This window comes from Nicotiana tomentosiformis, chromosome 8 (assembly GCF_000390325.3).
Source record: "Nicotiana tomentosiformis chromosome 8, ASM39032v3, whole genome shotgun sequence".
Classification (NCBI taxonomy): Eukaryota; Viridiplantae; Streptophyta; class Magnoliopsida; order Solanales; family Solanaceae; genus Nicotiana; species Nicotiana tomentosiformis.
Genome location: NC_090819.1, coordinates 117074218 through 117146306, shown reverse-complemented (window position 1 = coordinate 117146306; position 72089 = coordinate 117074218). Strand labels below are relative to the sequence as shown.

Sequence of the window (72089 nt, the reverse complement as noted above, 5' to 3'; positions counted from 1 at the left end):
CAACCTAATTGTATCCATCTGTATTTAAAACAACAATACAATGAAATACAATAAAACACTCTCAATACAAATAGAAAATCAATTAATACAATCAATAGAATATACTCAATAAAGCAGTAATATTATGTATTAGGAATAAATAAAATATTGTGAATACAAAAATAAACTTGAATACATTGAACACAACTATTAGATACAACATGATACAAGCACTAGATTTATTATGAAATATGCAGGCTGTAGGTTACTATTAAAGGTTGTATCCGGCATAAATACACATGATGTATTTATATACATAAAATCAAATTTTAAAGTATTTTTGTAGATACTTGTATCAATTCTGAGCAGAACCTCGAACAAAGTCAGGAAAACAAAAACTCGAACTGTATCAGAAAAAAAAAAGAGGGACTGAAACTCTGAAGAATATAATGCTCTATTTTTTGGTGTTTAGCGTCTGATAAATCTTATCATTAATTCGGATTGATAATGTTGTATGTTATAATTGATTTAGGTGAGTTATATTAGGAGTGTATCCCGTTAAATTTGCAGTTTTCTATTATTAAACAACTGAAGAGACCTATTATTACGTTGTATTCATGAATACATGATATGAATACATGGTATGAATACATGTGAATACAGCAACTGATAGTTGGACTGTTTAGCCGATTTTTGCTACTGTATTCATGAATACAATAGCTCGAATACACCAAATACATTATCATAACAACTGAAAAGTAGCTACGGAAAGTAATTATGTATATGGTAGCTATAAGAAGTTAATAGCCATTGAACAATAGTCATTTCTGAAAATTACTCTTTAATATAATATAGATAGATAGATAGATAGATAGATAGATAGATAGATAGATAGATAGATATATTATTATAATTATTTAAATAGAAGCACATTTGGAAAATAGATATCATATATTTGGTAAAACTTACTTAAACACAGTTCATTTATCTACCAAACAAGAAATAATAAGAAAGTAAGGACAAAACAAAAATCCAAAACAACGACAAACGAAAATATAGAAAAATTTACAAAAACGATTACAAGTTCATCTAAAATTCAGAATTACTACAACTCATAAATTAGATAAAAGTAACAAAGTTCTAATTATTAAATTTTTTATTTAATATATATAGTGTTTAAAGACTCTTTTGGGGCACGTTCGGGGTTAGCCATACCTGGACGGGGCACTATTCAAAAAGTCCCGAATTATATGTGTGGAGCTTAGTTATGTGAGCTAACGCCCCAAAGTGTGTGACTGTGCACCCAAAACAAGCATAACGCTTAATGGTAAGGGCTTATCTAGTAGTTCCTACTCAAATCATGTGTCAAATTATCTAATTAACACTATTGATGCTCAATTCTTTAACAAAGTTATGATTAAACTTTTATTCGAGAATAACTCAAATAACGTGCCACATAATTGCATATTTACTAATTGAGAATATCGTGAGTTTGAATATCATTAGACTATTTTTTCTAAATTAGATAGTAAAAATTGTATCTTATTGCCATTGGTCTTCATGTCTTAAATTATCAGGCTTTTATTGTTTTACTCTTTGAAAGTAATTTTGTATATACATGAAGGAGTAATCTTTTAAATTATACTAGTATTTATGAACTTTCTTGATTAATTACTTTTAGGGAGGTAAAATATATAGATTGATACAAAAGTCTTCTCTTTTTTCTTAAACTTTGTGCTTTGTGTATTCAAAATTTATATTCTCTAACTCAGAATCGATAAGGTTGTTAAATGTTAGATTCCACTGTTAAAGACTGACAGTCTAAATTCTAAAGTGTGGGCTTTGATAAAAAAAAAAAAGAGTGGATAGTCAAGGCGTGATTTAGGAAACATGTGGGTGCCATTATTATGCTCCACCATGTTACTTTGTTCAAGAACCAAGATAACACACAAGATTAAGGTCACGTCCACAGATTCCTAATATATCAAACGATTGACATTATGACAAAAGGTTTATCTATACAATAATAATAATAATATTAAAAACACAAAAATCTTTAACGAAATATTATTTCTTTTTTATACTCCATTAATGTACTTTATAATGGATAAAATAATAAATACAAATAAACTAAATAAAGCCGTAGCATAAAGAAAATCAAGAAGAGAAGAAGTAAGAAACTCCTTCTTTAATTTGTATTCTTAATACTAACAAAGAGTGCAACACCAAAATTTTCGTAGGTTACTGTTGTTAAATAAGGAAAAAAATATTTGAGGTAATTCTAACTTTTAGATTGTTCGGGTATTTTTGTGATAACTAGCTTTAGGGTACGTGCGTTGCACGTAAATTTTGTTATCTTTCAATAAAAGTCTATAGAATATAAAATAAAAATAAATTATAAATATAAACTTGAATTCACAATAAGGATGGAACAAATTAAAAAAAATTATTACCTTATTCATCAAAGCCACAATGTACTACTGCAATTAGTTTAGCTGAACACACAAACTATCACACTATAAAGGTTTGTTATAATACCAAACAAAGGCTTATTATAGACAGGGCCGGCTCTAACGGTGTATGGGGCAAGGCTAATGCCTTAGCCCCTAATTTCGGGTACTTTTCATATAAAAGGAAAGAAAACCTTTTAGATATATTAATAAAGTAAAGATTTGACTTACTTAAAAATAATAGAAACGCGTTGGGAAAGTCGTATTGAAAGTATTAAAATAATAAGATTCCAGGTTCCACAAATAAGAGATGCTTTAATAAAATTAGTAGAAGTTAGTGAGGATCCAAAAACAAAAAAGTGAAGCAAGTTATTTAGCAACATATGAGCTTGAAAATTTTGAGTTTTTATTGGGCATGACTATTTGGTATGATATATTATTTGTTGTTAATTTAGTTAGCAAAAGTTTACAATCAAAAGATATGCATATTGATGTTGCCAATTTGCCATAGATCAACTAAGAGGTCTAATTTTTTTTTCTAAAAATATAGAGAAGAAGGATTTACAAATGTTATGATTTTAGCTAAGGAAATTGCATTTGAGATGAATATAGAACTTGAATTTTGTAATAAACGTGTAATACATAGAAAGAGACAATTTGATGAGAATTTTGATAATGAAATCACAAAGTCTCTTGAAGAATCTTTTAGAGTTGATTACTTCTTATACATAGTAGATCAAACCATTTTTTTACTTCAAAATAGATTTGAACAATTTGAAGTATATGAAAATATCTTTGGTTTCCTATGTAGTGGTAAAAAATTGAGATCATTCGATGACGATAATTTGAAAAAATATTGTCTTAACCTTGAATGTTCCTTAAATCATAACAGTCACTCTGATATTGATGGTTTAGATTTATTCGAATTAAAAGTGGTAAGAGAAATAGTACAAGTAGAAGATAATACTCTAATTGATATACTCAATCAAATAAAAAGACTTGATTCTTTTCCAAATGCTTATATTGCTTATAGAATAATGTTAACAGTTCCTATAACAGTTGCTTCAGCAGAAAGAAATTTTTCAAAATTAAAATTGATAAAATCTTACCTACGATCAACAATGTCTCAAGAAAGATTAAATGGTTTGGCTATATTATCAATTGAAAAGGAATTACTAGAAAAAATCAATTATAACAAAATTATTAACAACTTTGCATCTCAAAAATTTAGAAGAATAGATTTTAAATAAAAATATATATTATAACATTCTTATAAATACTTAGGCCCCATAATTAAACTTTGGCCTTAGGCCTCACGTGCGCTTGAACCGCCCCTGATTATAGATTTACATATTAATATCGGTTATAGATTCAAAAGAAGAGTTGAACAAAATATAATGATTCAACATATTAGAAAAATTTATTTCCTAATGCACTGACGGCAAAATATATAATAATTAGTTCACATAAGTTGAATGACACAAACCATTTTTCTTCAAGTTTGCCCAATATCTAATTGTAGTTTATTTACATTTTCTTTTTGATAATATCAAACAAAAATTTATTTACAACTTGGCATATTAAAACGAAATATATAGATTCAAAAGAATAACTTAGACAAAAAATAAGGATTGAAAAAAATGGAAAATGCGTTGATGCCACATTATGCAATAGTTAGTTTACATCAGTTGATGAACAACAGACAAACCATTATTCTTCAAGTTTGTCTAGTAGTTAAGTGTACTTCAATTTATTTATTTATTATAATATCAAATAAAGGTTTATTTATAAATTTATATGTTAATACCAAATAAAGATTTATATATTTAAATATCTTCTTTAAAGTAGTTTATTTACCATCTCTATAAATTCAAGTAATGAGATATAACTTTTAAAACATAATAAATTATTTTCGTACGCAATACAACTATAGTGATTAGAAAAAAATTATATTATATAAGTGAGACAATAAGATTCTGCACCACACCTTAAAAATACTCTTTAAAATAGTTATGATGTAGAATGTTAAATAGTATCAAAGTGATTCTATAACAATCATTTTTCATGAGATAATAAAAATTACTACACGAACTAATGAAACAGTCAAAATTCCGGCTAGATGCAAAAAAGTTAATTGCTATGTCTATTCTTAAATCATGTAATGTATATAATACAATCAATCAAAATAGTTAATCAAATTTATTTTTTTCTTACGTAATATGAAAAACTTGAACTTACTTAGCAATTAGTAATTATAATAATAAAACATTAGACAAAATTAATCTGAATTAATAAGATCTTTAATTGATATGAGTTAGCGTCTTATTTATGGAATGCAGTGACTCTAACAATGTCTACAAAATTTATAAATGCGTTAACCATTAAATTGATAATCGTAAATGAAACATGATAAATAAAAAATACAATTGATAACTTTTTAATTTGTAATTCTATATCAAGAATAAATTAATGAACGTCTATTATCACGTAACTTCAAGAAGAGCTTGAAGATTAGAAAGTTTACCTCAAGTTACAAATAAATTATCACGTGAACGTCTATTATCACGTAACTTCAAGAAGAGCTTGAAGATAAGAAAGTTTACCTTAAGTTACAAGTAAATTTTCATATCAGGCGATTATTCTATCAAAATTTTATGATAAAGAACATACAATACCTTTTTTGTTTTGGTTGCTTCTTTTATATACTAAGTATTCAACCCCTTATTCTAAATTGTTTTAGTTTTATAATTATAGAACGTTGAATCTAATCCTTTTACTTTTTTTAATTCAACGGCAATTTGTATTAGTTGTTGCATCGTAAACCTAAAGTGACAATTCGGAGTTAGGAAGTTGTCGAAAGTTTTACCTAGATATTTATGAATAATTAATTGGTTAAAGTTTATTAGCAAAACAAAAAACTCCTAAACCGAATAAGAGTTCAAAGGGGTTGAAAGATTCCTAACGTAATTCACTGCGTTATTAGTTTCCTTTTACAAATTTGATATATTACATAATTCTAATAAGGAAACATTGAATAACTAAATTTTTAGTTAATTTTAAAGTCCTTGATATTAATTAAATGACTATTTTGTATAGTGTGAACTATATTTTTAAAGGGTAAAAAGGACTATTTTGTATAGTGTGAAATTATAATATATATGAAACTATAAAGCTGGAACAAAACTAAGGGTAAAAAGGACTATTTTATATAGTGTGAAATTATAATATATATGAAACTATAAAGCTGGAACAAAACTATAAAATATTGACTAAGATGATTGAAGACTTCTAATATCACCGTTTATTTATTTCTTGAGTTAGATAAATATGATCAATAATCACCATTTTTAGGAACCCATATTTTTTTCTTTAATTTTTGGGAGCACCTAATTTTTGACCATATTTTAGTTTTTATCACTTTTTTGTATTTAGTATTTTCTAGGTTTAATCTTGATATTTTAACTTTTATATTATTATATTAGTAAATTTTATTAGAGAATATGTAATATTTTTAACAAAGTCTACTACAAAAAGGGCGGAAGAATTATTTTAAATCACAGACCAAATCTAATAAAATTACTTTCTACTTTTCTTATACTATTTACTTGTCACATCAACCACCTACTACGCTATTCACTTGTCACATCCACCCCTTTTTCCATCATTCATTTTCAACACTCCTCTCAATATTTCTTATTATATGTACACACGTGAGAAAGAAAAGAAGACATGAAAAGCAGAGGGCGAAGATAGATCTGGAAAAGATAGATAAAAACAAGAGGAAAGAAAAAGCTCCTTCTATTTTCACGTCTTTTAGCTCTAATACCATGTTGTAGCAACGTCTTTTCCCACCCATAAAATAATCCCATTTTCACCTCAAAATCAGCCTTAAACTACCCTCAAAATCCAGCACCCTTTTAGCTATAAAAAATCAACTGAAACTACCCCCAAAATATAGCCCAAAAAAGCAATGAATCTCACCCTGAATTCCAGCAAAAAGCAACACGAAATTACAGCAAAAGCTGCCCAAAAATGCAGCAAAATAGCTATAAAACCTACCTCCATTAATGCCAATTTTCAGCTTCAAAACTGTCGCAAAAATGCAGTGATTCTCCCTCCAAATAAACCAGCTCGCAAACATCACAAAACTAGCAGGAAAAAGCCACTCTTGGTCGCTAAAATCTGAGTGAAAACAGTTCGGAAAAAGTCCCCGACGAGGTCTTGGTTCGAGGTTCCGGCGTACGGTTAGTTACGAGTTGACGACGAAGGTCTCGTTTTTGTTTCTGGATCTCTTCACTTTGGACGAGATTATGTACAAGTAGGAGATTTTTTCTTATCAATATATTTGAAAATCATTAAAATGTTCAAGGTCCGTTTCCATGCTCTTATCAGTATTTTCATTAAAGTTTTATGTTTTGGATTATCGGTGTGATTATGTGGTGTGTTTAACTGTTGAATCAATGTGAAAGTCTGAGTGGTTTATTGCTCGCTGCTTCATCAACGACAAATGCTATTGTGTTTTGAATCAATCTTTTACTAAGTGCATATCTTGTTTAATAGTTACTTTTGTCAAGTAGGGCTTATGGCTTTATGTTGGGTGTGAGTATTAATCATGAATTGGAAAAGTCAAATGAGCTATTGTTTGATTTGGTAGAGATCACGTTGGAATTTAGCAAGCTTTCACTTTATTCCATTAATTTTCTTAAGTATAGATAAAGTAGAATGAATAAGTAAAATTTATTTTCTTGTCACATTATCATACCTATACCCGACATAATTGATACCTCTAGTAATCTTTAATAATCAATCTTACCTTTTCCGTAATTCTATCCCGTAACCTTTGAGCCTCACAATAATCCCAAACTTATCAAATAATTAAACAACTTTGAATAACGTAGTGTGCTTTAGGTGTGGCCAATAATACATTAACATGACTATGGGTACGGTTTCCGTGGCATAATCATGGTACGTAATTCCAAATTCGAGTGCACGCTTGTGTAACTTGATCTTAAATGCAAAGTCATAATAAAATTATAATGTTATTTACAATGTAATTTTGTCTTTTAATAATAAAGCAAGTATTAAAAGCGGATAGGTAAAACATGAAAATCATATAAATCACAGTTTGTCCAAAATTAATTTAAGCCAAGTTTTAAGTCAATAAAGCGACCGTGCTAGAACCACAGGACTCGGGGAATGACTTACACCTTCTCTCCGGTCAATAGAATTCTTTACCTACACTTTATTTTTGCAGACCAATAATAATAGAGTCAAACCTTCCTTTGACTAGGGATTCAAATAAAAGGTGACTTGGAACACCCAAAAAAAATCAGTTCCAAGTGGCGACTCTGAACAATAAAATAATCCTTACTCAAGTTTGTCACTTTAATTGGAAAATTTTTTTAACCCACAATCAACACACATTATCTTTTTGGGGGTAGAAAAAGGGTGTGACAGCTCTATCGTCAGACCTCAAAATAATGAATCAAGAAGCAAAATGTGCTGAAGATAAGGCTTGTGAGAAAATAAGCAAAGAAGTGGAACACTAGGCCTAAGCCAATATCCAAATGAAATCGGAAGAAGTTGAAATTCCCTCTCTTTGGATCATTGTTGAAGTCGAGATTGAGGATAAGGATTGGGTCAAGAACCGGTTTGGAACAATTGACTATGATTGATGAAAAATGTATGGCCGCAGTTTGCCACGGACAGTTGTACCAACAAAGAATGGCCCGTGCCTACAATAAGAAATTGCGGCCCAGAAAGATCGAAGGAAATGTCTCCGAGACAACTGTCTATACAGATTGGAAAGATCCATACATTGTAACAAGATTACTGCCAAAAGGGAGCGTTGTATTTGGGAGATATCGAAGGAAATGTCTTCGAGACAACTGTCTATACAGACACGGTCAAAAGGTATTATGCTTGACCCTTTTACGCATCTTTAATGTTCTCTGATTGGGATGACGAAGGCTTTCATTCTCACTACTTAAATACTATCAACCCTTTGTAAACCCTTTTGAGCCGATTACTTTTCTTTGATTACCCTCTTTGGATCCTGGAAGTTTTGTGAAAAAAAGAAGAGAAAAGAAAAAGAAAAAAATGAAAAAAAGAAGAGAAAATCAAAACAAAGTGAATCAAACTACGTTCAACTTGATTCTGAAAGGATACATAGGCAGCATCTCTCTGGGGTTAATTCATACCAAAATAAAAATCTACATTCCCCCAAAATTTGAAACTGGGGCAGGTGTTACAATGGTTCGACGATGGTTTCGCCTGAGAGGTTCCAAAGTTGTAATTCAATCCAAATCCTTTTTACCCAAATCCTTTTCAAGTCCTTCCGATCAATCAACAAGAATGTTCAAGAATTGGAGGATACAATCACTTGGATCTGATGCCACCAAAATGAGAGAAATAAAATGAGAGAGTCTTATTGGTGAAAACCCTCACGGGTATCATAGACGATGACGAGCAAAGAAAATGAAAATGAGAGAGTCTTGTTAGTGAAAACCCGCAACGGACACTATAAGGTGATGGTGAGAAGAGAAATGAGAGAGATTAGCTAGTGAAAACCCGCAAAGGGCACTACTGATCGAAAAGAGGATCTTTACAGCTATTGGTATTGACAGTCCTGGGCAAGGTTTCTAGGTTTTGAGGCAAAAGTTGTGATGAATTTCTAAGAGTCGGACGATTTACATAGATCAGGCATCAAGTCCAAAAGGCATGTCATGTTTATTGAAGTCCGCATGTACTCCAGATAAGTCCTTCTTTCCTTCCCCAAAAGGGATACCTCTTGTCTTAATTCATTGTCCATTCCATTGTTTGTTTTTCTTTGAATCCCTTTCGGTCTAACTCTGTTCCAAAACTAAGGTAAAGAAGGAATAGCAAGACTAATTTACATGACTCCGGTTTGATATAAGCTAATATGCAAAAAAAGGCACCTAGACTCGGCAGGGGCATCAAGTTGACCCTGGCTGGCCATGGCGGCCAATGCTTCGAAATCAAAAACTCTTGTAAGGATGAAATCAAATTGAAAGTGCCTACAAGGGCAAAATAAAGTTAAAAAGGTTAAGTCCCAAGTGGCTAACCATTTTGGCAAAGTTTGAAAAGCCAAAGGTTCCCCAATGCTCTGAAATTGAAAGTGTTGAGGAAAGAAGTCGAAAGTGAAATACCACAAAGTCAAAATAAAGTTGAAAAGGTTAAGCTCCACGCGGCCAACCGTGGTATTCAGGAAATCATCATAAAAAAAGATGGGCACAAAGCCAAGCTACCAAAGACATCAAGGCCACAAACCAACGACCATTTTTAAAACTCACAATTTTTCTTTGTTTGCAAGCAGGAACAAAGCAGTGCAGAATGACGATTCCTAAAGAACGAATGTCACCAAAGGTGAGTTTCACAAAATCTCTATTTTTCTTTTATTTTTAGCATGCATCACTATTACGAATTATTTTCGTAGCTTAACCCAGGTAGAACCTTTTCGACTAGGGGGATCTAGCTTATATTTTCGGGTAGAAGTACTCTTCGCCCAGGCTTGCTTTTCGTAGCTTAACCCAGGTAGAACCTTTTCTCCTAGGGGGATCTAGCTCACAGTTCCGGGTAGAAGTACTCTTCGCTCAAGTTGTTTTGCGTAGCTTAACCCAGGTAGAACCTTTTCGCCTAGTGAATCCAGTTTATGTTCCGGGTAGAAGTACTCTTCGCTTAGGATGTTTTACGTATCTTAACCCAGGTAGAACCTTTTTGCCTAGGGGGATCCAGCTCATATTTTCGAGTAGAAGCACTCTTCACTCAAGTTGTTTTACGTAGCTTAACCGAGGTAGAACCTTTTCGCTTAGGGGGATGTAGCTTTTAATTCCGGGTAGAAGTACTCTTCGCTCAGGTTATTTTACTTAGCTTAACCCAGGTAGAACCTTTTCGCCTAGAGAGATCCAGCTTATAGTTCCGGGTAGAAGTACTCTTCGCTCAGGGTATTTTTCGTAGCATAACTCAGGTAGAATCATTTCGCATAGGGGGATCCAGCTCATAGTTCCGGTAGAAGTACTCTTCGCTTAGGTTATTTTACGTAGCTTAACTCAGGTAGAACCTTTTCGCCTAGGAGGATCCAGCTCATAGTTCCAGGTAGAAGTACTCTTCGCTTAGGATGTTTTACGTAGCTTAACCCAGGTAGAACCTTTTTGCCTAGGGAGATCTATCTCATGTTCCGTGTAGAAGTACTCTTCGCTCAAGATGTTTTACGTAGCTTAACCCAGATAGAACCTTTTTGCCTAGGGGGATCCAGCTTATAGTTCCGGGTAGAAGTACTCTTCGCTTAGGGTGTTTTACGTAGCTTAACTCAGGTAGAACCATTTCGCCTAGGGGGATCTAGCTCATAGTTTCAGGTAGAAGCACTCTTCGCTCAGGTTGTTTTTCGTAGCTTAACTCAGGTAGAACGTCTACACCTAGGGGAATCCAGCTCATAGTTCCGCGTAGAAGTACTCTTCGCTCAGGTTGTTTTTCATAGCTTAACCCAGGTAGAACCTTTTCGCCTAGGGAGATCCAGCTCATAGTTCCGGGTAGAAGTACTCTTCGCTCAGGGTGTTTTACGTAGCTTAACTCAGGTAGAACCGTTTCGCCTAGGAGGATCCAGCTCATAATTCCAGGTAGAAGCACTCTTCGCTCAGGTTATTTTTCGTAGCTTAACTCAGGTAGAACGTTTACACCTAGGGGAATCCAGCTCATAGTTCCGGGTAGAAGTACTCTTCGCTCAGGTTGTTTTTCGTAGCTTAACCTAGGTAGAACCTTTTCACCTAGGGGGATCCGGCTCATAGTTTCTGGTAAAAGTACTCTTCGCTCAGGATGTTTTACGTAGCTTAACTCAGGTAAAACCATTTCGCCTAGGGGGATCCAGCTCATATTTTCGAGTACAAGTACTCTTCGCTCAGGGTATTTTTCGTAACTTAACTCAGGTAGAATCATTTCGCATAGGGGGATCCAGCTCATAGTTCCGGTAGAAGTACTCTTCGCTCAGGTTCTTTTACATAGCTTAACTCAGGTAGAACCTTTTCGCCTAGGGGGATCCAGCTCATAGTTCTGGATAGAAGTACTCTTCGCTCAGGGTGTTTTATGTAGCTTAACTCGGGTAGAACCATTTCACCTAGGGGGATCCAGCTCATATTACGGGTAAAAATACTCTTCGCCCAGGATCGCTTTTCGATGTTAACCCAGGTAGAACCTTTTTGCCAATGGGATTCATTTTAATTTCAGTAATATAGGGCACCAACCCCTAGTTACATTTCTTTTTCGTAATACAGGGTGCCATCCCCTGGTTACATTTTCTTTCAGTAATATATGACGTCATCCCATGATTATATTTTTTTCAGTTATACAGGGTGCCAACCCCTGATTACATTCTTTTTTCGTAATACACACTACCTACCCCTGGTTACATTTCCTTACCAGTATCAAGGTACACAAATCCCTAGTCACTTTTTCAACATAGGGTATCCATTCCCTAGTTGATTTTATTTTTGATATGAGGTCTCCACTCCCTAGTTGCTTTTCTAGCATAGGGTCTCCACTCCCTAGTTGATGTTTATTTTAGATATAGGGTCTTCACTCCCTAGTCTCTTTTCCAACATAGGGTCTCCACTCCCTAGTTTCTTTCATTTTAGATATAGGGTCTCCATTCCCTACTCTTTTTTTTTTTTGCGGTACACCATTCCCACCCTTTTATTGCTTTCAATAAAGAAGTAGTTTAGAATTTTGTTATAATAACTCATAAAATTTTTCCAGTACAAACTGGAGTAGAAAAATTTCGTTCGTTTGTTTGTTTTGGTGTCTGAGTAGGTTTTACCTTGAGGCACAGGGTTCAAGATGACCAAAAGAAGAAGTCTCAATTCTTTATGAAGGAAAGAAAACAAAAAGAAGTGAATCCAGAATGCATAAGCGGATGAAAAGATGTGAACTGCTCAAGACATGACTGAATACCGAGCATTGCATTTCCCGTTTTCATCAGAAGAGGACGTAGAAGACTGAACCGGCACCTGTAGCGAGCAAGCATCAAGGTTCAGATCAGAGTCTGCGTGAATAACCAGTCAAGACTCAAGATCAATTTTTAGAAGACTTATAAATAGGAATCTTGTAACTCATAGCTTATAGGCTTGTTTAGTTTCTTTTGATTTTGATGTAATAACAGGACCACAGGCCGGAGCCTCGACGGAACCTCACTCGACTCTCCAACTCATCATTCCATCACTCTTCTTGAACTACACGCGACATGATTCCCTTATAACCCTGGATATGTAGGCTGTCTAAAACTAGGACTCGGTTGCACTCTTTCACTCTTTTTCTCTTATTTTTTCCCTTTTGAATAATGATATGGTAAAAATTAGTCACATATCTCACCTGTTTCTTTGCCTAAAAAATTTTCATGTTTCCAAGCAAAGAGGGGCATGCTGTGAGCACCTAATTTTTTACCATATTTGAGTTTTTATTACTTTTTTTATTTAGTATTTTCTAGGTTTAATCTTGATATTTTAACTTTTATTTATTTTATTAGTAGGTTTTATTAGAGAATATGTAATATTTTTAACAAAGTCTATTACACAAAGGGCGGAAGAATTTATTTTAAATCACAGACCAAATCTAATAAAATTGCTTTCTACTTTTCCTATACTATTTCCTTATCACATCAACCACCTACTACGCTATTCACTTGTCACATCCACCCCTTTTTCCATTATTTATTTTCAACACTCCTCTCAATATTTCTTATTATATGTACACACGTGAGGAAGAAAAGAAGACATGAAAAGCAGAGGGGGAAGATAGATCTGAAAAGGATAGATAAAAACAAGAGGAAAAAAAAAGCTCCTTCTATTTTTACGTCTTTTAGCTCTAATACCATATTGTTGCATCGTCTTTTTCCACCCATAAAACAGTCCCATTTTCACCTCAAAATCAGCCTTAAACTACCCTCAAAATCCAGCACCCTTTTAGCTATAAAAACCAACTGAAACTACCCCCAAAATATAGTTAAAAAAAAAAAAAGCAACGAATCTCACCCTGAATTCTAGCAAAAAGCAGCCCGAAATTACAGCAAAAGCTGCCCAAAAATGCAGCAAAACAGCTGCAAAACGTGCCAATTTTTAGCTTCAAAACTGTCGCAAAAACGCAGTGATTCTCCCTCCAAAAAAATCAGCTCGCAAACATCACAAAACCAGCAGGAAAAAGCTATTCTTGGTCGCTAAAATCTGAGTGAAAACAGTCCGAAAAAAGTCCCCGACGAGGTCTTGGTTCGAGGTTCCGGCGTACTGTTAGTTACGAGTTGACGACGAAGGTCTCGTTTTTGTTTCTGGATCTATTCACTTTGGACGAGATTATGTACGAGTAGGAGATTTTTTCTTATCAATATATTTGAAAACCGTTAAAATATTCAAGGTTCGTTTCCATGCTCTTATCAGTATTTCCATTAAAGTTTTATATTTTGGATTATCGGTGTGATTATGTGGTGTGTTTAACTGTTGAATCAATGTGAAAGTCTGAGTGATTTATTGCTCTCTGCTTCATTAACGACAAATGCTATTCTGTTTTGAATCAATATTTTACTAAGTGCATATCTTGTTTAATAGTTATTTTTGTCAAGTGGGGTTCTTATAGCTTTATGTTGGGTGTGAGTATAATCATGAATTCGAAAAGTCAAATGAGTTATTGTTTGATTTGGTAGAGATCACGTTGGAGTTTAGCAAGCTTTCACTTTATTCCATTAATTTTCTTAAGTATAGATGAAGTAGAATGAATAAGTAGAATTTATTTTCTTGTCACATTATCATACCTATACCCGACATAATTGATACCTCTAGTAATCTTTAATAATTAATCTTACCTTTTTTGTAATTCTACCCCGTAATCTTTGAGCCTCACAATAATCTCAAACTTAGCAAATAATTAAACAACTTTAAATAACGTAGTGTGCTTTAGGTGTGGCCAATAATACATTATCGTGACTATGGGTACGGTTTCCGTGGCATAATCATGGTACGTAATTCTAAATTCGAGTGCACGCTTGTATAACTTGACCTTAAATGCAAAGTCATAATAAAATTATAATGTTATTTACAATGTAATTTTGTCTTTCAATAATAAAGTAAGTATTAAAAGCGGATAGGTAAAACATGAAAATAATATAAATCACAGTTTGTCCAAAATTAATTCAAGCCAAGTTTTAAGTCAATAAAGCGACCGTGCTAGAACCACGGGACTCGGGGAATGTCTTACACCTTCTCCCCGGTCAACAGAATTCCTTACCTGAACTTTATTTTCGCAGACCAATAATAATAGAGTCAAACCTTCCTTTGACTAGGGATTCAAATAAAAGGTGACTTGGAACACCTCAAAAAAATCAATTTCAAGTGGCGACTCTGAACAATAAAATAATCCCAACTCAAGTTTGACACTTTAATTAAAAAAATTATTTAACCCACAATCACACACATTATCTTTTTGGGGGTAGAAAAGGATTATTATACGTAATTTGTTAATATATTATTTATGTAATTTTTCAAAATATATATTTATTAAGACAGAGTGCACTCGCAAAGCGCGTAGAGGCGTATACACCTTGTTCTTTGTGGTGTCACGGGACACCGCTTCACCGAAATTTTTACTAGTTATGTATAAGAAAAGTAAAAATATTAGGGATAAATATAGAAAATGACATCGCTTAAGTTATTTATTTGTTTATTTCTTCAAATTGTGACACCGTTTATAAAAAATCCTGCGTACGTCACTGAAAGCGCGTGCTCTAAGACGAATAATAATAATAATAATAATAATAATAATAATAATAATAAATAGAAGATAGACTATAACCAACGTAGATTAACAGTTAAAATATCATAAGCTAAATTTATCATTAATAATCATTATATGGATTTGCCAGGTTGAATTTAGACTTTGAAGCTTCACGTCTTAACCTTCTAACTGCCGACATATAATGGACATTATTACTGTGAATGATCATATTTTATTGACTTAAAACAAAAGATAACAAAAGATATATTGAACAAGTTGTTTTGACTTGGAGCATTCATAAAGTTAGAAGACTATATATTAGGAACCGAAATATTTTGCATGAATTATTGACATCTGGATATCATTATTGTTATTCTTAGATTTTTGAAAATATTATTCTATTCAATAAACAGTAGCCAGTCAAACAAAACTTAAACTTAAGTGAAATTGTTCGACGTGTCAATTTAGCAGTTGAGATTCGGGATACTATTATGCCCATAATAATAGATTTGTTGATCGTGCTTCTTTCCTTGTCTAGAAGCTAACGAACCAAGATATTGATGTACTTTAATTTCCACTTATTAATAGACCAACAAAAATATATTTGGTGAAAAACGTTTGCACGTAAATTTAATTAGAAAATTGCTTTTCGTTTCTTATTAAAATGAAATTATAACATTTTTGGATTTGTGCATGTCACACACGCGTATAAGCGCCCGCGCGCGTACATATATATATATATATATATATATATATATATATATATATATATATATATATATATATATATATATATTTACTATCGCTTGATTGGTCCGTTTTTTCCCTAGGAATTTATCAAGATCTTGTACCACGAGTTTTAACATTATTAGTTTAATTTTCTTCACACCTAGTACAATCATGATTCCATTTCTTCCACACCTACTGTTAAGCTCGAGAAATTGTTATTAAAAGGACGGAAAAAACGGTATCATGCATGGACCCCACATAAGTACTAGAAAATTAAACAATATATAAATTGCATGTTACTCGTAGGACCATTCTATAATCTCTTTAATTTAAAATAAAGGGCAAAGGGCCAAATATGTCACTCTATTTTCGAAAATGGTCTAAAAATATCCGTCGTTATATTATTGGGCTATCTATACCTCTACAGTCATACTTTGTGTTCAAATATACCCCTCATTTAAACGGAGGGACACGTATCATCGTCATGTTGGTCAATTCTAAATATCTCCTAATTAATTAAAAAGACTCATTATCTATACCCGAAAAATAATTTTTTTTTGTTGTAAAAACTAGAAAAAACTAAAACAAATTTTTACTAAAAACTGAAAAAAAACGAAAATATTTTTTTTTCAGTTTTTACAAAAAAACTGCTTTAACAAAAACTGAAAAATATTTTCTAAAACAATGTTTTTGTAAAAACTGAAGAAAAAAAAACTGAAAATTAATTTTCTAAAGCAATTTTTTTTGTAAAAACTAGAAAAAACTAAAATATTTTTTACTAAAAACTGAAAAAAATGAATTTTTTTTTTTCACTTTTTAGAAAAAAACTGCTTTAAAAAAAGCTGAAAAATATTTTCTAAAATAATATTTTTGTAAAAACTGAAAAAAGGAGCTAGAAATCAATTTTCTAAAGCAATGTTTTTATAAAAACTGAAAAAATAATATTTTCTTTTTTTTTCAGTTTTTAGTTAAAAATATTTCAGTTTTTTCCAGTTTTTAATTGCTTTAGAAAATTGCTTTTCAATTTTTTTTCCAGTTTTTACAAAAATATTATTTTAGAAAATATTTTTCAGTTTTTTAAAACAGTTTTTTTGTAAAAACTGAAAAACAAAATATTTTTGTTTTTTTCAGTTTTTAGTAAAAAAATATTTTTAGTTTTTTCCAATTTTTACAAAAAAAATATTATTATTCGGGTATGGATAATGAGTCTTTTTAATTAATTAGGAGATATTTAGAATTGACCAACAGGACGATGACATGTGTCCCGCCGTTTAAATGAGGGGTATATTTGAACCCAAAGTATAACTGTAGGGGTATAGATAACCCAATAGTATAACGAGGGGTATTTTTAGACCATTTTCGAAAGTAGAGGGATATATTTGGCCCTTTGCCGTAAAATAAAATACCGAAACATGAAACACGAACGGAGGGCGAGTAGGAACTCCAAGTTGGGCAGAACCCAGTGACTTTGGTGCAAATCATGTATTTGTCTTAAGAAATTCATTAAATATGTCTAAATTATTATTTTAGAACCCAGTAACTTAAAGACTTAAAATCTCGAACACATAATCTTCAAATTCTTGCTTCGCCTCTCATATAAAATGATAATCTTTTGTTTAGTTATACGTACAACTAAATTATTTACCCTCAAAATCGGATAACAATTGAATTTATAAGTGATTTTAAGGATACACGATTTAACTTGGTACAAAACGACTAATTATAATGAAATTGAAATAAGTAACGGAAAAGTGAATGCAAACCGCTTGAGTTGAATAGTCTTAGCCTTGGGAGGTTGTCACCCTTAGGCCAAAAATGCCTTACTTGATGTTAGAACAGAACAACGAGAGAATAATTAAGAACTTGACGAGAATAATAATATATTGTTTTGGGATGCGTGTTACAATATCTTTTTACAAGTAATAAGGCCTTATTTATATAGTAGGTGAGTCCTACTTTAGGTACAGTTCTATAAAAGGTAAAAATCTCCTTGTTTGCTGATGTGCCGGTTCTTTATTGATACGTGCCGAGATTTTCGCCAAAATATCTGACTAGTTACGGATATTTCGGCCTTAGGTGGCTATACCAACAATGTTTCCTCGAACTAATTCGGGGTTAGGATCGATTTCGGGAGCGTGTGCTCAATGTTCTCGAGGACGGACATCCTTACATAGTATTCTGGTTCAATGAGACTGGGGGTCGATCTGCAACCCCTCGCGTTCCAAGCCCGATCTGTCATACAATAGTCAAGCCCGATTTCGACCGTATACATAAACCATTAATATTATATTTAGATTAAGTGGATGTAATTGAACTCTTTAATGAATATTAAATTCAAATTACATGACATTGCTCATAAAAATATTGTTGAACATAATTGTATTGTCGCATAATTCTTGTTTCTTATGTTTCTTGTTTATTTAGGAGTTGAAACAACTGTTACAAAAATTTCAGTAGTTGGAAAAACGTAATCTACTTAGGCTTTGAGCTTTCCCATTTTTTCTTTTAGCATAATTGATTTTTAATATGAATTTGACATTCTTTTTACAGGTTGTTATTATGTGGGGACTTTAGAATTCAACCTTGATGACCAGTTTAAGGATAAACAACTTAAAATCTACTTTTGCTTAGTATAATATATTCTTTAATTGGAATAGTCATAAGACGGTAGGTTGAACCAAAATCTGATATTTTCTTTTTATAAGGTCAATGAAGACTTCCTCCTTTTGCTTTCTTAAGAAGAAATAAAATCCAAGTTTTTATTCTTTTCCTAAATAAGCTGAAATTCTTTACTATTATTTGTTGTGGCATTCGCACCGTTACCATGATATATTATCGTTACTATTATTTGCTACTTGTTGCTTTATCTTCAGTGTTTCTTGAGTCGGGGTCTATCGAAAACAACTTCTCTATCTCTATAAAGTAGGAATAAGGTCTGTGTATATACTACCCTCCCACACCCCATTTATAGGAATACACTAGGGGGTCGTTTGGTAGGAGGTATTAGAAAAAATAATGCAAGCATTAGCTTTGTGCATTACTAATACCTTATTTGGTATATTTTTTCAACCTATGTATAACTAATACTTACATTAGTTATACATCATACTTGGTATTAGCCTATGTATAAGTAATGCATAGAAAACCATGACATTAGTAATACCAAGGCTATTAATGCATGCATTAGTATGGTTAAAGACAAAATTATCCTTAAAGTTCCTTAAAGCTAGAGAATATGGAAGGCAATTTTGTAAACAACTATTTTTCTTAAAAATTATGCAATGCATTATAATTTTTAATACACCACACCAAACAGTTTATAAGAAATAATATCTGCATAACTAATGCTTACATTACTAACCCATACATTACTAATCCCTGCATTACTAATATATTGCATTATGTACTATTCTTATACACCCTACCAAACGATCCCTAGGTTTGTATGGAACAATATGTATTTTACATGTCAATAAGTTTATTTGACTAGGGACAACTCTTCGTTTTCCTTTTTCAAAAAAAAAAACATATTCAATTGAATATTTGTGAACCTATTTAATTAACACAAAGTTTAAGAAAGATTAAAGCATTTGAAAATTTATTATCTTAGGGACTTAGACATAACATTGTCATTAAAAGTAAAATATGAAGTTTAAGTTAAAATAGTTTCCAATTTATTTTTAAAAAAACATTCTTTTTAAGATAAATATGACCGTATAAACTGAAATGGAAATAGCATATCTTTGCTTATATCCATTTACGACGAGGCTTAACCATTTTGGAGTCTAAATTTTGATGTAATAGTCTTAGGAACATATGTATAAGACAAGTCAACTGAAAAAAGTCAAAACTTGGAGCTTTCATAGAATAAGTGGTTGAAATCTATTTTTGCTTTTAACAAACATGAAGAATTAGAGTTGGTTTTTAAACATTAAAATCAAAACTAACCAATTTCTATTTTCTAGGCTAGAGTTGGTGTAATTTCACTATTGTCATCCAACTTATCATTTATTTCACAAAAGTCACTTAACTATTTTTCATCACTTAAAAGTCACTCAACTTTACCTTTATAACTTAAAAGTCATTCTAGTTCAAAACATACAAAATATCCAATAAAAAATATGACATGACATTATATTTAATTAAAAAATCTAACAATAATGCCACATAAGCTTAAATAGACCATATGTGATGACCCAAAAATGTCATCTTTAAATTTAATAAGTAATTCTGTATTCTAAGACCTCAAAAAGCACCATTTATTATTCCTCGACTTGCGTGCGCAGTCCGTATATTTTTTCGGAAAGTTTTTATGTGAAAAATAGATTAAAATGGGAAATAGAGCTTTAAAACTCAACTAAGTTGACTTTGGTCAACATTTTGAGCAAACGAACCCGGATCAGTATTTTGAAAATTCCGGTAGGTCCGTATCGTGATTTGGAACTTGGGCATATGCCCGGAATCGAATTCTGAGGTCCCTAACCCGAGTTATGGAATTTTGATAAAAAACTAAAAGCTTGAAAGCTTAATTATTTCTAAGAAATTACTGATGTTAAATTTATTGACCTCGGGTCCGTATTTTGGTTCTGGAGCCCGGTATAGGTCCACTATAACATTTATGACTTGTCTGCCAAATTTGATGAGAATCGGAGTTGATTTGACGTGATTCGGACGTCTAGTTGTAAAAATATAAGTTTTAAAGTTTTCTTGAAAACTTCCTTTGATTTGGTATCTGATTCGTAGTTCTAGGTGTTATTTTGTTGATTCGATCGCGCGAGCAAGTCCGTATGATGTTTTAGAACTTGTGTGCATGTTTGGTTTAGAGCCCCGAGGGCTCGGGTGAGTTTCGGATAGGCTGCGGGATGATTTCGGACTTAGGAAATCTGGTTTTCTGCAAACTTCAGGCTTCTGGTGTGTTCTTCTTCGCGTTCGCGAAGGTACTCTCGCAAACGGGAAGAGCAAATTGGGCTGGCACATTTTGTGCTTCGCGTTCGCGACATAGTGACCGTGTTCGCGAAGGCTTGAGGTTCAAAGCATCGCCTTCGCGATAGAAGCCTCGCGTTCGCGAAGGGAAAGAGATTGGCCAGGAAAAATTAGCCTTCGCGTTCGTGAAGGCCAAGCAAGGAATGCATCGCATTCGCGAGATAGCCCTCGTGTTCGCGAAGAGTAAAATTTGACAGCACATAATTGTGCTTCGTGAATGCGAGGCACTGACCGCGTTCGCGAAGGGTAAAAATCCCAAAAACAGAACTTATGTTCTGGAAATGGGGTTTCGACCTATTTTCAATTCTTTCCCATTTTTGAGCTCGGGTAAGGCGATTTTTGGGCGATTTTTACGGAAAAATATTGGGGTAAGTGTTCCTTATCTTATATTGATTATATTTCATGATTTCATACTCATTTATATCATGAATCCGTGAATTTATGGAAGAAAAATTAATTTTTTTATAAAATTTTCCAAAAACGAAAAATTAAGATTTGAAGGTCCATTTGATATCGGAATTGGACAAATTTTGGTATGGTTGAACTCGTATCGGAACGGGTGTTCGGATTTTATGAGTTTTTTTGGGATTTGAGATGTGGGTCCCACTGCCGAATATTTTAATGAATTTCAGATTTTTATCCAAAAAATTTATAAATTCATATGGAATTAATTCCTATGATTAGTATTGAATATATTGAATTGTTTATGAATAGATTTGAAGTTTTTGGAGGCAAATTTAAAAGGAAAAGCTGTGATTGAATAATTGATTGGAATTTACAAAGCGAGGTAAGCGTCGGGGTTAACCTTTACTTGAGGGAATAGAACCCTTAAATTGTTTGTTATGTGAATTGCATGTAAACGACGTATAGGCAAGGTGACGAGTGTCTATACGTCATCAAATTAATTGTTTGCCTGCTTACTTGAAAAATCATAAATTATTTTTAATCATAAATTAATTATTATAATAATTGTTTCTCTCTTATTCTTTGCAAATATAAATTCTTGAATTCCTGCATTAATTGTTACATGCTATTTGAATTATGTGCCTTAATTGTTATTTGACATTTAGCATAATAAATATTAAATTGCCTATTTGCTCCATGATTTCCATAATAATTTACTATTTATCATTGTTTGCTTCATAATTAAACCATAATTATTGTATGCTTGTTGTCTTATAATTTTATATTAATTATTACATTTATTGGGAAAATTTCTTCTATAAGAATTGGTAAATGAATATGTTGGAGGAGCGGGTTGCACACCGCAACATGATTGATTATAATGAATATATTGGAGGATCGAGTTGCACGCCGCAACAGACTTATTAAAAGTCTATATTGGAGGATCGGGTTGCACGCCGCAACAGACATATTAAAAGTCAATTTTGGAGGATCGGGTTACACGCCGCAATAGACTTATTAAAATTCAATATTGGAGGATCGGGTTGCACGCCGCAACAGACTTGTTACAAAGTTAATATTGGAGGATCGGATTGCACGCCGCAATAGACTTGATTAAAATGAATATGTTGGAGGAGCGGGCTGCACGCCGCAATAGAACTGAATGTGGATATATTGTGAGAGCTGGTTGCACGCTGCAACAGAAATAATGGAAATGATAATTGGTTATGACTGCTGAGTTGCCTTTAATTATTATAAATGAATTACCTGATTTATTCTTCTTATTGTTGTTGTTACTAATATTGCGTACATATTAATGTAAGTGAACCGCCTTAGCCTCGTCACTACTTTGTCGAGGTTAGGCTCAGCACTTACCAGTACATGGGGTCGGTTGTACTGATACTATACTATGCACTTCTTGTGCAGATTTTGGAGTTGGTCCCAGCGGCGTACCATAGACTTGCTCGAATTTCAGTTATTAGAGGAGACTTGAGGTATAACTGCATGGCGTTCGCAGTTCTGAAGTCCCCGTCTATTGTACTTTAGCTTTGTGTTTATTTCCATACAACTTTATTTTATTCAGACCTTTATAAGTATTTATTCTAGAAGCTCGTGCACTTGTGACACCAATTATGGGATGGTATTTAGACACCGTTATTATTATGGATTATTTCAAAATTGCTTCCGCATTTGCTTCCTTGTTATTAATAAATTTAAAAATTGTTTTTAAAATGGATAATGTTATTCTAACATTGGCTTGCCTAGCAAGTGAAATGTTAGGCGCCATCACGGTCCAGAGGTGGAAATTTCGGGTCGTGACAGTTGGTATCATATTACTAGGTTACATAGGTCTCACGAGTCACAAGCAAGCTTAGTAGAGTCTAAAGGATCGGTACGGAGACGTCTGTACTTATCTCTCAGAGGCTATGAAGTTTAGGAACAATATCACTTCTTTTTTATTCTGTCGTGCGATTTTATTCTATCATCGATGATTGAACCATTCTACTCTTATTCTCTCACAGATGGTGAGAACGCGTAATACTTCTACCAATGGACAGGGACCAGAACCCCCGGTGGCAACTATGGCCAGGGGTAGAGGTCGAGGTCGAGGTCGTGCTAGAGGCCGAGGAAGAGGCCGAGGTAGAGCTCAGTCCAGAGCTCGAGCAGCTGCACCTGTTGAAGAACCTCAGATAGACTTTTAGGAGGAGGTCCCAGTTCAAAATGTACCAGTTGGACCAGTTCAGGTCCCGGAAGGATTCATAGCCACTCCAGTGCTTCAGGACGCTCTAGTCCGATTGGTGAGTCTTATGGAGGGTGTGGCCCAGAATGGTACATTTTCAGTGGCACCAGCCGTCTCACAAGCTGGGGGAGGAGCACAAACTCCTACTACTTCCGCCCCGGAGCAGATGGCTCCCCAGAATCAGGCTCTAGCAGCCCCGCCAGTTGGGGTAGTTCAGCCAGTTGTTGCGGCACAGACCGGTGATAGGCCCGCCATGTCTTTTGAGGCCTTATTAAGACTAGATAAGTTCACTAAGATCTTTCCAGTTCACTTTAGTGGTACACCTTCTGAGGAACCACAGGATTATCTTGAACGCTGCCATGAGGTGCTACGGAACATGGGTATAGTTGAGACCAATGGGGTTGATTTTGCTGTATTCCAGATGAGGGGTTCCGCCAAGAGGTGGTGGAGAGATTACGCATTGACCCGACCAGTCGGATCACCTGCACTTACCTGGGAGCAGTTCTCTCAGCTATTTCTAGAGAAGTTCCTCCCTATCACACTGAGAGTGGAATTCCGCAAGCAATTCGAGCGTCTACAGCAGGGCAGTATGACTGTTACTCAGTATAAGTCCCATTTTGTGGATTTGGCCCGTCATGCTATCCTTTTACTACCTACGGAGGGAGAGAGAGTGAGGAGGTTTATTGAGGGACTCACTTACCCTATCAGACTTCAGATGGCCAAAGAGACCAGAAGTGAGATTTCTTTTCAGGCGGCTGCTAATGTCGCAAGGAGGATCGAGATGGTTCTTGCACACGAAAGAGGGCAGAGGTCCGATAAGAGGCCTCGTCAGTTCGGTGGTTACAGTGGTGCCTCGTCTGGAGGCTGGGGTAATTTTGGTAGGGGTCATCCTCCCAGACCGTTTTATTCAGCACTTCATGTATCTCCCGGTGCTTCAGGGAGTCACGATCCTATTATGCCTTACTCTGGGCAGCTAGTATTCAGTGCACATTCAGCTCCTATCAGTGCACCACCACTCCAGAGTTACTACAGTGGTTATCCGGCCCATCTGGTTCAGCTTCAGCTTCAGCAGCCACGGCATCAGGATGGGTGTTATGAGTGTGGGAACATTGGTCACATCATAAGGTATTGCACTAGATTGGCGAGTAACAGATCTCGGCAAGATTCTCGTGCCATTATACCGGCACCGGTTGCTTCACCGCCTGCTCAGCCAGCTAGAGGTAGGGGTTAGGCCATTAGAGGTGGAGGTCAGATCGTTAGAGGTGGAGGCCAGTCAGTTAGAGGCCGTCCTAGAGACGCAGTTCAGAGTGGTGGGGTCCAGCCCTAATTTTATGCTTTTCCAGATAGGCCTGAGGCCGAGTCATCTGATGCTATGATCACAAGTATTATTCCAGTTTGCCATAGAGATGCTTCAGTTCTATTTGATCCAGGATCTACTTATTCCTATGTGTCCTCCTATTTTGCTTTATATTTGGTTGTGCCTTGTGATTCTCTGAGTGCTTCTATGTGTGTATCTACACCGGTGGGAGATTCTGTGGTAGTAGATCATGTCCACCGTTCATGTGTGGTTACTATTGGTAATCTTGAAACTAGTGTAGATCTTCTACTTCTTGATATGGTAGATTTTGATGTCATCTTGGGTATGAATTGGCTGTCTCCTTATCATGCTATATTGGACTATCATGCCAAGACAGTGACCCTAGATATGCCGGGGTTACCTCAATTAGAGTGGAAAGGAACTCCTGGCCATTCTGCCAGCAGGGTTATTTCTTATATGAAAGCTCGGCGTATGGTAGAGAAAGGATGTCTAGCCTATTTGGCTTATATTCATGATTCCAGTGCGGATGTCTCTTCTATGGACTCAGTACCAGTTGTTCGTAAATTTTCAGAAGTATTTCCTGCAGATCTGCCGGGGATGCCACTCGACAGAGATATTGACTTCTGTATTGATTTGGCTCCGGGCACTCAGCCCATTTCTATTCTACCATACCGTATGTCCCCGCCAGAGTTGAAAGAATTGAAAGAGCAGTTACAAGACTTGCTTGATCAGGGATTCATTAGACCCAGTGTCTCGCCCTGGGGTGCACCAGTATTATTTGTAAAGAAGAAAGATGGATCGATGCGGATGTGTATAGACTATCAGCAGTTGAACAAGGCCACTATCAAAAACAAATATCCGCTGCCAAGAATTGATGACTTATTTGATCAGCTTCAGGGTGCCAAGGTATTTTCGAAAATTGATTTGAGATCTGGTTACCATCAGTTGAATATTAGGGCATCTGATGTCCCTAAGACAGCTTTTCGGACTCGCTATGGGCATTACGAGTTCCTAGTGATGTCATTTGGGTTCACAAATGCTCCAGCATCATTTATGGATTTGATGAATCGGGTGTTCAAGCCTTATTTGGATTCTTTTGTGGTTGTATTCATTGATGATATCTTGATTTACTCCAGCAGTCGAGAGGAGCATGAGCAGCATCTTCGAAGTGTGCTTCACACCTTGAAGAATAATCAGTTATATGCCAAATTTTCAAAATGTGAGTTTTGGTTAGACTCAATTGCCTTTTTGGGACATGTTGTATCGGTAGAAGGCATAAATATGGATCCTAAGAAGATTGAGGTTGTTCAGAATTGGCCTAGACCTACTTCGGTTACAGAGATCCGGAGTTTCCTGGGTTTGGAAGGTTATTATCGTCGGTTCGTGGAAGGGTTTTTATCTATAGAAAGCACATTGACCAGACTAACCCAGAAGGGTGTTCCATTCAGATGGTCAGACGAGTGTGAGTTGATCTTTCAGAAGCTCAAGACCGCTTTGACTACGACGCCAGTATTGGTATTACCCACAGGCTCAGGATCGTATACGGTATATTGTGATGCATCTCACATTGGGCTTGGTGCAGTATTAATGCAAGATGGAAAGGTAATTGTATATGCGTCGCGGCAGTTGAAAGTTCACGAGAATAATTATCATGTTCATGACTTAGAATTGGCAGCCATTGTTCATGTGCTGAAGATTTGGAGGCATTACCTCTACGGTATCTCGTGTGAGGTATTTACTGATCATCGTAGCCTTCAGTATCTGTTCAAACAAAAAGATCTTAATTTGAGGCAGAGAAGATGGTTGGAGTTGTTGAAAGACTATGATATCACCATTTTGTATCACCCCGGAAAGGCCAATGTGGTGGCCGATGCTTTGAGTAGAAAGGTTGTGAGTATGGGCAGTCTTGCGAATATTCTGGTTGGTGAGAGGCCATTAGCTACAAATGTTAAGACTTTGGCTAATCAGTTCGTGAGGTTAGATATTTCATAACCCAGTTGGGTTCTAGCTTGTACAGTCGCTCGGTCTTCTTTATATGAGCGCATCAGAGAGAGGCAGTATGATGATCCTCATTTACTTATCCTTAAGGACACGGTGCGGCACGGTGATGCCAAACAGGTTGCTGTGGGTGAAGATGGAGTTCTGTGAATGCAGGGTCATATTTGTGTGCCTAATGTGGATGGGCTTCATGAATTAATTCTTGAAGAGGCACACAGTTCTAGGTATTCTATTCATCCAGGTACCGCTAAAATATATCAAGATTTACGGCAACATTATTAGTGGAGGAGAATGAAAAACGATATAGTTGTACATGTAGCTCGGTGTCTGAATTTTTAGCAAGTTAAGTACGAGCATTAGAGACCTGGTGGTTTTCTTCAGAAGTTGAAAATTCCTGAGTGGAAGTGGGAGCGTATCACTATGGATTTTTTTGTTGGGATCCCACGGACTCAGAGAAAATTTGACGCAGTTTGGGTCATTGTGGACAGGTTGACCAAGTCAGCCCATTTCATTCTAGTGGCAGTTACCTATTCTTCAAAGAGGTTAGCTGAAATTTACATTCGTGAGATTGTCCGCCTTCACGGTGTGCCTGTGTCTATTAATTCAGATCGAGATACGCAGTTTACCTCACATTTCTGGAGGGCTGTACAACACGAGTTAGGCACGCGGGTGGAGTTGAGTACAACATTTCATCCACAGACAGACGGACAGTCAGAGCGCACTATTCAGATATTGGAAGATATGCTTCGCGCTTGTGTTATAGACTTTGGAGGTTCTTGGGATCATTTCTTACCACTTGCGGAGTTTACTTATAATAATAGCTACCAGTCGAGCATTCAGATGGTTCCATATGAGGCATTATACGGAAGGTGATGCCGATCGCCAGTTGGTTGGTTTGAACCGGGAGAGGCTCAGTTGTTGGGTACCGATTTAGTACAGGATGCCTTAGATAAGGTCAAGATTATTCAGGATCGACTTCGCACAACTCAGTCTAGGCAAAAGAGTTATGCCGATCGTAAAGTTCGTGATATTGCATTCATGGCTGGAGAACGAATATTGCTCCGGGTTTCACCTATGAAAGGTGTAATGAGGTTCGGAAAGAAGGGCAGGTTGAGCCCTAGGTATATTGGACCCTTTGAAATTCTTGAAAGGGTGGGTAAAGTAGCCTACAGGCTTGCATTACCACCTAGTTTATCAGTGGTTCATCCGGTGTTCCATGTGTCTATGCTCCGGAAATATCATGGTGATCCGTCCCATGTGTTAGGTTTCAGTTCAGTCCAATTGGACAAAGATTTGACGTACGAGAAGGAGTCGGAGGCTATTCTAGCCCGGCAGGTCCGACGGTTGAGGTCTAAGAGTTATCCTTTAGTTCGGGTGCAATGGAGAGGTCAGACGGTAGAGGTATCTACCTGGGAGTCCGAGTCGGACATGCGGAGTAAATATCCACACCTTTTCTCCAGCTCAGGTACTTTTTCTAACTCCATTCGAGGACAAACGTTTGTTTTAGAGGTGGAGAATGTGATGACCCAAAAATATCATCTTTAAATTTAATAAGTAATTCTGTGTTCTAAGACCTCGAAAAGCACCATTTATCATTCCTCGACTTGCGTGCGCAGTCCGTACATTTTTTCAGAAAGTTTTTATGTAAAAAATGGATTAAAATGGGAAATAGGGCTTTAAAACTCAACTAAGTTGACTTTGGTCAATATTTTGAGCAAACGGACCCGTATCAGTATTTTAAAAATTCCTGTAGGTCCGTATCATAATTTGGGACTTGGTCGTATACCCGGAATCGAATTCTGAGGTTCCTAGCCCGGGTTATGGAATTTTGATGAAAAATTAAAAGCTTGAAAGCTTAATGATTTCTAAGAAATTACTGATGTTGAATTTATTTACCTCGGGTCTGTATTTTGGTTCCAGAGCCCGGTATAGGTCCACTATAACATTTATGGCTTGTCTGCCGAATTTGGTGAGAATCAGAGTTGATTTGACGTGATTCAGACGTCCGGTTGTAAAAATATAAGTTTTAAAGTTTTCTTGAAAACTTCCTTTGATTTGGTGTCCGATTCGTAGTTCTAGGTGTTATTTTGGTTTGGAGCCCCGAGGGATCGGGTGAGTTTCGGATAGGCTGCGGGTTGATTTTGGACTTAGAAGATCTGGTTTTCTGCAGACTTCAGGCTTCTGGTGTGTTTTTCTTCGCGTTCGCGAAGGTAATCTCGCGAACGCGAAGAGCAAATTAGGCTGGCACGTTTTGTGCTTCGCGTTCGTGACATAGTAACCGCGTTCGCGAAGGCTTGAGGTTCAAAGCTTCACCTTCGCGATAGAAGCCTCGTGTTAGCGAAGGGAAAGAGACTGGCAAGGAAAATTAGCCTTCGCCTTCGCGATGGGCATCTCGCGTTCGCGAAGGCCAAGCCAGGCATGCATCGCGTTCGCGAGGTAGCCCTCGCATTCGCGAAGAGTAAAATTTGACAGCACATAATTGTGCTTCGCGAACGCGAGGCACTGACCGCATTCGCGAAGGGTAAAAATCCTAGAAACAGAACTTAAGTTCTCGAAATGGGGTTTCGACCTATTTTCAATTCTTTCCCTTTTTGAGCTCGGGTAAGGCGATTTTTGGGCGATTTTTACGGAAAAACATTGGGGTAAGTGTTCCTTATCCTATATTGATTATATTTCATGATTTCATACTCATTTATATCATGAATCCATGAATTTATGGAAGAAAAATCAGATTTTTATAAAATCTTCCAAAAACGAAAAATTAAGATTTGAAGGTACATTTGATATCGGAATTGGACAAATTTGGTATGGTTGAACTCGTATCGGAACGGGTATTCGAATTTTGTGAGTTTTTTCGGGATTTGAGACGTGGGTCCCACTGCCGAATATTTTAATAAATTTTGAATTTTTATCCGAAAAAATTATAAATTCATATGGAATTAATTCCTATGATTAGTATTGAATATATTGAATTGTTTATGAATAGATTTGAAACTTTCGGAGGCAAATTTAAAAGAAAAAGTTGTGGTTGAATAATTGATTGGAATTTGCAAAGCGAGGTAAGTGTCGGGGTTAACCTTTACTTGAGGGAATAGAACCCTTAAATTGTTTGTTATATGAATTGCATGTAAACGACGTATAGGCGAGGTGACGAGTGTCTATACGTTATCAAATTAATTGTTTGCTTGCTCTCTTGAAAAATCATAAATTATTTTTAATCTTAAATTAATTATTATAATAATTATTTCTCTCTTATTCTTTGCAAATATAAATTCTTGATTTTCTGCATTAATTGTTACATGCTATTTGAATTATGTGCCTTAATTGTTATTTGACATTTAGCATAATAAATATTAAACTACCTATTTGCTCCCTGATTTTCATAATAATTTGCTATTTGTCATTGTTTGCTTCATAATTAAACCATAATTATTGTATGCTTGTTGTCTTGTAATTTTATATTAATTGTTATATTTACTGGGAAAATTTCTTCTATAAGAATTGATAAATAAAAATATTGGAGGAGCGGGTTACACGCCGCAACATGATTGATTATAATGAATATATTGGAGGATCGGGTTGCACGCCATAAAAGACTTATTAAAAGTCTATATTAGAGGATCGGGTTGCACGCCGCAATAGACTTATTAAAAGTCAATATTGGATGATCGGGTTGCACGCCGCAACAGACTTGTTAAAAAGTTAATATTGGAGGATCGGGTTGCACGCCGCAACAGACTTGATTAAAATGAATATGTTGGAGGAGCGAGTTGCACGCCGCAACAGAACTGAATGTGGATATATTATGAGAGCAGGTTGCACGTTGCAACAGAAATAATGAAAATGATAATTGGTTATGACTGCTAAGTTGCCTTCAATTATTATAAATGAATTACCTGATTTATTTCTATTATTGTTGTTGTTACTAATATTGCGTACATGTTAATGTAAGTGAACCGCCTTAGCCTCGTCACTACTTCGTCGAGGTTAGGCTCAGCACTTACCAGTATATTGGGTCGGTTGTACTGATACTACACTCTGCACTTCTTATGCAGATTTTGGAGTTGGTCCCAGCGGCGTACCATAGACTTACTCGGATTTGAGCTATCAGAGGAGACTTGAGGTATAACTGCATGGCGTTCGCAGTTCTGAAGTCCCCGTCTATTGTACTTTAGCTGTGTGTTTATTTCCATACAGCTTTATTTTATTCAGACCTTTATTTGTATTTATTCTAGAAGTTCGTGCACTTGTGACACCAATTCTGGGATGGTATTTAGACACCGTTATTATTATGGATTATTTCAAAATTGCTTCCGCATTTGCTTCCTTGTTATTAATAAATTTAAAAATTATTTTAAAAATGGATAATGTTATTCTAACGTTGACTTGCCTAGCAAGTGAAATGTTAGGCGCCATCACGGTCCGGAGGTGGGAATTTCGGGTCGTGACACCATATCTAAGTTAGACCAATTTCTTCTTTAGCCCGATTTGACCTATAACCAAAATGAGTTTTAATATTTTGACAATTAGAAGGAAAAGAAGAGAACAATTATTTTGTACAAAAAATATCTTACTTAATTTGTTACGTAATGACCTTAATACCACCACCTATAATTTCATTAAAAATATGAACATAACTAGCACATAATCAGTTTTTGCATCCTTTATATCATTTTATAATTTTTCATAAAGTTAAAATACTACCATATCAATCTCACATAACAATTAAATGTATCACTAACAGACAAGAACAACAAGCTAATAAGAATCTATTTTCACAAATTACTATTCCATTAAAGTCAAAATATTGCTTATTAAGCAATAATAACAAACAAAAATACTGCTTAGTAAGAAACACCCACCATGAAATTGCATAATAGAAATTGTCAATACACACCACAATCGTAGACAACCTATAGCGATAATTTGGACAAAAGAAAGAGACAATGTATTGTGTCATTGACCGTAAATGTACTACCAAAACCTAAAGATAAATTCAAAAGACCTAATTTTTCTTAAATTTCTTAGACTTATTTTTCTACAAATTAACCACAAAATCAAAGTGCTAGTCTAGTTAATAGTTCAAATATTAATAATCTATTTTGATTATAGGTCAAATCGGGCTGAAGAAGATATGGGTCTAACTTAGATATGGTCTATTTAAGCTTATGTGGCATTATTGTAAGATTTTTTAATTAAATATAATGTCATGTCATATTTTTTATTGGATATTTTGTAGGTTTTGAACTAGAATGACTTTTAAGTTACAAAGGTAAAGTTGAGTGACTTTTAAGTGATGAAAAATAGTTAAGTGACTTTTGTGAAATAAATGATAAGTTGGATGACCATCAGTGAAATTAACCCTTATAATTCGCTTTTTCTTAAAGGAAGAAAAACGGGATTATTTTCGCTTATTGACTATTGATACCTTGAGGAAGAATAATCTTTTATTTCTTGTTTTTCATGTTCACTAAAAAATAAATATGTTTAATCATTTTTTCTTATAATTTTTAATTACATAAAACGTCTATATTGTTAACGGTTTTAGCAATTCTCAAGAAGATAGAGTAAAAAAAATTAAAAGATTACAGTCGAGTGCAATCTTTTCCCAAAACAAATTCTTCCAATTTATAAATCCATGTAAGTTTATTTTTCTAATAAAATCCAAATTGGCACATTTATTCATTGAGAACCTAATATAAAACCAATTCGTTTAGTAATAATTTCCCAAAACCAAATTTAAATGGGCTAAACTGTTAACAAAATCTAATCTACTCTTTATTTCTATTTACACGTTTTATTTTTTTAAATCTGTTTTAAAAAAATTACCTTTCTATATTTTGTTTGGTTTTAATCCAACAATAACTTTTATATACATTTAATTTTTTTTAATCAAATATTTTTTTTTTATCTTAATAGCACTCCTTATAGAAATAATATGATATATTTAATTATAATAACAACAAACCCAATGGATTTGCACAAGTGAGATCTGAGAAATGTAATATATTTAAAATTATAAAAATTAAAAATTAATTTTATTATTTATACTCATTTTTTCTTGTGTTTAATCTTTCCCGATTAGAAATCATCAAAATTATTATTTGAATTTCCCATTCATAATCTCCCATTACAGTACAATAAAATTATAAAATGAAAGGGTTGTTATAAATATATTATATTATGGATATTCATTTAGTACTCCATTGTAAATAAGCTTCCTGAACAAGTTTATCCATATGAGACTATGTCGTAAATATATTTATCTATTTAGTACTCTAATGGAAATAAGCCTCCTGAAGAAGCTTATCATTTTGGTACTCCATTATGGATAAACATTACCCCCGGTAGAAGATTATCTATATCTGATACAGTAGCATCTTACAAGCAGCTTGCAGTAGCAGCTTCCTTTCTTCTATAAATAGAGGAGTTTTCAGTTCATTATGTACATAAATTTGAAGTTTGAATAATATATCATTTTCTCTCTATACTTGTCTTTACTTTACATTCTTTATTTTATAACACGTTATCAGAACTAGACTCTGCCATCTCGAGCAAATACTTTAAAAGTATCAGAAGTACGGATTTTTTTCCTAAATAATGTCAAATCTTTCTAAACTTGAATTTGTAGCCCTGGATATATTGGGCAAAAGCTACATGTATTGGGTGCTTGATACTGAAATTCATCTTGATGCGATGGGTCTAGCAGACACCATCAAGGACAAAAATCAAGCATCAAACCAAGACCGTGCCAAAGTAATGATATTCGTATGCCATCACCTTGATGAATGCTTGAAAATGGAATATCTCACTATTAAAGATCCAGTCATACTGTGGAATAATTTGAAAGATAGATATGACCACCTGAAGATGGTTGTTCTTCCACATGCACCTTATGATTGGACTCATCTAAGGCTACAAGATTTTAAATCTATCAGTGAGTATAATTCTGCTATGTTCAGAATTATTTCCCAATTGAAACTATGTGGTGATAATATTACTGATCATGATATGTTGGAGAAAACTTTCACCACTTTTCATGCCTCGAATATGCTCGTGCAGCAGCATTATCGAGAGATGGCATTCAAAAAGTATTTTGAACTTATCTCACATTTTTTTGTAGCCTAGCAACATAATGGGCTATTAATGAAAAACCATGAAAGCCGACCTACTGGTTCTTGTCCATTCCCTGAAGTGAATGAGACGAACTTCCACCAAGCTAAGCGGGGAAGAGGACGTGGCCCCAGTCTTGGTCATGGCCATAGTCGGGGAAGAAACTCTAATCATGGTAATAATAATGCACCAAAGAACCATCCTCACCACCAGCAATGAAAAAGGAAGGAACAAAAGCATGAAGCGGTGCAAGCAGCAAAGCCAGAAAATGTATGCTATAGATGTGGAGGAAAAGGGCACTGGTCACGTACCTGTCGTACGCCAAAGCACCTGGTTGAGCTTTATCAAACCTCCCTGAAGAAGACACAGAAAAATGCTGAAACAAATTTTATTTCTGAAGATAATTTAGACTTCATGCATTTGGATGTAGCTGATTACTTTGCACTCCCGGATGGAGAAACAAGTCATGTGATCAGTGATGAATCTGTAGAGATGTAAATATTTTAATTCTTGTTGTTTGTAGTAGATAGTATGGTTATGTAATTGTTCTATATAAAAAAAAAGTTATGCTTTGATAATAGTGTTTACTATCATATTTATTTTGTTTATGTCATTTTAAAAAATATGGATAATCCTCAAATTATGTTTGGATCAAAGACCAATCATGAAGATATTTGTGTAATTGATAGTGGAACAACTCATGCCATATTCAAAGATAGAAAATACTTTTCTTATTTGCATAAGGAAAAAGCAAATGTTTCAACAATTTCTGGTAATATAAATTTAATTGAAGGCTCCGGAAGAACCACTATATTTTTGTCTAAGGGAACAAAATTTATAATAGACAATGCATTATTCTTCTCCAAGTCCCGAAAAAACTTGTTGAGTTTTATAGATATACGCCAAAATGGGTATCATGTTGAGACGATAGATGAAATGAATATGGAATATCTTTGTATTACAAAGAATATTTCTGGCCAGAAGTGCATTGTAGAAAAGTTACTAACTTTATCTTCTGGCTTATACTATTCAAAGATTAGTACAATTAACGCACACTCTATCATAAACCAGAAGTTTACTTATTCAAATATTTTCGTGCTTTGGCATGGCCGTTTGGGCCATCCTGGATCAATAATGATAAAAAGAATTACTAAAAATTCGAGTGGGCATCCATCAAAGAACCTGAAGATTCTTACAAATAATGAATTTTCTTGTGATGCTTGTTATCAAGGCAAAATGATCACTAGACCATCACCAATGAAGGTTGGCATTGAATCCCCTGCCCTTTTAGAACGTATACATAGGGATATATGTGGACCTATTTACCCACCAAGTGGGTTGTTTAGATATTTTATGGTCCTAATAGATGCATCTTCAAGATGGTTTCATGTGTGTCTACTATCATCTCGCAACATGGCGTTTGCAAAGCTATTAGCCTAAATAATTTGATTAAGGGCACAATTCCCAGATTATCCCATAAAGGCTATTCGCCTTGATAATGCTGGAAAATTCTCATCTCAAGCTTTTGATGATTATTGTCTATCAGTTAGGATAAAAGTTAAACATCCTGTAGCTTATGTTCATACCCAAAATGGCCTTGCAGAGTCATTTATTAAACACCTGCAATTGATAGTAAGACCACTACTTATAAAAACAAAATTACCCACTACTGTTTGGGGTCATGCTATCTTGTATGTAGCATCACTTATCTGTCTCAGACCGATACATTATAATAAATATTCTCTGTCACAATTAGTTTTTGGTCATGAACCAGATATTGTCCATCTATGAATTTTTGGAGCATCACCACAGCGCAGTAAGATGGGCCCACAGAGAAGGTTAGGAATATATGTTGGGTTTGAATCACCCTCTATTATTCGGTATCTTGAACCATTGACGGGAGATTTATTTACTGCTCGATTTGCAGATTGCCGGTTTGATGAAACAAATTTTCCACAATTAGGGGAGAGATAAAGGAAATCAAAAGAGAAATTATATAGAAAGTTTCATCGTTATCTCATTTTGATCCACGTACCCCTATATGTAATCAGGAGGTCCAGAAGATCATCCATTTACAAAATATAGCAAATAAAATGCCAGACTCATTTACTGATTTGAATAGGATAACTAAGTCACATATCCCTGCAGAGAATGTACTTATCCGAATTGATGTCCCAGCAGGACCATCTACTAGCATGAGAGCTAGTGAACCTAAAGCACGCCTGAAGCGTGGTAGGCCTTTGGGTTCTAAGAATCGAAATCCTCGAAAAAGAAAATCGACAAATGATAACGATACTATGAAGGGATCTCCTGAAGCGACCCAAAATCTGATTAGTTCTGAGATTCCTGAAGAAAATCAATGAATCCAAGACTCAAATGAGCGAGGAACTTTTAATAAGTTCTACTGGTGATGGGATAATTTAAATTGATATGAAATAGTGGTGGATAATATTTTTGCATATAATGTTGCACTTAACATTATAAAAAATAATAAGGATTTTGAACCCCGATCTGTCAAAGAATGTCGACAAAGATCTGATTGGCCAAAATGGCAAGGGGCAATTCAATCAGAATTGAAAGCACTTGCTAAAAAAGAAGTCTTTGGACCAGTAGTCCAAACACCTGCTGGTATAAAACCAGTTGGTCATAAATGGGTTTTTGTGCGAAAAAGGAATGACAAAAATGAAGTTGAAAGATACAAGGCTCGCCTTGTCGCACAAGGACTCTCACAACGACCTGGAGTCGATTATGAAGAAACATATTCACTCGTTATGGATGCCATAATATTTCGATATCTCATCAGTTTAGCCTTACGTGAAAAGCTTGAAATACATTTAATGGATGTAGTTACAGCTTATCTGTATGGGTCACTTGATAATGAAATTTACATGAAAATCCCTGAAGGATTTAAAATGCCTGAAGTATATTCAAAATCTCGGAAAATGTACTCAATCAGATTACAAAGATCTTTGTACAGTTTAAAGCAATCTAGGCGCATCTGGTATAATCGCCTCAGTGAATATTTGTTGAAAGAGGGTTACATAAATGATGTTATTTGTCTATGTATTTTTATAAAAAAAATGGCGTCCAAATTTGTTATACTTGCTATTTATGTTGATGACATAAATCTTGTTGGAACTCCAGAAGAGCTCCAAAAGACAATTGAATATCTTAAGAAAGAATTTGAGATGAAAGATCTTGGAAAGACAAAACTTTGTCTTGGTCTGCAAATTGAATATTTAGCAGACGGGATCTTTATCCATCAATCTGCCTATACAGAAAGGGTCTTAAAACGCCTTTACATGGACAAAGTGTACTCATTGAGTACACCAATGGTTGTTCGATCACTTGAAGTGAATAAGGACCCGTTCCGACCTCCAGAAGAGGAAGGGGAACTCCTTGGTCCTGAAACACCATATCTCAGTGCAATTGGTGCACTTATGTATCTTGCTAATGCTACAAGGTCTGACATAGCATTTTCTGTTAATTTACTAGCAAGATATTGTAACGACCCGACTTGTCGTTTTAAGAATTTATATCTGATCAATGACTTAAGGTCTCGAGCAGCTTCGCAATATATATTATGACACGCGGGTGCGGTCGAGTTTGATTTTCGGAAGATTCGAAATTAAATTAAAAGAACAATCCTTATTTAGAAGCAAAAATGGAAAGAGTTGACCGGGGAGTTGACTTTTGAGTAAACGACCTCAGATTCAAATTCTAATAGTTCCAGTAGCTCCGTATGGTAATTTTGGACGTAGAAGCATGTCCGGAAAATTATTTGAAAGTCCGTAGTAAAATTTGGCTTGAAATGGTAAAAATAGATTTATTAGGAAGTTTGACGGGGGAGTTGACTTTTTGATATCGGGGTCGGAATCCTGTTCTTAAAATTTATATAGGTCTGTTATATCATTTATGACTTGTGTGCAAAATTTAAGGTCAATCGGACGTGATTTGATAGGGTTCGGCATTAAATGTAGAAGTTAAAATTTTTTAGTTTCATTAAACTTGAATTGTGGTATAATTCGTGGTTCTAGCATTGTTTGATGTAATTTAAAGTTTTGACTAAAGTCGTATGATGTTTTAGGACTTGTTGGTATGATATGACGGGTCCCGAGGGGCTTAGGTGTATTTTTGGATCATTGGTTGAGAGACTAGTAAAGTTAAGAAATTTGGGAGTTTGACCATGGTCAATATCGGGTTAAGATGACCTCTTTTCAGTGTTTTGAGTGCGCGAGCAGGTCCGTAGCGTGTTTTATGATTGAAATTCATATATGGTTTGTGTCCGGGAGGTTCCGGATGAGTTTCGGGGTGGGTTATGATCATTTCGGAGAAGTTTGGGTTTTGCTGGTTTCTGGTGCGGTACTGTTCATTCGCAAATGCGAAGTTTTGTCAGCAAATGCGAAAATACTGTTCATTCGCAAATGCGAAGTTTTATCCGCAAATGCGAAAATACTGTTCATTCGCAAATGCGAAATTTTGGTCCGCAAATGCAAAAACATTGTTCATTCACAAATGCGAAGTGTTTTTCCGCAAATGAGAACCTCGGCAAAAACTTAAGGATTGAAAATGAGTCACTTTGTCATTTTCGATTGAGATTTTGGAGGAGTTCTTCACGACTTTGACTTGGGTAAGTGTTCTATATCCTAAAGTGTTTATATTTCATGAATCCATGATTATATTCATCATTTAATTCGGATTTAAATGGAAGAAATCATGATTTTTGCAAAATCTTCCAAAAATAAAAATTTAAGATTTGGAGGTCGGGTTGTTATTGGAATTCGATAAAATTGGTATGGTTGAACTCGTATCGGAATGAGTGTTTGGATTTCGTAAAAATTATGTCGGGTTCCAAGAGGTGGGCCCCGTGTTGACTTTTTAGAATAAATTTTCAAGTCGACGTTTTATTATCCGTAACTATTTTCGATGAATTTTAATGAAGTTATACAATTAATTTGGATAGATTTTAGCTGTCCGGAGGTCAATTCAAGCAAGAAGGCTATTTTGAAATATCAGCCTAACTTCAAAAAAAGTAAGTGTCTTGCTTAACCTCGAGTGGGAGAATTACCCCTTAGGCATCGAGTCTTATGTGCCATTTGTGAAATGTGAAAAGCCGTGTACGCGAGGTGACGAGTACGTACTCGGGCTTATATGTGCAAACTTTATTGGATTAAAGTCTTAGGCATTATTGTGTAGTAAATTGGGTAATTGTGGATAATTATTAAATCATCTGTTTGCCATGCTTAAATCCTTGTTGTTGAATTTGTTTTTATATGAAAATTTGATGTGATTGTTACTTGAAATATTTATGAAATTTCGTGAGAATTGTTGGTTAAATATTTCTTGGATATTAATTTCAATATAAATTTTTCCAATGCAAATGATTAATTAAATGAACTTAAGAAGAGGTGTTAATATAATTATCTAAATCTGAATTTAATGAAGGCGTGACCTATGTTGATTATTTGTCTATCTCGGTTGATTATTTTTGAGGTTTTATATACACATTGTGTGGGCCTTGGGCTATTGGTTGTGAAATTAATTGATTTTGTTATATCCTTGGAATTTGTTGTGGCCATTGGGCAAACTGTAATGTGAATTGATTTTGTTATGTTGCTGTGATAATTTACCGCGTAAATTTTTGTGTTGTGTGAGTTATTATTTTGAGGAGATAAGGGTGACATTTCACCGTTGATATTATGTGGGTATAAGGGCGGCATTTCACTGTTGTTATGTTTGTTGGAATATTATCTGGGCAGAGCGATAAAGGGCGGCTATAGGAGCGATAAGGGTGGCAATAAGAGCGATAAGGGTGGCTATTGATATTGTCTGGGCGGAACGATAAGGGTGGCTATAGGAGCGATAAGGGTGGCAATAGGAGCAATAAGGGCGGCTATTGTCAGGGACGATATGTGATGATGTGGAGTTGTGGTGTTGGTGATTTTCATGTGATATTATGATTTTTTTGTGTTTATTTTTATACCTTGTGCAAATTATCTTATTGTTGGTAAATTGATAATAATAAGGTTTATGTTGAAATTAGGAGCCTGTGGCTATTGCTAGGCGGAATATAAAATAAAATGTGGGCACGAGGTGCTGTGAGTAAATAATGAGGATATTGGCACGTGAATTGTCCATGCAGTTGTGATATGAAATGAGGGCACGAGGTGCCGGGGAAATAATATGATTTAATGATGGGCATGAAGTGCCGTGAAAATATAAAAATGGGCTAAGTCCCGTGTTTACGAAAAATATAAAAGTGGGTTGAGACCCGTATAATTTATGATTTTGAAATAAGGTGTCACATGGTGACTTTTTAATTTGAAAGAATTATATTCAAAGTATTTATTTGGAGGGATTTTTATTTATAAAGTATTTGAAAGAGAGTTATTTGGAAGAATTGTATATGAAGAATATTTATTTGAAAAACTTGAATTAATTGGGCGTACATGTATTTATTAATTGTTGAGTAATGTTTATGGTATTCTTGTTGTCTTGCTGTGCATATCACTAGTTGTTTTATCCTGCCCCTATTGTTATCTGTTTCCTATTATTTTGTATATTATATTGCACAGACTATTAGACTAGTGAGTACCTTGACTGTACCTCGTCTCTACTTCACTGAGGTTAGTCTTGATACTTATTGGGTACCGACCGTGGTGTACTCATACTACACTTCTGCACATTTTTGTGCAGAGCCAGGTATTGGAGATATCGGACTTGAGCAGAGTTAAAGCGCGATCGTAAGGATTCAAGGTAGAGCTGCTTGGCCGTCGCAGTCCCTTGGAGTCTTTTCATTTCATTGTACTGTTAATTTGTAATCAAATAATATTGTATATTCGGTCCTCGTGACCATTCCATGCATTCAGTTAGAGTTCATGACTCAGTACTACCAGTCTTGGGAGGTTGTATGTTCATATTTGTTTCGCTGTTAGTTTCAATTACTTCTTTAATTTAAAAGAAAAAAATGGCTTCAAAATGTAATTGAAACTGGCTTACCTAGTCTTAGAGACTAGGTGCCATCAAAATGCCTGTGGTGAGATTTTGGGTCGTGACACAAAACCAATAATTTTGGGTCGTGACACAAAACCAATAAGCCGATTTTCATTGCATTTTTTGAAGCCATTTTTTTCTGTTTATATTCAGCCATTTTCGTGCTGTAAATATTAAGTTTTAGCCTATGAGGTGAGTGCCCATGTGGCGTTAAATGTGACTCATTAATCCGAGTAAGTAATCATGAGGTCTTCATGCCTCACATTCCGTTGTCAGTGTTGTAAAAATTCGGAATGAGGTGGTGGTTAATATGAGATTAATTGATGATGCTAGAATTAATTATGAGCAGTTTTTAAGACCAGAGATGTGGTGATGAGCATACATATGATGTGCTTCATATCCTGATATCATTATGTTAATGCAGTGCTTGTGATGTCGAGATTAATATTATTGATATATACCCTGTGGTATTTTGTTGGGTTGTGGATATGTTGTTAGGAGTTGTTTGAGTGTTACTCTGGCAGGTGGATAGGCCCAATTACAGGGGAGACAGCCGAAATTTTCTAAAAAAATTTGAGAGTTAGAAAAATTTGGGGGATTGAGATGTGCGAAAGAAGAGATAAGTTATGTTGTGTGTTTGAGGGCGAATGATCCTAAGAGGGGAAGAATGAAATACCCTAGAGAAGTTGATGTGTGCATAGGCATGAGTTGCTATAGCCAGTTGAGACTAATACCGTGCGTCGAAATGAAAATCAGGTATTTTGGAAATGAATGGAGAGTTAGGGATTTTTGCTCTAAAGCTTATAAGAATGGAGAAAAGAAATAATCTCAATTGAGATGGTATTGTCAGACCCGTGTTAAATTACGGAAATGTAGAATCACCCACAAGTATGTGTGCAAGAATATACTCAGTAATTTAAAGTTCTCAGAAAGATTCTTAGCACGTTCGAGGACGAACGTTTGTTTAAGAGGTGGAGAATATAACAACCCGACTTGTCGCTTTTAAGAATTTACGCCTCATTCAATGACTTAAGGTCTCGAGCAGCTTCGCAATATGTATTATGACATGCGGGTGTAGTCGAGTTTGATTTACTAAAGATTCGGAATTTAATTAAACGAACAATCCTTAATTTGAAGCTTAAATGGAAAGAGTTGACCGGAGAGTTGACTTTTGAAAAATAAAAATGACTCCGGAATAGAATTTTGATGATGTCAATAGCTCCGTATGGTGATTTTTGACTTAGGAGCGTGTCGGAAAAAATTATTTGGAGGTATGTAGTGGAATTAAGCTTGAAATGCCGAAAGTTGAATTTTTGAGAAGTTTGATCGGGGGGTTGACTTTTTGATATCGAGGTCGGAATTCGATTCTGAAAATTTGAATAGGTCCGTTATGTCATTTATGACTTGTGTGCAAAATTTGAAGTCATTCCGAATTGATTTGATGTGTTTTGGCACAAGATAAAGAATTTGAAAGTTCAAAGTTCATAGATTTTGATTTGAGGTGCGATTCATCATTTTGATATTGTCTGATATGATTTAAGAATTTGACTAAGTTCGTATGATGTTTTAGGATTTGATGGTATATTTGGTTGGGGTCCCGGGGGGCCTCGGGTGAGTTTGGATACCTAACGGATCGAATTTGGATTTGGAGGAGGAGTTGAAGCAGCTAAGCATCTCGTATGATTGCACCTGTGCGAAAAGGGCCGCAGGTGCGAGCTCGCGGATGCGAGAAATGAGTCGCGGAAGCGGAAAATTCATGGGCTGGCCAGGCACCGCGGGTGCAAAAAATATGCCGCGAATGCGAAGGCCGCGAGTACGAAAAATTTGCCGCGGGTGCGAAAACTTGGCCGCGGATGCGAAGGCCACGGGTGCGAAAAATTCGCCGCGGATGCGAAACATTTACCGTAGGTGCGAAGAAATTACCGCGGATGCGAAAACTCCTGGGCAATACAAAAACAGAGGGGTTCCGAGCTTTTGCCATTTTTGGGCATTTCAAGCTCGGGTTGGGCGATATTTGAGCAAGGTTTTCACGGAAAAACTTGAGGTAAGTCCCTTGTGGTCATTTCTACTGCATAATATTGAATTATCATCGAATAATTCGATTAGATTACATGTTTTTGAGGTATAAATCGGGGGTTTGAACTTAGGAATAACAAAACGAAAAATTAAGATTTGGAGGTTGAGTTGTTATTGGAATTCGATAAAATTGGTATGGTTGAACTCGTATCGGAATGGGTGTTCGGATTTCATGAAAATTTTGTCGGGTTCCGAGGGACGGGCCCCGCGTTGACTTTTGTTGACTTTTTGGAATAAAATTTTAAGTCGACGTATTATTATCCGGAATTATTTCCGATGAATTTTAATGAAGTTATACAATTAATTTGGATAGATTTGAGCTGTCCGGAGGCCAATTCAAGCAAGAAGGCTATTCTGGAATATCGACCTAACTTCAAAAAGGTAAGTGTCTTGCTTAACCTCGAGTGGGGGAATTACCCCTTAGGCATTGAGTCTTATATGCCATTTGTGAAATGTGAAAAGCCGTATACGCAAGGTGACGAGTACGTACTCGGGCTTATACGTGCAAAATTCATTGAATTAAAGTCTTAGGCATTATTGTGTAGTAAATTGGAAAATTGTGGAAAAATATTAAATCATCTGTTTGCCATGCCTAAATCCTTATTGTTGAATTTGTTTTTATATGATAAGTTGATGTGATTGTTACTTGAAATATTTATGAAATTTTGTGAGTATTGTTGGTTTAATATTTCTTGAAAATTAATTCCAATATGAATCTTCTTATGCAAATAATTAATTTAAGCGAGCTTAAGAATAAGTGATTATATAATTATCTAAGTTTGCATTAATGAAGGTTTTGCTTTATGTTGAGTAATTTCTATCTCTATTGATTGTTTTTGGGTGTTATATACATTGTGTGGAGCCTTCGTCTATTTGTTGTGAAATTAATTAATTTTGTCGTATCTTTTGGAATTTGGTTGTGGCCATTGGGCAAATTGTGATATGAATTGATTTTATTATGTTGCTGTGATAATTTTCTGTGTAAATTGTTGTGTTGTGTGAGTTGTTATTTTGGAAGATAAGGGTGGCATTTCATCGTTTATATTATGTGGTTATAAAGGTGGCATTTCACTGTTGTGTTTGTTAGAATATTGTCTGGGCGGAGCGATAAGGGTGGCTATAGGAGCGATAAGGGTGGCAATAGGAGCGATAAGAGTGGCTATTGGTATTGTCTGGGCGGAGCGATAAGGGTGGTTATAGGAGCGATAAGGGTGGCAATAGGAGCGATAAGGGTGGCTATTGTCAGGGACGATAAGTGATAATGTAGGGTTGTGGGGTTGACAATTTTCATGTGATGTTGTGATTTTCTTGTGTTTATTTTTATACCTTGTGCAACTTGTCTTGTTGTTAGTAAATTGATAATAATCTGATTTATGTTGAAATTGGGAGCCTGTGGCTATTGCCAGGCGGTTTATAAAATGAAATGTGGGCACGAGATGCCGTGAATTGTGATATGAAATGGGGATATTGGCACGTGAATTGTCCATGCAGTTATGATATAAAATGGCGGCACGAGGTGCTGTAATAAAATGATAATGATATTTGGCACGTGAATTGTCCGTGCAGTTGTGATATAAAATGAGGACACGAGGTACCGGACAGATATGATGATTTAATTATGGGTACGAGGTGCCGTTGAAATATGAAAATGTGCTGAGACCCGTATTTACGAAAAATATAAAAATGGGCTGAGACCCGTATTTTGATGATTTTGAAATAAAGTGTCACATGGTGACTTTTTAATTGAAAGAATTATATTAAAAATATTTATTTGGAAGGATTTTTACTTAGAAAGTATTATATGAAAGAATTGTATTTTGAAAGATATTTATTTGAGGAAATTGTATTTGAAAAGATTTATTGAAAGAATTATATTTGAAAAATAATTATTTGAGAAAATTATATTTGAAAGAGAGTCATCTGGAAGAACTACGTGAAAGACATTTATTTGAAGGGCTTGATTTAATTGGGTGTAATTATGTTTATTAATTGTTGAGTGATATTAATGGTATTCTTGTTGTCTGTTGTGCATATCACTGGTTATTTTATCCTGCCTTTATGATTATTTGTTTCCTATTATTTTGTATATTATATTGCACAGGTTATTAGACTAGTGACTGTCTTGACTGTACCTCGTCTCTACTCCATTGAGGTTAGTCTTGATACTTACTGGGCACCGCTGTGGTATGCTCACTCTACACTTCTGCACATTTTTGTGTAGGGCCAAGTATTGAAGATAAAGGACTTGAGCAGAGTTAAAGCGGGATCGTAAGGATTCAAGGTAGAGCTGCTTGGTTGTCGCAGTCCCTTGGAGTCTTTTCATTTCGTTGTACTGTTAATTTGTAATCAAACAGTATTATATATTCGGTCCTCGTGATCATTCTATGTCTTCAATTAGAGTTCGTAACTCAGTACTACCAGTCTTGGGAGGTTGTATATTGTAATTATTTTCGCTGTTAGTTTTGATTATTTATTTAATTCAAAAAACAAATAGCTTCAAAAAATGCAATGAAAATCGGCTTACCTAATCTTAGAGACTAAATGCCATCACGACTCCTGTGGTGAGATTTTGGGTCGTGACATTTTGGCTTTTTAAAAGCAGATTTTAACTTTTTTTAAGCCTATTATTTGGTTACCAAACACTTCCACAAGTTAAAAACTGCTTAAAAGCTGGTTCTATATTATGGATATTCATTTATGGATGTTCATTTAGTACTCCGTTGTAAATAAGCTTTCTAAAGAAGTTTATCCATATGAGACTCCGTCGTAAATATGTTTATCTATTTAATACTCTATTGGAAATAAGCCTCCTGAAGAAGCTTATCATTTTTGTACTCCGTTATGGATAAACATTAAACCCGATAAAAGATTATCTATATTTGGTACAGTAGCAGCTTACAAGCAACTTACAAGCAGCTTACACAGTAGCTTGCAGTAGCAGCTTACAAGGTTCCTTTCTTCTATAAATAGAATAGTTTTCAGTTCATTATGTACATAAGTTTGAAGTTTGAATAATATATCAGTTTCTCTCTGTACTTGTCTTATTTTTACAATCTTTATTTTATAAAGGGAAAAGGCCCAAAAATGACCTTGTGCTATTCGAAATGGATCAATTATAACCCCTGTTTAAATTTGAATCAAAAAATGACCTTGTGTTATTCAAAATGGATCAATAATGCCTTGGATTTTTTATTTTTTTTAAAAATACTTTTAAAAACTGAAAAATATATATTCTGTAAAAACTAGAAAAAGAAAGGAATTTGCAAAATATATATTTTTAAGTCTTTTCAGTTTTTTTAAAGTATTTGTTTTGTAAAAACTGAAAAAAAATAAAAATTTAAAAAACTGGAAAAACAAACTTACCTAAAGCAGTGGACTACATATGCATTACTTTTAAAAAAATAAAAATATTTTGCAAAATCTTTGTTTTCTCAATTTGACGGTTCAATATTTTTTCGGTTTATTTTTATAAAATAAAAAATCTACCATAATTATCGGTACAGTTATAGATTTATATAAATACATACGGTTTTATTAAAAAAAACCTAAAAATCGGTTCGGCACGGTACGATTATGTCGGTTTAGTCGGTTTTTAAATATTCATTTACAGTTATATGTCGATTTTTTTTAATAAATTTCCAATTTTTTAATTTTAAAAAAAAAAAAATTTCCAGTTTTTTAATTTTTTTTTCCAGTTTTTACATAAAAAATACTTTAAAAAAACTGAAAAGACTTAAAAATATATATTTTGTAAATTATTTTCTTTTTCTAGTTTTACAGAATATATATTTTTTAGATTTTAAAAGTATTTTTTTTTAAAAAAATTACAGGGCATTATTGATGTATTTTGAATAACACAAAGGTATTATTAGACCCATTTTATAATGGCAGGATCAATTTTGAATTCAAATTTAAACAGGATTATAATTGATCCATTTCGAATACCACATGGTCATTTTTGGACCTTTTCCCTTTTATAAAAGGTGTAAGTTTTCTTTTTAAATATCTGCCATATATAAAAGCGACAGACAAAATTGTCCCCGTGAAAATCAGTTCAATTCCACGAGCTTTTAGGTGCGCGTGTATATCACGTACACCACTGTGTTTATTTTCTTGTCCCTCTTCTGTACTCCTCCTCTTCGCCGTTTCCAACTCAACTTCTCTCTCTTTCAGCTTCTTCTTCTTCTTCAACAGCGCTTCTTTAATCACAGCCGTTGATCATAATTACAGGTCTAGATGTGTGTGTATAAATACACATACACACACATTTAATCCTGTATTACACTAAACCTCTTTGAAAAGCCTTGCCTCTTTTCTCTTACCAAGATTTAGCTTTTTCTCTGCCAATCCCTTTTATTGGTATGTTTCCAAATTCCCCTTTTTTATTTTCTTTTATATTTATCTTTTTTTGGGTTTCTTAGGTATGTGAATTTCTGAGGGTTCCATTCTTTTTTCTTTTCTGGCAAAATTTAAGGTTATATTCATTTGTTTGAGCGAAGAAACGATAGAAAGTAATAAAAGACCCCTTTTGGATTTTTAGATCAATTTTGAAGATTTCGTGTTAAAATTTTGATTTTTTTCTTCTTCATATTAAGTAATGATATTCCAGAAATTCCAATGGGGGTGGTCTGGTGGCTCTATTGGTGGTGATGGTGGGGTGATTTTTATTAGGGCTAATTTACTTTTTAATTACTAATTTTATTGCTTAAAAAATAAATTATAGTTAAAGCTTGGATCTTTACAAGATATAAATGAAGTTGGTGAAGAGAGAAAATTATGAGTTTGTATAGTATCATAAAGTTTGTTACAGTTCAGTGATTTTTTATGGAAGAAATTATGGGATTGATTTCTATTGATTCTTTTTCTATCTTTTGTTGTGGCGAAATAAGTTATATTGGATTTATATGAGCTAATATACGAATTGTTTTGTACATTGGTTCGTGTAATTTGCAAGGTTAAGATGGTTTTGATGATATATTGTAGTGAAGCTGGTTACTAGGCACTTGTCTAGTCCGTGTGCTTCCTCTTCAGTCGACCATTCTTCAGTAAATGGGCTGCTTTCATTCTAAGGTGAAAAAGCAGTTACGTGGACACGAAGATCCTGTAGCCCTTGCGTCCCAAACAGCTTGTAAGTTACTAATTTGATTCTTTAAGTGTGTACATAATGTGTGACACATTTTGAACTCGTCTCGTGATTACGCTCTTGTAATGAACAAACAGAAAATCGTGAAGGTAAGTGTCAAGTAATGATCTTGTAATTCATGCATTATTTTGGAGCGTCTGTAGTTGTCACGACCCAAAATCCAACTAGTCGTGATGACACCTAACCCAACCCGCTAGGTAAGCCAACTTTCAATTATCCAATTCCAATGAAATTAACTAAAAGAAAATATCTAAAACCGATACATCTCCCCAAGAACTGGTAGTACAAATCATGAGTTTCTAAGAATAGAGTATACAAATCGGAAATGAAATAAATACATAATCTGTTTGAATAATACATAAACAGAGCTTTTATAAATCTAAGGCTACCCTGAACAAGAGACAGCTACAACAGGAACGCAGGTACATCTTCAAGTCCCGCAACCAGCGAGCACAGCAACAACAGCAGCCAACATCTGCACGCAATGTGCAGAAGTGTAGTATCAGTACAACCGACCCCATGTACTGAGTAAGTAACAAACCTAGCCGTAGGTTGAAAATAGTGACGAGCTTCTACCAAGGTCGGGTCCACAACCAATAGTACACAACAACATAAAGCAAATAATACCAAAAGTAACTCAGAGATAAAATATTCAGCCAGATAATGATTTCAAAAATAGTAGTTCTTTCTTTAAAATACATCAGTTAAAAAACCCAAATTGTTTACCGAAGTTTCCAATAATATAAATAGTTTGAAAACAATAAATTTCTCCCAAAATCTTGTCAATAATAAATAAGATGTTTCATTTTTCTTCCGGATAACCCGTGTAAAACAAATGCATCACTATGCCCATCTGTCAAAACTGTGTGAGAAATCATGAATGATGTGATGTTGTACAGCATGAGGAAAAATACATCTCTATGCCTGTATGTCATGTGTGCATGCTAATGCGATGCAATTTATTAATAAAATCATAAACAACCCCTCGGGCAGAACATCACTCATATACAGCCCCTCGGGCAAACCTCACAGTCACTCGTGCCACTCGGGCATACCTCACAATCACTCTTGCCACTCGGGCATACCTCACAATCACTCTTGCCACTCAGGCATACCTCACAATCACTCATGCCTCCCAGTCACTCAACACTCGGCACTCGGCATTCGGCACTCGCACTCAGTAGGTACCTGCGCTCATTGGGGGTGTGTACAGACTCCGGAGGGGATCCTTCATCCCAAGCGCTATAACCTGCACGGACAACTCACGTGCGATAATAATAAAGTATGCTGCAGGCGGGCAGCCTCGATCCACACTCATCCTCACCAATCAGGCTCTCGACCGATATCAAACATGTTGCGGCGTGCAGCCCGATCCCATGAATATGAAACATAAATCAAGCCCTCGGCCTCACTCAGTCATAAACCTCTCAAGCCACTCGGGCATCTCAGTAAAACAGGGCATTCGGCCCAAAACATTTTTATGCATCAAAATAGAGTCATAAAACTGAGTTATGATATGCAATGAAATGAATATGACTGAGTATGACATTTCAATTTAACACAATAATTCACAGCAATATGACCTCTGTGGGTCCCAATAATACTGGCACATAGCCTCAACATGATTTTTAATATGCTTTTCAGCTCAATTGCTTTAACACATAACACCGCTCGGAAAATGCCAAGATTATTTAACTATAAAATTTCACATAAATAATCATGTCACAATTTCTATAGTGCACGCCCACACGCCCGTCACCTAGCATGTGCGTCACCTCCCAACAATTCACAAAATACATATATTCAGGGTTCATACCCTCAACTCCAAGATTAGAAGAGTTACTTACCTCAATCCAAGCAAATTCTTTATTCCAATACACCTTTTCCTCGTGATTCGGCCTCCGAACGCCTCGAATCTTAGTCAAAATAATTCGATACAATCAACACGAGGTATAGGAATCAATTCCATATGAAAATGCTAATTTTCCATAAAAATTTGAAATTTAGTTCAAAAATCGCCCGTGGGGCCCACGTATCGGAACTCGACAAAAGTTACAAAATCTGAACACCCGTTCCGATACGAGTCCAACCATACAAAAATTATCAAATTCTGACATCGGATTGACCTTCAAATCTTGATTTTACATTTTTGGAAGATTTTATAAAAAAACTTATTTTTCTTCCATAAATTCACGGATTCATGATGTAAATGAATATGGAATCATGAAATATAATCAATATAGGATAAGGAACACTTACCCCAATGTTTTCCCGTGAAAATCGCCCAAAAATCGCCTACACCGAGCTCCATAAACTCAAAAATGAGTAAAAATGGCAAGAACCCCGTTTTATAGACCCTCAGCTGTTTCGAGCGTCACAGGTAGCGTGGGGCGCTGCCTGTGTCGCAGTTTCCAGCATCCCAAAATTCCCAGCGCCAGGGCTAGCGCCCCACGCTACCCTGGGCGCTCGCGGCGACGGAAAAATCGGTCCCGACACGGAAATAGGCATAACTCTCTCATAAGATGTCCGAATTTAACGATTCTTTTTGCTATGGCTCCGTAATTTCAATACGGATCTAATACTTCAATCAAAACTGAATTTGGAGCTCATTTTCTTTATGTGATACCACATATTCTTGAAGAATCGACATCGAATATTCTAGGTTCGATGCCGAAACATAGCAAATTAATCCGGAATGAACTCAAATTTTGCGTACAAGTCATAAATGGAATAACAAAGCTGTTCCAATTTCAAAAAATATGATTCCAACCTCGATATCAAAAAGTGAAACCCCGGTCAACCTTCCCAAAAATTCAACTCTCGGCATTTCAACCCTAGTTCCACTACGGACCTCCAAATAATTTTTTTCGGACATGCTCCTAAGTCCAAAATCACCCTACGGAGTTATTGGAATCATCAGAATTAAATTCCGAGGTCGTTTACACATAAGTCGACATCCGGTCAGTATTTTAACTTAAGCTTTAAACTTTGGAACTAAGTGTTTCAATTCATTCCAAAACCTCATCGGACCCGAACCAAATTGCCCCGGCAAGTCGCACAACAACTGTAAAGCCCAATTTGAGAAGTAAATGGGGAAACAGGGTTGTAATACTCAAAATGATCGGCCGGGTCGTTACAGTAGTTAGCCTCTTGTATTGGGCAAGGAGGTTACTGTAGCTTTCTCCTGTATAGGTGGGACCATAGCTTGAGGTTTATTCATGTGCAAGGTGAGATGAGTTTGTGAGATTCATGATGAGGAAACATATGAAGAAGGGGAGGCAACAGAAAACCTATTTACAGCAACAACGTACTCAGTATTATCACACGATGTGGGGTTTGGGGATAGTAGTGTGTACGCAGACCTTACCCCTACCTTGTGAGGATAGAGAGGCTGTTTCCAGTAGACCCTTGGCTCAAGAAAGTATAAGCACCACATTAATGTAAATATAGATAAGAAGGGACAGTACCACAAAGCCATATAAAAGCAGAATAAAAACAATAAGATAGTAAGGTGATCAACAATGAAAGAAAACGACGGTTAATCAGAAGAACCTACTACCAACAGAAAGCGAGATTGCGTGCCAATACTATTGTTATGAACACTTTAGACTACCTACTCCACTACCTTAATACTCGACCTCCATACTTTCCTATCAAGGGTAATGTCCTCGGTCAGCTGAAGCTGCTCCATGTCTTGCCTAATCACCTCTCCCCACCTTTTCTTTGGCCTACCTCTACCTCTCCGTAGGCCCTCCAATGTCAACCTCTCACACCTCCTCACCGGGGCGTCTGTGCTCCTCCTTCTCACATGACCAAACCATCTAAACCGTGCTTCTCGCATCTTGTCCTCAATAGGGGCCACCACCCACCTTGTCGCGAATAATATCATATCTGATCCTATCTAACCTGGTGTGCCCGCACATCCATCTCAACATCCTCGTCTCTAGACAAAATGAGCACTTAGGAAAAAAAGGCCATATGCAGTTAATGAAGAACCATAAGACTGAATTATCCGGGATGCCTGTGCCCATAAGAAATTGCGGAGTCACCCATTAATAGTAATAGAACTTTGTGCAAAGTTTGCTACCTTCATCTTCTGTACATGAGCGATCTTGACTAGCCAGCACTCGGCCCATACAACATTGTTGGTCTGACCACCACTCTGTAGAACTTACCCTTAAGTTTCGGTGGCACCTTCTCGTCACACAAAACACCGGAAGCGAGTCTCCATTTCATCAATCCCGCCATAATACGATGTGTGACATTTTCATCATTCTCCCTACCCCCTGAATAATAGACCTAAGGTACTTAAAACTCCCTCTCTTAGGAATGACCTGCGAGTCCAGCCTCATCTCCCCTTCCCCTCCTTGAGTCTCGCCACTGAACTTACACTCCAAGTATTCTGTCTTGGTCCTCCTCAACTTGAAACCTTTAGATTCCAGGGTCTGCCTCTATACCTCTAATTGCGCGTTCACACTGTCTCACGTCTCGTCAATCAGTACAATATCATCTGCTAATAGCATGCACCACGGCACCTCTCCTTGGATGTGTCGCGTCAGTGTGTCCATCACCAGAGCAAGCAAAAAAGGGCCGAGTGCCGACCCCTGATGCAACCCCATCATTATCGGAAAATGACCAGAGTCCCCACCCACCGTCCTCACTCGGGTATTTACTCCATCATACATGTCCTTAATCAACCTAATGTAGGCAACAGGTACACCTCTAGCCTCCAAACATCTCCACAAAACCTCCCTCGGAACTTTATCGTACGCCTTTTCTCCCTCGAAAACCTATTTAGAAAGTTTAAAATTTTGAATGAGATTTCATGTTTAAAAAATAAATAATGAAACATGGACTTCTCGTGATCTGTCTAAAAGATTTCCTGCGTTGTACTGAGGAATAAAATCAAAAGGTAGTTGGCCTATTATCTTTCGGTGCTGGCTTTATCCTTAGGTTCGTTGGTTTTGCACTTACCATCCGTTTGATTGTTTTTTATTTTTATTTTTTTGGTTTTAACTGCTTAAAGTCGGAGAGCTAAAACATTAGACAGCTGTAGTTTCAGCTTCGTGTCTGGTTTTATTTGGTTATCACATATGTGACTCAAAAATAGTTTTGGTACTTACACTTATTTAAGAAAAAGGTTGTGGTGCTTATATTTTCCCCAAGCTCTCCAATTGGGATTCCGTTCGAGTATCTGATTACTTTACTTATTTGTTCTGCCTTTCTCTTGTTTTTCTGCTTTTGCAGTTAGTGTTAGTGAAGTAGAAGCATTGTTTGAGCTGTTCAAGAGTATTAGTAGTTCGGTAATTGACGATGGGCTAATAAGCAAGGTAATTCTGCTGAACTGGTAAATCTTGTCTTGTTGGCTTTTAGTGTAAGGGTTGTGATTCCTGGTGCATCCTCTCAGATGAGTTTTACGAGTTATTACTTGCAGAACTAGGCATATGTTAACTAGGCATATGTTCTCTGTGTCTCTGATCATCAGCTAGGCACTGTTTTGTTTCTCTTTTTCTTTTTCCCTTTTTTTCATTTGTGGTTGATCGCTTAAAGGGGTAGGTTTTGGAGAATATTTAGGCTTGGTGACAAGAATTTGAAAAGGCATTTGTTATTTACGGGGTATTCCAAAACATGCATTTCTAGAAAGAAAAGTTTTGAGAAAGTTCTCTTGACAATGCCCTAAGGGGAATCTTGTTTTCTTTTATTGTCATTGTTCTCTAGGATAAGGTTAAAGTTATTTACTTCCTAGATATTTAGTTTTGTGTGGTCTATCACATCCCATACGTAAGGTTCTTGAAAAGTTGTGGTTGCTAAAACCGTAGTGCAGTAGATAGTTGCAGCATCATACTCGGGCTTTGTTCATGTCTTGCAGCAAATTCAGCATTACTGTTACATAATATCATGTAATCTATTTTCTTTGGAGGCAATTTAATTGTATAATTAGTGACCGCATTGTTATGTAATTACTTATTTATTTTCTTCTCTTTTTTTTTTATCGAATAAAACACAATTTTCTTTTCCTAGTTATTGAGTTTCGTGTGGTCTATCAGAATATACACTTAAAGGTCCTAGGAAGTTGTACCTGCAGTGGTGAGAGGTTGCAGGTATCGAATGGATTACACCATTGTTATTTTAAAAAGAAAGGATCCTCCTTGGAAGTTAAAAAATATTTGCTCAAAATGCATGGTAGTAGTGGTTGAAGCGTCATTTATTTATATTGGTAGTGTTTGAGCTAGTTTGTGCACGCCTCGACTAATTGACTAGATATCCTGTCTGTCCCACAAGCACATGTTCGCACCCAGTATTGTAGGTGCGATTAGAACCTGGAACCTCCAAGTTTTTCGTGCCCCTGAATCAACCCTTGACCATCTCCTCAGAAACATGGTTGAAGCATCATATTCTAGTTTTGTTTGCTGATCTTTTAGCTTATTGCAAAGGGAAAAGGTCCACATTTACCCCTGTACTATAGTTTACATTTATCCTCCGTTATACTTTCCGTCTAAATTTATCCTTATCGTTAAAGAAGTAAACAAATTTACTCCCATTTCTAACGGTTGCACATGGCCCCTCAATTAAGATGTCACGTAAGAGTCATAAGCCTATTTTTATTTGTTTTTTAGTTGACCAAAAAAAGTTCTCATTTCCCCGTACAATCTCCTTACCCCACCCCCTAAAAAAGAAATCCTTTCCCAACACTTTTTCATTTTTTCCCATTCTTTCCCTTTACCTTTTCCATTGCAGAGATTACCTCCACCAAAATGAAATCTAGGCTTCTTCTCCCATTAAAAAATCACCATTGCTGAAAAATTAGGGTTCATCAAAGGAATCACAATTGAAGACCTTCAATATGTCTACAATGGTGTTCTCCAATAATGGCTCTTGAAACTGCGTTGTTACCGAAATTGTTTTTTATAATTACTTTTAATTGTTATTATCAAAATTCAATTTTTCTTATGGAAAATCATGTTGGATGTGCAGGAAGAATTTCAGTTGGCTTTATTCAAGAACAGAAAGAAAGAAAACCTTTTCGCAAATCGGGTACGATATTTGATTGATTATTTGCTTCAGTTCTGTTTCATATAGTACTGGTTAATTAGCTCTTTATGGGACTTTAAGTATTCTATATTACAGTTTCTCAAGCAAACATGTATTCTGTATATAAGAATACCTACAGTGGTATCCCAAATTCTGGTGATTATGGGATGTGCTGAGTTGAAAACGTGTTGAGCTAATGTATATTTTTGCATGAACAGCTACTAAATTTTATTGAATTCTGGGATATTAATTTCCCTTTGGAACTCTCTGCTCGTAGATTTTTGATCTCTTTGATGTGAAGCAAAAAGGGCTCATTGATTTTGGTGATTTTGTAAGGGGGCTTCATGTCTTCCACCCCAATGCCCCACAAGAAGAGAAGATGAATTGTAAGTTATAGAGAAGATGACGTAACCATATAGTTCTTTGACTTGTTCGATTTACTGCATTATTAGCTTAAAAATAGTCTCATTGAAACCTAACTTTTCCCTGTCTTGCAGTTTCGTTTAAGCTTTATGATCTAGATGGCACAGGGTTCATTGAGAGGCAAGAGGTATACTTTTTTTTACATATTTTCTCTTTCTCCTATGTGGAAAAACATCTATAAGCATCTCGTTATTGTTTAACTTGCTGAAGAGTTGGAGTTGTCTGTTATGTTGCCTAATTTCGTCGTGTGACTGAATGTAGTGCTTTCCATTGACACGATTAGGATGCCTTTCATCTTACTGTCTGGGAAGAATGATCAGCGCTCCCCTAATTTTCCACGGATGATAGTTAAAAGGCCGAAAATTCTTCATTACCTTTTGCTTTTTTAACAGTGGATAATCACTTTGAGATACTTTATGACCATGCACAAAGGGTTGACTGCAGCTCACTTGTTCTTTTTCTACCAAAAAATGAGTATGAAACTGTTTAGGAAGAAATAGACTCTCAGCCTAACTCAACCCAAAAGTTAGCTCAAGTGAGGCTGCCCCAAGACCATATAAAGATACAACAACTCATACCCTCAAATAATGTTGAATTGTAAGGCCCCCTGCTAGCACAATTTTGAGCATATGGAGCATGGATAAACTAACATGGGATCCCATTACGGGTAACATCATGGATGAGTCTGGCTATGCTATCATCATGTTCAAGTTCTACTATGTTGTTACTCTGATCTTCTTTTGTTCAAATGTTAGCCATGTGATCACCCTCATCTAAAATCTTTAGTAATTAAAGAGAGTATATTTTTATCTGCTTAGTTATGTCTTCAATATGCCCTCTCACGTGCCACGTGGGGGCTAGATTCTTGTTTATATGCAAGCAATTGGAACTTTTTTTTGATAATGGGTGACAATGAGACTTAAACTCAAGAAGTTTGGTTGCTCTAGTACCATATTAAGAAAGATGGGCCTTGGATCTAACTCAATAAAAACAATTAGCTAAAGACCATATAAAGAGAGAGTGCATAACCCAAAAAAAAAAAACCATTTAACGAGACTACATATTCAAAAACAAAAAGACTACAATCTACTCCCTCAACTCAAGAAGTTTGGTTGCTCTAGTACCATATTAAGAAAGATGGGCCTTGGATCTAACTCAATAAAAACAATTAGCTAAAGACCATATAAAGAGAGTGCATATCCCAAAAAAAAAAGACCATTTAATGAGACTACATATTCAAAAACAAAAAGACTACAATCTACTCCCTCAACGAATGTGGGGCGTTAATTGAAACAAAGGCGATGATCGGTCAAACTAATGCCGTCTGTACCACTATATGTATGCCTTCGGTGTGGTGTCTTGTTCATTCTGGATTAAACAAGCGAAGTAATGATGTTACCTACTGTGATGTTTTCTTTTTTGGTAATTAAACATTTCATTAATCACCAAGTAAGAAGTTACAACACACTGATTGCTGCTCTCAGTACAAAAGAAGAATCTCTAAGACTATCCAACTCTTCTAGGTAATGGCACACCTCCTAGGCAAGTTTTCTTTCCAATCCTAGTCCTCTTCTTAACTCACATAATCTCAGAAACTCAGAAAGAAAACAAAACTCAGTAATCATCTAGTGTGATGTTTTTAGCAGTTCTTCCTGTTTTTCAGCATTGCTTTTTCTAACTGTTTACTCTTGCAATATGCTCTCTTATTTATTATACCCCTCTTGGGTCAGAAACGTGAAGAGCATTTTAGTTTGAAGACATGTTCACTTCTAGAAAGTTGCGTAGTTCTTCTTCTTCTCTTTTTTTTTCCTCTCTCATTCTATTGGCTTTTTCTAACTGTTTACTGTTGCAATATGCTCTCCTATTATTTATTAATCTCCTTTTGGGTCAGGAAAGGTGAGAGGAGCATTTTAGTTTGAAGACATGTTTGCTTTTAGATAATTGTGTAGTGTCCCTCTGCATAGGGCAACATGAATTTTTGTTTCTTGGCATAGGAGACCATTCAATATTTTCTCTTCGCTGTTAGTCTATTTCTCAGTTGCTTTCTGCCTTATTTCAAGTTATAATAGCTTTCACACAAGAGGCACTTATCAAAAAGGGTAAAAGAAGCTTTTTTGCAAGACTATTTCTCAGTTGATGAAGGGTTATGCCAAGATTACTCAATGTTATAATTAAAATTTTGTTTCCATTGTGATATGTGTGCAGGTTTCTTAATTATCTGCAATTTTTGGCAGGTTAAACAAATGTTGATTGCACTTTTATGCGAGTCTGAGATGAAGTTGGCTGATGAGACTATAGAGAGTATACTCGATAAGGTAATTTACTAAATGACTAAATAAACTTCCACAGTTCCACCGTTCTAAACATAGCCGAGGTCCCGAGGTTAAGAGACCAATGCATTTTGTGTCACTGAGAGATAGGTGACTTCAAGATTAAAATTAGGGCAGTTTTTATTCACAGAACTGTTTATCGATCTCATGGAATTTTGAATAACCATAGATTGTTACCTCTATATGTAGACTTTTGTTGAGGCAGACACAAATGAGGACGGAAAGATTGACAAATCTGAATGGCAGATTTTCGTTGGCCGAAATCCTTCATTGCTAAAGATAATGACACTTCCCTATCTAAGGTAGCATAGTTTCTCAACTAATATATCAGGAATACATTGGCTGATGCTGTCTTCTGATGAGATTTATGTTTTTGTTATGCAGGGATATTACAACTACTTTTCCTAGTTTTGTGTTCCATTCTGAAGTTGATGAAGTTGCTACATAATTATTAGGAAATGTAATTCAGATTATTCTTTTTTCTCTTAGTATTAGATGCACGAAATGCTGTTCGAGTACTGGAGTATTTAGAGTATAGGAAATTTGAGGCTGATGATAATACTAAGAGTGTCACATTGGGTGGGGAGGATGCTAGCCTGCCTCTGCAAAGTGATTTTATCATTGCCAAGTATGCCAATTGATAGTGAAGTCACCATTCGGTCTAGTTATCGTGCACTTTTTATCAATCCTCATGCAAGATGATTGTAATTCATACGTTTTAGGTTGTCTTTTTTTGGATACCTGATAAATTGGAACGATACGCATGCTGTTCCATTCAACTACATTTATTCCTTTAATCCATAGCTTAAAAGAACGCAGCAGTGAGGGACAACCCGCCCATACAGCCAGCGAGGATGATGGCTCTACTGGCAAAGACCGTCTGGCGAAAACGCCGCAGGCGCGAAGCGTGGTAGGCCTGCGCCGGGGGAGCATACCATAGGGAGGAAAGGGAGCCCGGAATGGTTCTTGCGCAACTCTGGCACAAACAGTCAAGAAATTGTCAAATTTTTGTTGCCACTGCACGTTACAGATAAATTCTCGCAATTATTTCTAAACTAGAAAAACTCATCAAAGTGGGGTTGGGATTGGCTCCAGTAAAGTAAGCTCCAGTATTGACGGACAATAAAACAACAACAACAAACAACAACATTACCCAAGTGGGGAATGAGGATGGTAGTGTATATGTAGACATTACCCTTATTTGTGCGGATAGAGAGATTGTCTTCGATAGATCCTTGGCTCAGTAGTGTGTATGCAGACATTACCCCTACTTTGTGTAGATAAAAAGATTGTTTTCGATATACCGTCGGCTCAAATCAAACATAATCATTATTAACAGCAAGCATAAGCAACATCAGATGGTAGTTGAATTCTAAGAACAAGACAAAACTAGACTAATACCAAAAGGTAATTTTACCTATATGTACTACATTAGAAATTTGTTTACCCTCACTGTTTAGGCTTTAACTTAATTACAAGTTGATATACAATTTATCAATTATAATACAAATTAGTATTAATGAGTATCTTATTATATTAGGAATTGAATAGAGAATTCCCTCTTCTCTCTCTCTCTCTCTCTCTCTCTCTCTCTCTCTCTCTCACACACACACACACACACACATTCTCTATCAGTATTCTTATATTAATATCTTTATGTGGATTAACTGAAGAAATGATACTGATGTTAAGTGAAAAAAAGAGAAAAGATTAGTACCTAGCAAAGTTCTTGCTTCAGATCCTACGAAAACGAGGAAGTAAATAAGAAACAAATTAGCTATGATGAAGAGAATCATTTTAGTTATCATTCTTTTAGCTTTTTGGAACCAACAAACAAAATAGTATTAATTAGAAATGAGTAGATTGAATTGGATACTATGTTAATCCATTAAAAACTCCATTGACAGCCATTAAAAAGCTTCAAAGCTTTGAATTCAAAAATAAAATTTTATGAAATTATTTTTTGGATTGGGTGTTGTTGCAAATGATCCGTTGGAGTTAATATCTCAAATTTGAGACAATTTGGTGAAGATTCGAGGTGGTTTTGGTTGAAATTTCAGATTGAAACTCGAAAAAGAAGACATGAACAAATTGTATATATTTTATATGTCGAATGTAGAAACGGTATACAAAATATCTATAACTTACGTAATTGTATATAAGTTGTATATAAATTATATGTAAATTGTAGTTTTTGATCGGATTCTGTACAAAAAATATGTACTTATGTTGTAGATAAATTGTAGATTTTGACCGGATTTGTATATATTTTGTAAAAAACTTTTGTTGCTTTCTGTAAATATAAAAACTTAGACAAAATCGGGTAAATAAATTTAAAATCTTGTATATATACGAAAAAGTCCCATACCAAAATTACTGGTAAGGAATAACCACTTACCAATATGCTATCATCCTAATTTCCAACTTTTATCTTTTTATTTTTTTGCAGTCCCTCCCTACTTAATCTGCCTCTAGTTCGTTGGGCATCATTTGACAATTTGCCCTAGAAGATTTGAATGTAATTGTAATGACTCCTGAAAAACAAAACTTTCGTATCAATTAGATAATGAAATTATAATCTAATCTTCTTTTCAACTCAAAAAAAGAGAAAAAGAAAAAAGACTGATGTATCATTGGTATGACGCAAACTTGAACAAAACTTTTTCAAATTACATGTGATGGAAAAACTTTTTCGCCTTAGAATAAAGACATGTTGCTGATAATTTGTCTATGATAGATTAACTGTTTTAAAAGAGTTCTTACTCATAATCAACAACTGCGGATTCAGAATTTTACATACATGGGTTCGATAAAAAATGAACGTGCCTAATAGTATAAGTAGTGTCGGGTATGACAAGTAGGGTGTTTTATCTTTTTTTCTTAATACAATCTCAAAATGAAGTCATTTTAAAGTTGACACTCTATTTTAACAAAGTAGAAAATATTTTTAAGAAGGTTAAAAAAATTATCTATCTCTATTTTAAGAATTTATCTATTTAATTTAACAAATTTTACTTCAAAAAATTTAAGTTAACAAATATTTATTAACTCTAAGATATTTAAATAGACCTAGAATTTTCCTTGTTATGAATAAGAAGTTGTAATTTGCAGAGAGAAGAGAACAAAAAAAAAGAAAAAAAAAAAGAAAAAAAAAAGGGTAAAGTGAAATAGTAAAATGACAAAGGAGGGGATATGGGAGTATTAAATTTAAAGGACAAGAAGTTGTTTAATTGGGAACAAAGATTATCTTGACCTTCGGTTGCATACTTAGGGGTCGTTTGGTAGGGTGTATAAGAATAGTGCAGAATACATTGTAGTAATGCATGAATTAGTAATGCAAGCATTAGTTATGCAGATATTATTTCTTATAAACTGCTTGGTGTGGTGTATTAAAAATTATAATGCATTGCATAATTTTTAAGAAAAATAGTTGTTTACAAAAATGCCCTCCATATTCTCTAGCTTTAAGGGACTTTAAGGACAATTTTATCTTTAACCATACTAATACATTGCATTAATAGCCTTGGTATTACTAATGTCATGGTTTTCTATGCATTACTTATACATAGGCTAATACCAAGTATGATGTATAACTAATGCAAGTATTAGTTATATATAGGTTGAAAAAATGTACCAAACAAGGTATTAGTAATGCACAAAGCTAATACTTGAAATATTTTTTCTAATACATCCTACCATACGACCCCTTACGTTACAACAAGAAATAAAGTCAACCACAGACTTGGAGGAGTTTGAAGGCAAAGGAATAGTTTAGAGACATTTTATGTTATTTTTTGGTCATGTATATATACAAAGAAAATATATTATAATGTATATTAGAATACTTTATGTTGTTTGACTTTTTAGCAATGAAAAGTTCTTATATATTTCTATTTCTCATAATTGCCTTATTGACTACAAATTATTTTTGTATTTTATGACAATTGTAATTGTCGTGAATCATGATAATTTATAGTGACAGTTTTATTTTGTCAGTAAAAGCGATGTTTGTAGTGATGAATTGATTGTCTTAGCTACAAAATTGTAAGCCAATTTTATTAAAGTAAAATTGTCACTAATTTCTATATTTAGGGACGAAATATCTTTTTGTATATAATATGTAGTTTTTAGTGACGAAATTACATTTGTTCAACTACGAAATATATATAACTTTAGAGACAATTAATGTTGTCACTAATCTATCTATATCTATACTATATTAAAAGAATGAAAACCCTTAACGAAATATCGTTCGTCTTTTTTACCCTTTAAAAATAGAATTCACATTAGATAAAATAGTTATTTAATTGTTCTTTTAATATTTAAGACTTTAAAATTAACTAAAATTTGAGTTATTAAAATTTTCCTTATTAGAAGTTGGTAATCTAACAAATTTGTAAAATGAAAATAGTAACACAATCAATCACGTTAATTTACTGTTAGGAAACTTTGGAGCATTTTGAGCTCCTTTTAGGTTTAGGAGTTTTTTTGTTTGTTATTAAATTTTAACCAATTAATTAATTACAAATATTTTAGTTAAAACTTTCAACCACTTTCAACTCTAAATTGTCATTTTAGGTGTAGGAATCAACCATTTAATGTAACAGTGCCGTTGGATTAAAAAAAGTAGAAGAATTAGATTCTGTAGGTTAAAGACTCATCAATTGATGTCACTTTAGAAGAGATGATGTGGCCATCAAATCTATTTTTCTTTTATCTCCTTTTTTTTGACATTTTTTCCTTTCTTTTTCATTCCACCGAAACCATATTGAAAGAAGTAAAACCATATTTACTAGACCTATTTTTTCTTTGTTGGATTTATTTTAGTAATAGCTAAATATAAATAGGCGGTCTTCTAATTTTTCGAGTGAAGCTGATCAGATGCTTTATATTATGAGGGCTTTGCAGAGGATGTTGAAATCTAGAATATGTTCCGCCGAAGTTTCAGACAATGATGTTTACAGCCACAATGGATAGTAAGAATTATTCAACAAGCTCTTTTAAGTAGCCAAATCGCAAGAAATGTCTTATTTTTGGTCTAAGCCCTACTAATGTATATCCTATTGGTCTACTGTCATTGTATATTATTAGCCCTCCACCATAAGCAGTAAAATGATTTCCTTTTTTTTTTTTCTGCAAAAATTTTTGTACACGGTCAAAACCGTTTTCAACCTTCGTACGATTGGTGAAGATGGACCGAAGAGCATCTTCATTATATCGAGGTGAGATTTGAAGAAGGCACGAACAAGCTTCGAGTTTCGGAATCAGATTAAATACCAAGCTCGAGTCCAAATCGAACTATACTGAGAAGCGACGAAATCGAGCTTAAGAGCCAGAGGCCAACCAATACCGAGCCCAAGTTAATACCGGACCCCGAGTCGGCATCGAGCTCAAACCCGCATCGAGCTCTAAAACTGGAAACCGACCAATACCGACCAATACCAAGTCCGATCAAGATCGAACTCATAGACAAGAGCCGTTACAGCCACACTAAGGGAGAGAATCTCGGCGGAAATTAGGAAAAATATGATTTATCATGGATTTCCCACTATATATTTTTAATTATATCTAAAGTAAGATCCCCCCCCACTATAAAAAAAGATGAATATATTTCTGTAAAGGAGGAAGTTTGGCATACATTGTAACTCAAATATCATACACTCCCATATTGAAAAATCATCCCTTTTTAGGACCACAGATTGATTCATTTTGCTCAATCCATAAATCATCTTCTTTTCAACTTTGCTTAGTTTTCATTCTTTACAGTAAATATTCGATATTTCTATTTACTCTTACGATTTGTGTCAAGTTATACCACATACCCTTAGAACTACGTACAAATTCAACTCTATCCATTTTTTCGGGTAAACAGTTTGGCGCCCACTGTGGGGCTAAGGATAATAGTGATTATTTGATACGAATCTGCCAAGACACACCATTTTACGCTTGTTTTCGGAAGTGCCTTTGATTTCGGATTAGCATCGACGAGCTCTCAAATTAAATGGCCTTACCTATCGATAATGAAGCTGGCCTTCAAGGTGAGAACAACAACTTGACGCCCAGGGCCGGAATGCCGATTGTCGACACCGTTGGAGCTCAAGTCGAAGTACCATTAGACGTTAATTCGCATATGGCCATTGAGACAAACCAACATTCTAAACCTGAAAATAACATTCATGGTGGTACTTGATCTGCAACTCGAGATACCCATAACGTTGAGAAAAACAGAATCAACTTGCATATGATTTTCGAAATATTGCAAGCTCAACAGGTAGCGATAGCTCAGTTACAGAGTCAAACCCAGATACCGAGCAGGCCGGAGCCCAGTCCACCCCGATAAGTTACCCACAGAATGGAGCCAGCTGTAGTAAGGTCAAATGAGCAAGAATCGGGGACTAATCTCGAAATTACTAAGATGTTCGAAGAACTGATCAAACGAATAGAGTCAGGAGAAAGGAGGATCAAGGCAAACGATAAAAAAATGGAAACATATAACTCCAGGGTTGATCGGATCACGGGGGCACAACTAGTGTTGAAAGGGTTGGATTCCAAAAAATTCGTACAAAAGCCTTTTCCACCAAGTGAAGCTCCAAAACCGATCCCTAGAAAATTCTGCATGCCCGAGATTCCTAAATATAATGGAACGACCGACCCCAATGAATACGTCACCTCTTACACATGTGCCATCAAGGGTAACGATTTAGAAGACGATGAAATCGAATCTGTGCTATTGAAAATATTCGGAGAGACCCTTTCGAAGGGAGCGATGATTTGGTATCATAACCTACCACCAAACTCCATCGACTCATTCACCATGTTAGCAGACTCTTTCGTAAAGGCACACGCAGGAGCAATAAAGGTCGCAACGAGGAAATCAGACCTTTTCAAGGTAAGACAAAGGGATAATGAAATGTCGAGAGAATTCGTGTCCCGATTTCAAATGGAACGCATGGAATTGCCACCAATCACAGATGATTGGGCCGTTCAAGCTTTCAACCAAGGATTGAACGAGCGGAGTTCGGTAGCATCATGTCAGCTGAAACAAAATTTGATCGAATAACCAGCTATAACTTGGGCAGATGAGCACAAATGATATCAATTGAAGATCAGGGTTGAGAACGATCAATTAGGAGCCCCTTCCGGTTCAGTACATCCAAACAGGTCGATAGTTAAAAACCAGAGGGACGTCGCCAGGAATTTAAGGTCGAACAGAGACCGATATCATCCATATACCGCAGATCGAAGGAATAATGGTTCAGAACGCAATTCCGCCCGGAACAATCGAAGAAGTGACCGAGTACAAAATTCTCTAGAACTTATGAGCAAAAGTGGTTTTGACAAGTATGCTGATCCCATAGAAGCACCTCGGTTATCGGAATATAACTTCAGTATCGATGCATCGGACATTGTGTCGGCAATCGGAAGGATCAAAGATACTAGGTGGCCCAGACCCATACAAACAGATCCTTCCCAAAGAAACCCGAATTTGATGTGCAAGTATCATGGCACGTATGGTCACAAGACCGAAGATTGTAGGCAATTAAGGGAAGAGGTAGTCCATCTATTCAATGAGGGACACCTTTGAGGGTTCCTCAGTGATCGAGCCAAGAATCATTTCAGAGAAAGGGACACCAACAGGAAAAATGAACAGGAGGAACCCCAACATGTCATTCATATGATCGTCGGTGGGGTCAACATTCCACAGGGACCCATATTCAAACGCACAAAGGTATCAATCACCAGGGAAAAATGACCCGAGATTATGTGCCCGAAGGCACTTTATCGTTCATCAACGAAGAAGCAAAAGGCATTTCTCAGCCCCACAACGATGCTCTGGTAATTTCTATCTTATTAAATAAAGTTCAAGTTAAGCGTATTTTAGTGGATCCAGGAAGCTTGACGAATATCATCTGATCAAGGGTCATGGAGCAGCTCGGCATACAAAATCAAATCGTGCCCGCAGCTCGGGTCTAAAACGGCTTCAATATGGCCAGAGAAACAAATAAATAGGAGATTACTTTACTAGTGAACGTGGCTAGAACCATTCAAGCTACCAAGTTCCACGTAATTGAGGGTGACATGAGGTACAATGCCCTGCTCAGAAGGCCTTGGACCCACAATATGAGGGCAGTCCCTTCGACTCTCCACCAGATGATGAAATTCCCAACGTTGGATGGTGTAAAAATAGTATACGGGGAGCAACATGCTACAAAGGAAATGTTTGAGGTCGATGATGTAACACCGATATCAAAACCATCAACCTCGGAAATGTCGAACATCGAAGGTTAACAGAAAGTCAAATAGCAATCACAGCCACCAGCTTCGACCGAATCGAGGAAGTAGGAGGTAGAAGAAGAAGATGAGGATTTTTTGACCCCTCGAACTTTTATTGTTCCCAAAGATTCTGACGCCACCAAATCAACGATCGAAGAGCTGGAGCAGGTTATATTGATCGAGTACCTGGCTGAGCGAAAGGTATACCTGGGAACGGGATTAACCCCCGAACTCAGGAAAAAGCTTATTCAATTTCTTATTGATAATATATATTATTTTATTTGGTCCCATTTAGACATAACAAGGATCCCACCAGATATAACGATGCATCGGCTAAGTCTGGACCCTAAGTTCAAACCGGTGAAGCGAAAGAGAAGACCCCAGTCCGAGGTAAAGCACGCATTCATAAAGAACGAGGTAACTAAACTTCTCAAAATATGGTCCATTCGGGAAGTGGAATATCTCGAATGGTTATCCAATGTAGTTGTAGTCCCTAAAAAAGGGAACAAACTTAGAATGAATGTAAATCATAAGGATCTAAACAAGACGTGCCCCAAAGATTCTTTTCCGCTGCCTAACATCGAGCACATGATCGATGCCACGTCTGGCCACGAGATCCTTACTTTTCTCGATGCCTATTCCGGGTATAATAAAATCCAAATGAACCCGGAGGACTAAGAAAAAACTTCATTTATCACCAAGTATGGAACATATTGTTATAATGTAATGCCCTTCGGGCTAAAAAATACAGGAGCTACTTACCAATGCCTAGTAAATAAAATGTTTGAGGAGCAAATAGGTAAATCGATAGAAGTTTATATTGATGATGTACTAGTTAAGTCCCTACGCGCAGAGGACCATTTAGCTCATTTGCAGGAAACGTTTGAAATTTTAAGAAAATACAACATGAAGCTCAACCTCGAGAAATGTGCTTTCGAGGTCGGTTCGGGAAAGTTCCTTGGCTTCATGATATCAAATCGAGGAATTCAGATCAACCCCGATAAAATCAAGGCCATCGAAGACATCACCATCGTAGACAGTGTAAAAGTCGTGCAGAGGATAACCGGAAGGATAGCTGCCTTAGGCCGATTCATTTCGAAGTCGTTAGATCGAAGCTACCATTTTTTCTCTCTACTAGAAAAAAAGAACGATTTCGCCTGGACACCGAAATGCCAACAGGAATTACAGGAATTGAAGCGATACCTATCGAGACCACTACTGACTCACACTCCGAAGGCAGATGAGAAATTTTGCTTGTACTTGGCGGTATCGGAAATAGCGGTAAGTGGTGTCCTAGTTGGAGAAGAGCAAGGTATGTAATTTCTCGTTTATTATGTAAGTCGAACCTTAGGGGAAGCAGAAACTAGATATCCATACTTAGAGAAATTGGCACTTGTACTGATAAGCGCCTCTAGAAAATTAAAACCGTACTTTCAATGTCACCCCATATGCGTATTAACCACTTACCTACTTCGTTCGATATCGAATATCAACCCCGGAAGGCCATCAAGTCTCAAATTTTAGCGGACTTCGTGGCCGATTTTACGCCAACTCTCATACCCGAAGTTGATAAGGAATTCTACAAGATTAACCTGGGATTGGAGGAATAAGTATATTGAATACTTGGAGAATGAAAATCTCTAATCGGACTCTAAACATTCGAGGGCCCTACGAATCAAAGCTGCTCGATTCACATTGACTGCAGATGAAACGTTATACCGAAGACATTCGATGGACCATTGGCAGTATGCTTAGGACCAGGAGACACTGACTACATCATACGTGAGATTCACAAGGGCACTTGTGGAAATCATTCCGGTGCCGATTTAGTAGTCCGAAAAATAATCAGAGCAGGATATTATTGGATCGATATGGACAAAGATGCAAAGGAGTTTGTTCGAAAATGTGATAAATGTCAAAGGTTTGCACCGATGATCCATCAGCCCAGAGAGCAACTTCACTTAGTCCTATCCCCATGGCCATTCATGAAGTGGGGAATGGATATCATCGGGCCTCTGCCATCGGCCCCAGGTAAAGTTAAGTTCATTTTATTTATGACTGACTATTTCTCTAAATGGGTTGATGTCACGCCCCAAAACCGAGAAGCGCGACCGGCGCTCAACCGAGTGAACCCGACCGAGCAAGTATGTTAGATTTTATTCTACCCAAACTCATCCACGAATGGAGATAATGCATATGTTCCTTAATTAGACAAAAAGTATTCACGTCTACAATACCAATTCATTTCCAACAGTTTCATCATTTTTAAAGTCCCAATTGAACAAGTAATACACCCACAACATGATATATATATTTTGACTTTCCCAGCACTAATACACAACCCACACTATGTCTACGAAGCCTCTATAAATAAAGAAGAGTATAATGATAATGCCGGCAACAAGGCCCCGGCTATACCTCAAATAGAATACATAAAGTACAAAAGATTCATGACCCAGGAATGAAGTGGGGCTCACTAAGTCAGCTTGGGAGAAGGTGCACTACTATCACTGATCAATATCTCCTGCTGTGGAACCACCTGTATCCATTTAAAGATGCAACGCCCCCTGCAAAAGGGGCGTTAGTACCGTTGAATAGTACTAGTATATATAACTAAATACCCTCTCAATAGAATGACAAATAATACAACAAGATTATCATAATATCAATGAAAGCCTTAATCAACATCAAACCTCAATTCAGGATCAAGACAGTGTTCAAATTAATTTCCATATCTTACATTGGGAGATTTTTAGTATCAATATACCATTGTTCACAATACCATGTCCACGATACCAATGCCACCGCACTTTTAGCACGGAATCCGATCATGACGTGATTGGCTAGGCTATCTCATTAGAGAATCAACCACAATTACTATCAATATCGATACCATCATAAATTTAGTACGGAGTCCGATCACGACCGGATCGGCTAGGCCATCTCATTAGAGACATCAACCATAATTACTATCAATACCAATACCACCGTAAATTTAGTACGGAGTCTGATCACGACCCGATCGGCTAGGCCATCTCATTAGAGATATCAACCATAATTACTATCAATACCAATACCACCGTAAATTTAGTACAGAGCCCGATCATGACCCGATCGACTAGGCTGTCTTATTTGAGACATCAATCTTTTTATATCAATCATCGCATTTCATAATACTTTCACATCTTTTCATTTCATTGGCACTAGTGGCCATAATTATAAGATCATTCTTGGCACGTTGTCCATATTCAGTATTTCATGCTCACATTATCAATTTCAAACATCATTATCATCATCAACAACAAGTACAATTTAAATCAAGGTGTGTAGTACACATGTGAGCAATTTAGAGTCTAAGGTACATAGAGATATTTCACAAAATTTGGCATAATAGCCTTCATTTATACGTGACTTAAAGTCGAAACATTATTAATGCACAGCCCATATTTTAACACATCCTCAATTGGTAACATAACATGAATAAAGCATTTGGGATGCTTGTTGAACATATATCTTTCAACTCAATCTTACTCGGAATAGCCAATTTCATAATGAATCACTCGGGACTTACATAATTTACATGAATATCGTGGGATTCAATTCTAAGAGAAGAGTTTAGCCAACATACCTCATTTGAGCTTCCTTAAACTCTAAAATATTTCGGAATTCTTAGAAACTTCAATCTATTTTAGAAATATAACAAATTGAATCAAAATTAGGAAGATGTTCATGGTTCTAGCTTATTTGAGTATTTTATCAAACACTAGGTGTGCACAAGGTTTTAAGGTCTTTTTATGGAGGATTCCATCATCCCACAACCCAATCTTTTCCATGCTTAGTTCAACAATCTTCCTACACCCCTTGATATCACATGCATATAAAATAATCAACTCTCATGCCCAAAAATTATCTTGCTAATTACCCATTTTCAGATGATTTCGAAATTAGGGTTTAGGGTGCAGAATCTTACCTTTAGGATGAAGACCTAGTGAGCTTCCCTTCTTAATCTTCCAAAACTTGAGCAAGAATTGAAGAAAATTTATTGAAGAATACCTTCTCACTCTAGGGCACTCTCTCTCACACTAAAATATCAGATTATGTATGAAAAATAGCCCAAAACGTGTATTTAATGAAGTAGGGTCGGGTTATAAAAACCCAAAAATGAAGCTCCGGAATAGGTTCTGCGGTCGCATATGCGACCGCATAATGGTTATGCGGACCGCATATCGGTCGCATAATTGGTTACAAAATAGCCAAAAGAATTGTTTGTGTATGCGGTCACTATGCGGTCCGCATAATTATTATGCGGTCGCATAATGCACCGCATAACATTTATGCGGTCGCATAGTCGACCGCATAGTTGCTTCCAACTGACCCAATTAACTGCCTCATTCTGCGGCCATTATGTGATCCGCAGAGTGGTTCTGTGGTCGCATAATGGACCGCAGAAATACACTTTTCTGCCAAATATTTTTCTTTACTTTTTGGTGCATTGTTCAACCCAAAAAGTCCGAGCAAACTTTCTTTTTCACTACGTAAAACCAAATCGACACCACGAAACATTACTTTCTTTTGCAAACTTTTACGGGGTTTTACACTTAAGTACTTCGAAATTTTTCGGGGTGTTACAGTTGAAGCACAGGCGTTCGAGAAAGTAAGAGAACTAGAGGCTATAGACTTTATCTGGGATCATATTGTATGTCGATTTGGGACACCCGCCGAAATAGTGTTTGACAATGGAAAATAATTTATTGGCAGCAAAGTGACGAAATTCCTCGAACATCATAAAATAAAAAGGATATTATCAACACCGTATCACCCTAGTGGGAACGGACATGCCGAATCAACAAACACGACTATCATTTAAAACCTAAAGAAAAGGTTGAACGATGCTAAGGGAAAATGAAGAGAAATTCTACCCGAAATCTTTTGGGCATATTGAAGAACATCCAAATCCAGTATGGGGGCAACCCCGTTCTCCTTAGTATATGGCTCTGAAGCCTTGATTCCAGTCGAAATCGGGGAACCCAGTGCAAGATTTCGATATACAACAGAAGAGTCAAACCACGAGACTATGAATGCTAGCCTCGAATTACTGGATGAAAAAATGAGAAACCGCTCTCGTCCAATTGGCCGCCCAAAAATAGCGGATCGAAAGATACTATAATCGAAGAACCAATCTTTGCCATTTTAAAATCGGGGACTTAGTACTAAGGAAAGTTACCCTCAGCACTATGGCTGTCCAACGGGACTGGACAAAATTAACGGAACGGGGCGACATTTAGCCAGGACGGTGGCAGGACGGGACGAAACGGTAGGCCTATCCCGTCCCGCTAACAAACGGGACGGGACAGACGGTAGGCCCATCCCGTCCCGCTAACAAATGAGATGGGACGGAACGGGACGGGACGGGTTCGCGGGCCTTAAGTGCCATTTTTAAAAAAATTATTTAAGCATTGAGTTTGACAACAGATATTCTTTTGGCAATGACTAAGTTTTTAAAGTTTGCAACATCTAATTTTTTGACTTATTCAATAAATTTAAAAATTAAACAAAAATTAGGAAACTAAGTAAAGAATTATAAAATATTAAAACAAAAGACTTGTAATAAAATATTCTAGCAATTATAAATATATAATAGAGTTATAATTTATTTAATATAATTTCAATCCATTAAGTAACTAAGTAAGAGTGTAAGAGAATTCATAAAATAAATTCAACGCTTAGAGCCTTTTATTTTATTAATAGAACTTTCAAATCTCACATACAAATATAATTCTTTTGAAGAGCACCTAATCTACGCAGCCACCTTCTAGAAAGGGTTCTGTTTGAACTT

General features: G+C 35.7%; 1 protein-coding gene across 4 annotated transcripts; it reads left to right on the top strand.

Annotated features, from left to right (window-relative positions):
- The first annotated feature begins 47180 nt into the window (after window positions 1–47180).
- LOC104091275 (calcineurin B-like protein 1) lies at window positions 47181–58758 on the top strand. 4 transcript variants are annotated; one of them, XM_070182696.1, is made up of 9 exons: window positions 47181–47410; window positions 48035–48179; window positions 53442–53524; window positions 55170–55229; window positions 55504–55612; window positions 55724–55776; window positions 57884–57964; window positions 58169–58281; window positions 58364–58758. In XM_070182696.1, exons 2-9 carry the CDS (start codon window positions 48101–48103, stop codon window positions 58425–58427), a joined length of 642 nt encoding a protein of 213 aa, XP_070038797.1. In that variant the 5' UTR covers window positions 47181–47410; window positions 48035–48100; the 3' UTR covers window positions 58428–58758. The 4 variants fall into 4 exon arrangements, with proteins under 4 accessions (XP_070038797.1, XP_070038798.1, XP_070038796.1 ...); XM_070182697.1 differs by having other exon boundaries at window positions 47187–47410; window positions 48012–48179; XM_070182695.1 differs by having other exon boundaries at window positions 47187–47410; window positions 48006–48179.
- The last annotated feature ends 13331 nt before the right edge of the window (window positions 58759–72089 follow it).

Excerpts from the sequence above, each read along its gene's own strand:
- LOC104091275 (XM_070182696.1), top strand. The coding sequence starts at position 48,101 with ATGGGCTGCTTTCATTCTAAGGTGAAAAAGCAGTTACGTGGACACGAA. Across the intron at positions 48,180-53,441 it reads CCTTGCGTCCCAAACAGCTT|TTAGTGTTAGTGAAGTAGAA; the intron begins GTAAGTTACTAA and ends CTGCTTTTGCAG. Across the intron at positions 53,525-55,169 it reads ACGATGGGCTAATAAGCAAG|GAAGAATTTCAGTTGGCTTT; the intron begins GTAATTCTGCTG and ends TTGGATGTGCAG.